Source organism: Aedes albopictus, chromosome 3, assembly GCF_035046485.1.
Source record: "Aedes albopictus strain Foshan chromosome 3, AalbF5, whole genome shotgun sequence".
NCBI lineage: Eukaryota > Metazoa > Arthropoda > Insecta > Diptera > Culicidae > Aedes > Aedes albopictus.
Genome location: NC_085138.1, coordinates 326,808,845 through 326,880,933, shown reverse-complemented (window position 1 = coordinate 326,880,933; position 72,089 = coordinate 326,808,845). Strand labels below are relative to the sequence as shown.

Below are 72,089 nucleotides of genomic sequence, written 5' to 3'. Positions count from 1 at the left end.
TCTGAGCTTCTGAGCTTCCAAACTTCTGAGAGCTTAAATCTGAAGAATTTTTTGATATGCTCTCACTTACACCCCTCTGCATCTGGGCCCCTAAATTAGTATCTACCACCAAAAATGTTGTTAGCTCGACAAGTTTTTAAGTCTCAGTTGAATGACAATGACAAAGGTTGGTAACAAAAGATGTTGGTGTTCTGCAATGTTCTCGAAAACTTTTAAAAATGCCTTAACCGCATTCAGTTTGAGGACCACTGATCTATACAAGTATTAGAGCTCATAATTTTGACGTAATAGGATACGATCGGTGAAATACTAGATTTGTAGTAAATGAGCTGAATTTTAGAGTGGTGAGAAGGCAAATTCTCCGTTTCTGCAAGAAATTCGTGTGAAAAGCGTGGGTATTACGATTCCTTGTCTAATTTACTGCTGTTTGAGCAAAACAATGGAGAACTGTGTTGTTGTTTCCATTCTTTTTTAAATGACTGCATTTCAAATAAAAATTAAGGAGATTTTGTCTATTTTCCTTCTGATTTGAATAATTGCATACAAAGCCAAATACTGCTAATAAAACTAACCACTCCACCATAACCTTTGGCAACCGGTATGAGAACGCCTTCCAACCAAGTGGTCCACACTGGTTGTTCACCGGAAATAGGGACCACACTCCACACCGGAATTGGGAACCACACTCTTTGTCCACATGGCCAAACTGAAGGCCTGTCATTGATCTATAGTTCACAAAGGAACGTTGAAACTCTACTGATAACAACACTATCTGCATAATTATCAATCAATCCGTATGAACTTGAATGGGTGCGATGTTTTCAAATTAAATCACTAACAACAACACTTGAAGCATGCTGCTACAGGATCTTCCCTCGTGCATTAAATTACCTGAACAAATGAGAGTAATCCTTCTTCAGAGATTTGGCATGCTCGTACCGCACCTTTAACATATTTTCCATGATTTCTTCGTCGGTTGGCTGTGGACGCCATGGCACTTCCACCACATGTTTGTCGTGATTCGTGTTGCCCATTTTTGCGCCGAATTTCACTTCCAACTGATTGCACCACTAAGCACTGCGCTTTTCCCTGCGCGTTCAAACTGCAGCTGATCTTAACCCAAATCCACTTTCACTAGCACTGAAATCTGGTCGCTTCTATCGCTCCTTCGATTTCCTACGCGTTGATGAACTGGAAGATTCTTTTCCGTTGTTTCTGCTCCCCTGAAGCAATCACTATTCCAATACAGTCCAGCATCAGGGTCCTCCGAAAAAGAACAAAACTACTCGCCGCTGATAAGTCAATGGCATTTTCTCGCGCCTTCGGACCGACGACGTGTGATTAATCAACACTGCGTGGCGTTGTTCCGATTCTACAGCTCTTCTTGTCTATCACCATACAGCCCGAGGCGTTCAGCGCGCGCGCGTACAATTCAATCGATCACCGGCAGTGAACTGAAACGGGTAAAAACTTCAAGAGCACTTTTTATACCGATCAACGCAGAACAACGCACGAAACGCTCTGTTATGACCGACAAACAGCCATTTAGATGAGTTGGCATAAGATATAGAGCGACCCATAAACATGAGGGAGCATTTCCACCGATAAGCCCGCTATCCCAATTCAGCCAGCCGCCAGAGCAAGTAGGAGGTACCTAATCATACCTTCGCACTCCGTATACGGGGCATAGCTAGCCTTCTCACGTGAATTCTGTGCCTCCCGGACCGCGGTGGGCACCTGTCTGGCGAGCTGACTAATAATCATTGCACTGTAACTGCGCGTCCTAATCATGTTTTGCAAATCTGCGCTCAACGATACGTTCCAGAGCAGTAAAACGCGTCAAGGTAGTTCAAATTTTAATTCGGCGAAAACAAAATACCAGAACGTTTGTGCACAGGTGCCAGATTTGTTGTGTCTTTTATTGTACAGGATTCGAGATGGTGTTGTAGTATTGCACTCTATATGCAAGACCCATTTTACAGCTGTTGCCTGTTTTTATCAGCTAAAGATTCTCCTTTTTCCTGGCATTACGTTCCCAATAGAGCAGAGCCTTCTTGTTAGTTTCATGTCCTGTGAGTATTTTCGATTTGAATGTATACATCGTGTAGCATACACGAAGGTTTTACCCAAATGAGTATAGGAAACTGCTGCAACGAGAAGTTGTTGAACCGATCGGGAATCGAATCCTGGCGCATCTATCGCCCCGACCCCATTGGGCCCAAACGTATCAAATTATTTATATAAAAAAAAACTGGCATCATTGCTAACGAGGTGAACGTTTATCACGCGTGATAGTAATTTTGATCGACACGATGGGGGTTGCTGGCTGATTCCTAACCGATTTGGATTAGTTTGAATTGGTGGGAACAAGTTCCGGACCTGGGCAGCGAAAATAGATAAGCGTCTCGAACAATGAAAGCATCAAGCAGAAACAGAGTGCGCTGACATTGAGCCGAGTGGCTATCGCTGTGATTATTTCCAATGCTTCAAGACAGCTGTCCTGTCGCGTGGGTTTGTTGACAAGGGTAAATGTTCCTTTAGTGGTGGTAATCTGTGGTAATGGCAATTGTGAAAAATATTTTTATGAAGGTTATTAAAAGATGCATTATTACAGACACAAGCCTGTGCAGTTTTGGGAAGCAATCATAATTGGCGTACACGACTGTGTGCAGGCTGTTGTTGGTTCGCAAATGATACGAGTGAATGCTTTTGGGTGGCATATGTAGTAATTACTATACACTCAGGGATGCCAACATTATCAACATGACAGTTCACTGCACAGATAAATGCATCCGATCGCCTGTTGTGATTGATCTCATAACCAATATCTCACAAAGCCAATCAACATAGGTTCCGCTACTATTGGTACGTTTACCCTAGTCGTAGAGCATTGATATTAAATCTGTTAGGTCAGGAAACCGAAGATTGGAAGTGAACATTGGTTATGGATGGCACCTTTGTTGTTTCCGGCACTTTGTTGTTAATTTGTTTCTATGAAATCTGTTATTCACAAGGAGCTACATAATGATCTGAGTATCGCGGACTGGCTCAATATGCTCTCTCTGCGGGAGCCAAACATTGGGAGCCAAACATTGAAGATAGAGGTTATGTTAAACCTTGTTGTACCTGTGTGCTTGATTGAAGAGTATTGTTATCTAGGTGCTGCGGATATAATCAAAACTGTAGTCACGATATCTCCATTTGCCGCTGTCAATCCGTTGGAAAGCGAGGAGAAGGATAAACATTGTTTTGAACCCTTTTCAGCTAATTTTGTAATAACTATCCATCAAAATTTCCATCGCGAATGGAAAATAATAAACTTTGCACACGAAAACAAAACTGGAATAATGGTGGATTGATCATGTTTACCATTTCCGAACAGCGTCGCGACGGCATGTTTGACAACTGCGCTGAGAGAGGTGTTTGCAAGAAAATTGAACGCTCGTGCGTGTTTACAAGCTGTGTGCCGGGAGTGTGTTGGTGTGTGTTAGCTAGCTTGAAAAATAAAACCGTTTCTATTCGCAGCACCTAGATAATGATCAGTCGACAACAGTTTTCACAAGTTCCGATCTTCTAATACAGAGACCGTACGAGTTTTTGAGAGATAGGGTTCCCCATATAGCCACAGCTGTAAAGGCGTGAGTATCCAGCATGACCATACTGGGGGTGACAGGTTCGATTCCCGGTCAGTCCAGGAACTTTTCTAAAATGTTCCTAACATCCTTGGGCATATGATATACACAAGCAAATTGGTCATTGGCTGAGAAAGTTCTTAGTTAAAAACTGTGGAAGTGATCTGATCATAGAACACTAAAAAGAAGAAGAATATTTCCGTCAGCGCTGTGTGTATATCTGGTACTGCAGCCTGGGCACTGTTATGTTTCTGCCTTCAACTAGATTTAGAAAGTGTATCCTATTTGTCTGTTCACATTGTAGGGGGAAATATGGTAAGATTTTTCAAACTTTCAGTACTCATATAGTTTACGAAACTATGAACAAATCTAAAACAGTCCTTTTGATTACTCAAAACCAATGATGCAAATGATCACCTCACTAGTGCTCATCACAACTCATCAACTGTATATTTATCGCGTGCAATTGAACTGTGCACTGATCAGCGATGACCAGCAGCAAAGAGGTGGCAAAACGAACATGATGTAAATCACAAACGATTTTGCACACATCTGACTGGGCCGTCACACGCTCGCCCGAACCGCCGAACCATACCGAATAGGTTGGTTTGCGAAGCTACGGCATGAACGCTCGACACGCACACAGAAGCAACATTCGCATGTACCGATTCCATGCTAATAAAGCTTCCAGCCAACGATGCTTCGCGATAAGCTGTCGAAAAGCATCGAAAGCGATGAAAAGAGATGCTTGGCTAGAACGCAACGGCTCAACGGCGAAAAGGAAGAGTCAACTATGCTGATCAGTGTTGAATCCGTTCGTGTGCTACTCGTATGGGAGGTTGATTGAATAAAGCGAGGATGGGTGAAAACGTATTCGTTGTCGAAAGCAAATCGCATCATTTCGCGAATGTTTTCATCAAATAGCAAGCTTGCTCAAAACTACAATACCAATTTGCATATTCACATATCGGGCGCCCAACCCGCTTAAAACTCATCTCAAGTCAGCCCCCCCCCCTGGGCCCCCTCCAGGAAAAAATCCTAGCTACGCCAATGGTTGCGGTATCCATATGATTTCAATGGGGTTCCGCAACATTAGGAACACAATGTTCTTTCAGATAAAAACGAATAAAATGCTCATAACAACCTGAAAGTGGCAATATTTCGTCATTTTCCCGTAGATAAAGGATAGATTTTATTATTTTTAATTTAATATATGTAAAAAGTTTACTTGGGGCGACACAATTGTGGTTTAAGCATGAACCCAGTGCTTAACTCCTCCATGATCGGATCAATTACCCTAAACTAGTGTAATGGTGTGCAGTTTGTAAGCCGTAAACATCCCATGTCATGTGTGACGCATTTGTTCACAAACCCTAAAGTGTACTTAATCAAACAAAACCCTAGATGGATCCCGGCAGTAACCTTGAGTTATTCCTTAAATATTATGTGGAGTTTTCCCTGGGGTAATTCCAAGTGTAGTTCCTGGATACATCCTCATAAAAAAATACTGAAAGAATATCTGAAAATGAAAATCCAGGAACAATCCTCTGAGTAAAGAAAGAATTTATAGAGGAATCCCAAACCAAATTCTTCAACGGAACTCCAAGAGAAAAGCTGAAAAAAAATCGCACTGAATCAAATTTCAACCATCGCGCAACAATAATGACAATGTTGCAACCTGCATTTGTTTCAAATAAAATGTTAATTCACAGTTGAAATTCAAATATAATACATTACATAAAAAGTACACCAAACTTAGATCTTACATAACTGGCTGATTACTTTAGAGAGAAACATATGTAGCAAGACCTAAATTTGGTTTGGTAGATCTTACACCGCAACGCACTATTGTAAGGTGATCTACCCACGTTACGGGAAACTTTGGTATTTTTTCGGCTTCCAGTCACAGCCCAAGTAACATAACTTGATATATTAGTGTAAATAATACGAGTTTAATACGTTTACAGTTTCGTTAATAATACTTTATTATAACATCTTTTTGAACTTTACTTTCTGAAAAGTGTGACACTTTTCTGTGAATGGAAACCGAAAAAATACCAAAGTTTATGCAATTTTCGTGTGGCTTCGTGGTCGTGCGGCTAAGGTCACCAAGCCTTTAGTCGCATCATGCTAAGGAGCGCGGGTTCGATTCTCGCCGCAGCTGTCAGGAAAAGTTTTCGGATGTGCCACTGGGCGTTGCTTGCTAGTCCGTTGTCTAGAGTCGTTTTTTCTTCAAAGAGCAAATAGAGCTCACTGGAAGCATTAAACGTGTCTGTGTCTTTTAATTCCAGTCAAGCTCCGTTAAACATTATACTTTTACCGTCAAGGCACCATTCACCGTGGATCTAAGACGATTCGGGGCAAATAAGGGCTGTCATTTGACACTAGTCTTATAAACAGTGCTGGTGCCGCTTTTAATTGCCTTCATTATAGGTTAAAATTAAAGCAATATACACAGAAGTAGAAAATTTTTCACAAAATTTGGTGATATAGTACAATTAGTAAAAGGTAGTAGGGTCGCCTAATTCCGTGGTAGGTCACCATTCACCGTGGTAGTAGGGACCCATTCACCGTGTATGAGAAATTTTATTCTACTTTGTTTAAAAATGATCAAAACAACCCAGCCAAGGGAATTTTCTTCGTTAAAATTCATTTCAAGTAATAACTTGCAAGATTTTAATAGAAAAACGATTTTTCAAATTTTCGATTTTTTCTAGATATATGGGACAATATGGGGCACGGTGAATGGAGACCATTGATTTTTAGGGTACCCATTCACCGTGCCTTTTTGTTTCAATTAAAAAGTACGAGTAATCGTACTTTCTTGTTAAACTTACTTCGGTAATGCAAAATACATACCTAATATGTGAATTTAATTGCTTCTTGGTGGAATAAAAACGTTACTACATTTAGTTTATCGCTTAAATCACCTTAGCGCAGTTTTCGTTTTTTCACTATGAATGCAGTGAACGAGCAGAAACCCGCTTCATGTAAACACACTTTAGTGTCAAAATGATACTTTTAAATGTTTCTAATGAGCGTTTTGACATGGTAACAATACATTAGTGTTGTATTGTTGAAATTGAAGGGAAATTGTCATATCATTCAATCATAATATGGAAATAATGAAAACATATTCGAAGGCACACGGTGAATGGAGCCCCCACGGTGAATGGCGCCTTGACGGTACTTTGAGAACGATACACACAATGATGCCCGCCAATTATCGTATACTGTCAGATCACCTTTTTCAGTACCTTTGCTATGATGCCTTGCAGCCAGTTGGCCGGAAATGTCGCGATTTCCCATATCTCTCTCTCTCTCTCTCCTTGGCGTAACGTCCTCACTGGGACAAAGCCTGCTTCTCAGCTTAGTGTTCTATGAGCACTTCCACAGTTATAAACTGAGAGCTTCCTCTGCCAATGACCATTTTGCATGCGTATATCGTGTGGCAGGCACGAAGATACTCTATGCCCAAGGAAATTAAGGAAATTTCCTTTACGAAAAGATCCTGGACCGACCGGGAATCGAACCCGTCACCCTCAGCATGGTCATGCTGAATACCCGTGCGTTTACCGCCTCGGCTATATGGGCCCTTCCCATATGTTGCAAACAAATTATAGATGCACCAGTTGTGCAGATACTACAGTCTACACAGCGTAACAAAAATTAACTTTTTGTCTGTCTCAAGAGCAAACTTATGTGTCTCCGAAGGATTTTGGGCCGCTGAATCCGAATCCGGGCTCAGATTTGCTCTGACACGTCACAATTTTAAGCTATACCTCTATTTATAGGGCAAAATATGCGATTTTGGGCTTTTTTGACTGCAAACCATTAAGCAAGGAAATATTGTTTTTAAGCAATCAAAAGGTTAATTGGTCAATTAACATCTAAATCAACGACTCATGCAAAATATTTCGTTTTACCAAATCGAATTTGATAGTTTTAAGCGATTTATGTTAGGTACGATATTTCCCATACAAGTCACCCTCCAAAAGTTGCATGCAAGTTTTCATACTAACATAAAATGCTTAAATCTATCAAATTTGATTAGGTAAAACGAAATATTTTGCATGAGTCGTTAATGTAGATGTTAATTGACCAATTAACCTTTTGATTGCTTAAAAAAAATATTTCCAATCTTAATAGCTTGCAGTCAAAAAAGCCCAAAATCGCATATTTTGCCCTATAAATTGAGGTATAGCTCAAAATTGTGACGTGTTAGAGCAAATCTGAGCCCGGATTCGGATTCAGCGGCCAAAAATCCTTCGGAGACACATAAGTTTGCTCTTGAGACAAAAAAATGTTGCGCTGTGCTATAGGAGTGTTTCGCTTCCTTCTCAACAGCCGAATGGAGCAATTGGGCTGCGGCTTTGGCTGCTCGTGTTTTTGCTCGCTCTGTAGCGGACATGGCGTTTTCCGCTTCTCTTTCTTCCTCTATGTGTCATCTGTGATTTACTGCTCTCTCTCTCTGGATGCGTAGCTCGCCCCAAACTATGGCAAAAAATAAGGTGGGCTTGCAAACAAGCGTTAGACTTGAACCCATCAGAACGTTTGAATAGCGTCAGGTCCAGAGACTAAATGTGGCGCAATCTAGATAAATAGGAGTAAACAAAATAGTTCGATAAAAATTTTACCTAGTCACAGCTCAAAGCGGCAAATTACCAAATCATGCATCTGCACGGTACGTAAGTACTACAGAACATCTGCTAAAATTGGAGTTTTCAACATTTTTTTTGTAGACAGCACATTCAACAATATCCAATTCGATCCTAGCGTTTGTTCACCAAGGAGGTGCGGCTCAAACAGCGTCTGTTCCGGCATCCAGCGGCTGAGTAAGAAACGCTGCACCACGCCCAGCTAGATCCAAGGTGGTAGCCCCATCAGCGTGGTCGTCCCAGTGTTGGTTGGGAGGTTAAACAGAACTGGCACGATGGCTCTCCGTCGAGACAGGAGTGTTGGCGTAGGCCCAATAAGCCACCCGTAAAAATCCCCATTGCGAATAACATAGGAGAAAATACGACTCGATACAATCGCGACCCACGCGACGAAAAAAGGACTACGATTGGAAACTTAGAACATGGAATTGCAAGTCACTTGGTTTCGCAAGATGTGACAAGATAATTTACGACGAACTACATCCCCGCAACTTCGGCATCGTGGCGTTGCAGAAACTTTGTTGGACTGGACAGAAAGTGTGGAAAAGCGGACATCGAGCGGCTACCTTCTACCAAAGCTGTGGCACCACCAATGAACTGGGAACAGGATTTATAGTGTTGGGCAAGATGCGACAACGTGTGATCGGGTGGCAGCCGATCAACGCAAGGATGTGCATGTTAAGAGTTAAGGGCCGTTTCTTCAACTACAGCATCATCAACGTCCACTACTACCCACACGAAGGGAGACTTGATGACGAGAAAGAAGCGTTCTACGCGCAGTTAGAGCAAACATACGATGGTTGCTCGCCGCGTGACGTGAAAATCGTTGTAGGCGACATGAACGCGCAGGTAGGAAAGGATGAAATGTACAGACCGGTAATCGGGCGAAACAGCCTGTACGCCGTATCGCATGATAACGGCCAGCGATGCGTCAACTTTGCAGCCTCCCGTGGTATGGTAGTCCGAAGCACCTTCTTCCCCCGCAAAGATATCCACAAAGCCACCTGGAGATCATCCGACCATCAAACAGAAAACCAAATCGACCACGTTCTAATCGACGGTAAATTCTTCTCGGATATAACCTATGTCCGCACATACCGCAGTGTGAATATAGATTCGAATCACTACTTAGTCGCTGTATGCATGCGCTCAAAACTTTGGACAGTTATCACCACGCGTCGAAGTCGAACGCCGCGGCTCAACATCGAGCAGCTGCGTAACGTAGAAGTGCCTCAAGACTACGTGCAGCAATTAGCAGTGGCCCTACCAACGGAAGAGCAGCTTGGCGCAGCTACACTTGAAGATGGCTGGAGGGACACTAGGCTTCGCGACTTCGAATCACAGAAACGACTGGTACGACGGCGAATGTGAACAGTTTAAAAACGAGAATGCGGCAACACCGTATGAGAGCGAATGAGGCACGTTACAAACAGGCGCGGAACAGGCAGAACTCAGTCTTCCGGATGAAGAAGCGCCAGCAGGAAGAACGAGATCGCGAAGCGATGCGATGGAAGAGCTGTACCGCGCTAAGAACACACGAAAGTTCTACGAGAAGCTGAACCGCTCGCGCAGAGGCTTTGTGCCACAAGCCGACATGTGCCGAGATAACCACGGGAATATTCTCACGAGCGAGCGTGAGGTGGTCGAGAGGTGGCGGCAGCATTATGATGAGCACCTCAATGGCGACGTTGCAAGTACCGAAGGTTGCGTGGTAACAGATTCAGGAGTATGTGCAAAGGACGAAAGACTTCCGGCCCCTGACCTTCAAGAGATTGAGGAGGAGATTTGCCGGTTGAAAAACAACAAAGCCGCTGGAGCAGATCTACCAAGCGAGCTTCTGAAATACGGTGGAGAAGCACTGGTGAGAGCACTACACTGGGTCATTACCAAGATTTGGGAGGAGAAAGTATTACCGGAGAAATGGATGGAAGGTATCGTGTGTCCCATCTACAAAAAGGACGACAAGTTGGATTGCGGGAACTACCGCGCGATCACACTACTGAGCGCTGCCTACAAGATACTCTCTCAAATTTTATGCCGCCGTCTATCACCGATTGCAAGAGAGTTCGTGGGGCAATATCAGGCTGGATTTATGGGCGAACGTGCTACAACGGACCAGATGTTCGCCATCCGCCAGGTGTTGCAGAAATGCCGCGAATACAACGTGCCCACACATCACTTGTTCATCGAGTTCAAATCGGCGTATGATACAATCGATCGAGAACAGCTATGGCAAATTATGCACGAATACGGATTCCCGGATAAACTGATACATTTGATCAAGGCGACGATGGATCGAGTAATGTGCGTAGTTCGAGTATCAGGGACACTCTCCAGTCCCTTCGAATCTCGCAGAGGGTGATGGTCTTTCGTGCTTGCTGTTCAACATTGCTTTGTAGGGTGTAACAAGAAGAGCGGGGATAAACACGAGTGGGACGATTTTCACGAAGTCCGTTCAGCTGCTTGGTTTCGCTGATGATATTGATATTATTGCTCGTAAATTTGAGACGATGGCGGAAACGTACATCCGACTAAAGAGTGAAGCCAGGCGAATCGAATTGGTCATTAATGTGTCGAAGACAAAGTACATGATGGCAAAGGGCTCCAGGGAGGAATCGCCGCGCCCGCCACCACGAATTTGCATCGACGGTGATGAAATCGAGGCGGTTGAAGAATTCGTGTACTTGTTCTCACTGGTGACCGCCGACAACGACACCAGCAGATAAATTCAGAGGTGCATTGTGGCAGGAAATCGTGCTTACTTTGGACTCCGCAGAACTCTACGATCGAATGAAATTCGCCGTAACACGAAGTTACGTCCTCTATGGGCACGAAACATGAACCCTACGTGCAGAGGACCAACGCGCCCTTGGAGTTTTCGAACGGAAGGTGTTGCGTACCATCTACGGCGGAGTGCAGATGGAAGACGGGACTTGGAGAAGGCGAATGAACCACGACCTGCATCAGCTGCTGGGAGAACCAACCATCGTCCATACCGCGAAAATCGGGAGGCTACGGTGGGCGGGTCACGTCATCAGGATGTCGGATAGCAACCGGACTAAAATGGTTCTCGAGAGTCATCCGACCGGTACAAGAAGACGTGGAGCGCAGCGAGCTAGGTGGGTCGACCAGGTGGAGGACTATCTGCGGACCCTACGCAGAGTGCGGAACTGGAGACAAACAGCCATGTGGAACAGTGGAATGGAGGCGGCTACTATGTACAGCAGAGGCCACCCCGGCCTTAGCCTGATCGGTAAGGTAAGTACATTCAGCAATATTATGCAATAAAATATTCTATAAATAAACTTTCATATTCTTAGCAGGAGGCACGTAATCGTTTTCCTTATCAGAGGAAGTTGCATGCTGCACAAAATTTAATCCGTCATCTTCTTCAACAGTAACCTAGTAAATTTCGCATCATGCTCCTCCGAAAGCACCGAAAACATAATGATAACGCTACCCTTGTGACAGTGTAGCATGGAAAAGAAAGAAAACAACCAGAAGCTGAAAAACAAGACCGGAAAAATCAAAATTTGTTGCAAACTGACCACTCTTCTTATCACGTTTGAACTGGTTTGTTTGTTTCGTTGACATAAACAAGTGACCCGTGGATTTTGATGGTTGATTATTACTCAAATAAATGCCTGGCGAATCTTTACCTACATCAAACCAAACAAAAGTTTATATAATTCGCAAAATGATAGACCACGTAAGACTCCCCTGAAGTGAGCAATAGTGTGATAAGACAGGAAGTAAGGGTAAACTTTCTTGGAAGAGATGTGTTTTCCAGTAGAAAAAATATTGGTCTGCTGTTTGTTTTGCACTTAAGTTTTTTTTTACATAATATGTTGACTTGAGTCTACATGATAAGAAATAGAGCGGGAAAGTCTTGTCATTCGCGAAGAAAACAATGCCCAAATTGCGTGCAAATCATACACCTTATGAACCTAATTTTATGCCGCCGTCTATCACCGGTTGTAAGAGAGTTCGTGGGGCAACATCAGGCTGGATTCATGGGTGAACGCCTACAACAGACCAGATGTTCACCATCCACCAGATGTTGCAGAAATGCCGCAAATACAACGTGCCCACACATCACTTGTTCATCGATTTTTAATCGGCGTATAATACAATCGATAGAAAAAAAAACTATGGCAGATTATGCGCGAATATGAATTCCCGGATAAACTGATACGATTGATCAAGGCGACAATAGATAGAGTGATGTGCATAGTTCGAATATCAGACACACTCTCGAGTCCCTTCGAATGACCGTCAACAACGACACCAGCAGAGAAAGTTATAGACGTATTGTGGCAGGAAATCGAGCTTACCTTGGGATCCGTAGAGCTCTACGATCTAACAAAGCTCGCCGTCACACGAAGTTAACTATCTACAAATCGCTGATTAGACCGGTAGTCCGCTGGACACGAAACACGGAAACGCGCCCTTGAAGTTTTCGATCGCAAGGTGTTGCGCGCCATCTTCGGCGGAGTGCAGATGAAAGCCAGGGCTTGGAGAAGGCTAATGCACCATCAGCTGCTGAAAGACCCAACCATCGTCCACACAGCCATGGACCGAGTAGAATGGAGAGGACTCCTACGTACAGCAGAGGACACTCAGGTCTTAGTCTGACCGGTACCCATCACCCTCAGCATGGTCATGCTTAATACACACGCCTTCACAGCTGTGGCTATATGGGCCCTTAAAAGTCATTGTAGTTCAGAGTCTTTAGAGCACTAACATCTGAGGATATACTAAGGATAATCAAATTTCTATCATTTTACTCATTCTTGGGTTTGCCTCCAGTAAAATACCTAAATTAAAAAAATTTGTTTATTACTCGGTCCAAAAAACATCACCATAATACGTCATCGAATTATTTATTGCCACCATTACGGGCTGCAATTCGACTCGATTGGTATTGCGATAATTTCAGGCATAGGTACAGCTGATAAATGCAGTTGTAGCTCGTCGCGTGGCATCTAAGCTTGCCGATTCACTGAAGCGTAGCACATCAAATGAAACCATAAACAATGTTTATCTGACAGCCTACGGGCCGGGCAGCTGAGTCTCCTTTTTGTAACCCTTCGAACCCGGATTTTTTGCAAGCGTTATTAGCTATAGAGTTTTTTCTGCTTATTTCTGTGGTTTTGGTGCTCAACAGCATAAAAAGGTTGGAAAATGATGCAGAGTATTTTTTCTGGATATCCTAGGTTATCCAAACTGTTCATGAGTTGAGTATAGATCTAAAAGTCTACGGGTGTAACGGTAACTTCATTCATTATACAAAGCTACGATTTGTAATCTATCATGTCCAGTGAGTCTTCTGAAAGTTCAAAAGACAGTATCAAGACAGTCGGGTTATCCTAGGTCATCAAATTGTTCTTGATTTTAGATCCTTAAGTCTACGGGTGTAACAGTAAGTTCAATAGATAGTAGCAGGTCAGTCGGGGTCGTGATATCCTAGATCATCCAAACTGTTTTTGAGTATCCTAAAGTCTGCAGGAGTAAAGGTAACGTCTTCCACTGTACAAAGTCACGATTTGTAATCTATTATGTCCAGTGAGTCGCCTGAAAGTTCATTAGACAGCATTAGATCATCCGGGATATACTAGCTCATCCAAACTGTTCTTAAGTTTAGATCCTCAAGTCTACGGGTGTAACGGTTACTTCTTTCACTATACGGAGCAACGATTTGTAATCTATCATGTACAGTGAGTCTTCTGAAAGTTTAAAAGACAGTATCAGGTCAGTCGGGATATCCTAGGTCATCCATATTGTTCTTGAGTATTGATCCTAAAGTCTACGGGTGTAACGACAACTTCTTCCATTATACAAAGCTACCATTTGTAATCTACTATATACAGTGAGTCTTCTGAAAGCTCAATAGACGTTATCTGATCAGTCGCAATGTCCTAGGTCATCCAAATTGTTCTTGAGCTTAGATCCTAAAGTTTACGAGTGTTATAGTAACTTCTTTCATTATACAAAGCTTCGATTTGTAATATATCATGCCCAGTGACCCTTTTGAAAGTTCAATAGGCAGTATCACAACTGTTGGGATATCATCGATCATCCGTAACCGTTCTTGAGATTACATCCTAAAGTACGGGTGTAACGGTAACTGTTTTCATTATACAAATCTACGATATGTAATTTTTTATTTCCAAAAAAATCTTCCGCATATGCAATCATCATCAGATCAGCCGGGGTCATCTAAATTATTATGATGATTAAAATCTAGCATCTACAGCAATTGAAGTTTCTGTTTTGGCTATATAGAGTTATGTTGTATAACACAGCGAAACAAAAATTAACTTTTGGTCTGTCTCAAAATCAACTTATGTGTCTCTGACAAACTTTGGGTCACTGAATCCAAATCAGGGCTCAGATTTGCTCCAGTACGTTACAATTTAAAAAAAAAACCGTACCTCAATTTATAGGGCAAAACGTATGGATTTGGGCTTTTTTGACTGTAAGCCATGAAGCATGGAAATATTTTTTTAAAGCAATCAAGGCCCATTAACACCTAAATTAACAGTTTATGCCAAATATTTCGTTTTACCAAATCAAATTTCATAGTTTTAAGCATAGTCACATACGTTGCCAAACATTGTCAAGAGCTGAACTCCAGAACAGTTTGGACGATCCTTAATGTCCCAAAAGTTCATGAAAATATCCAGTAGACTTTAGGTTGGTCCTGTAACCACGAGTGATCATGCAACGTTACTCAGTATAAGATATAGCTGCTGTTACGAGTGTAGACCTGAAGTTCTGTACTCCAAGGCAGATTGGCTGCCCTGGAATATACCTAACTGTCTCTAAATGAAATTTGAGATTTCGAAAGCTTCGTGGATCTCATCAAATTATGCAATGCTATTATTTATGGCGAGAACACATATCATTATTCTTGTAAATTTGAAGGACTTCATTATAGGACAGTTTGGACGACCTTCAATGTCCAAAAGGTTTAAAATACACTCAAACCTCCATTTAGGTAGAATCCATTTAGGTAGAGTCCATTTAGGTAAAATCTATTTAGGTTCCCCCATTTAGGTAACGTTACCTGAATGTAATCTGATTGTGTTCATAGCTGTTGGAGTGTTTTAGATTGGGGATAAGGTTGGAAGGGAATTAAATGGAATTAAGAGGAGTTTAGGTCGTGCTCAGGAGTGAACAATAAGGGGGGATGGGGTTGGTTTGAAACTTTCTTAAGCATAAGTCATCGAATCTGCATGCATAACTTGTGTATGAAGCTAACTTAAGGCGAAACTGGAAGCATTTTCTCATTTTTTGGTTTTTGATTTTTCATTAAATAACGAAGAAATATATTCAAAATCGGTTTTCGTGCACATGTGGATCAAGGTATCTTCTGATTTTTTTTTTTGTGGTGGAAAAAGTTTTCCATTTTTGCAGAAACCATTTTTTTGTGAAATTTTATTCAAAAATGGTTTCTGCAAAAACTAAAAACATTTTCCACCACGAAAAAAAAAATCAGGAGATACCTTGTTCCATACTCTACATGTGCACGAAAACCGATTTTGGAAATATTGCTTCGTTATTTTATAAAAAAAACAAAAACCAAAAAGTGAGGAAATGGATCTAGTTTCACCTTAAGAGCTGTGATTCGAAATGTATTTTCAGAAACTGTAGGCCCCTTATTCCCTCTCAAAACCCCCTGTTTCACTCCTGAGATCCTCAGAAACAGATATGACAGATTATTTTATCAAAAAATCTGTATCAATACATATTTTTCTCTATTGCCATATTTAAGGCAATAGCAGACACCGAGAATCCCAGATTTTAATAGAAACTATCAAAAATGTACTACTTTTTGACGGTTTTAATTTTTACTGGTATTTTTTTTAACAAGTGTGAAATTGTATAAATTTTCACAATTTATTTTGAAGTTTAAGCTGTAATTTATAAAGTTTTCAATAAATTTATTGAAAATAAAATAACTTCAACTTTTGTGCTTTCTGGAGAAATCTGTATCATTTATTAAAAATCTGTATTTTTCTGTACTCTGTATCTTGTCTGTATGAAAGGTCAAAAGTCTGTATAAAACAGAAAAATCTGTATATCTGGCATCTCTGCTCAGAAACCCGCAAAAACGCCTGAGTAACACCTCTGAAACTCGTCAAAAATCATCTGAAGCTGTCTGAAATGCCTTCGAAATATCCCTAAAACCCCCTCGGACCCCATGAAACGCAGCTGAGACCCTCAGAACCCCCAAAAACGCCTACGTAACGCCTGAGTAACACCTCTGAAACTTACCAAAAATCATCCGAAGCTGTCTGAAATGCCTTCAAAATCCCCCTGAAACTCCCTCGGACCCCATGTAACACACCTGAGACCCTAAGAAACCCCCAAAAACGCCTACGTAACACCTGAGTAACACCTCTGAAACTTACCAAAAATCATCTGAAGCTGTCTGATATGCCTTCGAAATCCCCCTAAAACCCCTCCGGACCCCATGGAACGCACCTGAGATCCTCAGCAGCCCCCGTAAACGCTCACGTAACGCCTGAGTAACACCTCCGAAACTCGCCAAAAATCATCTGAAGCTTTCTGAAATGCCTTCGAAATCCCCCTGAAACCTCCTCGAACCCCATGTAACGCACCTGAGACTCTTCGAAACTCCTCGAAAATACCCATGAAGCCCCCCCGGTGCAACGCCTCTGGCAAATTTTCTGGACAAAGGTTAAAGAGAACATATGAACGTAACGCATATCCTAATTCAGCTTTTAGAACAACTGGTTTATCAGTTATTTTGTTTCTCCAAATTTCACGGTCTTCAGGATGTTGTCAATCAAGTCTCAAATATAAATGTTCCCATTTTTGCCTTTCTCGTACACTAAGTATACTGGAAAGGCTATATGTTCACTCCAAAAATGACTTTTTGAAAGAAGGACCGGAGGGTCGAGTCACATATACCAATCAACTCAGCTCGACGAATTGAGTTGATGTCTGTGTGTATGTATGTGTGTGTTTTTTTTTTTACTTGGTGGTAAAGCCTTTATGCCTTCCCGACACGCGTTCGATAAGCATGACCAGTGCTACCGATTTCGTCCATCGCGTGCCAGTTCGTGAGGGACTCAGAACAGAGAAGAGAACTCTGAACCCTACGCCTCTAACCTCCACCAAGGTCTATAGTGCCTGCTTCCCCCGGATTCCACTAGAAGCGACTACTTCGGGGGGTGTATGTATGTGTGTGTGTATGTATGTGTGTATGTGTGTATGTGTGTGTACAAAAAACTCACATTACTTTTTGGCAGTAAACCTCAACCGATTTTAATGACCGACGGTTCATTCGACGCGGAATCTGGTCCCATTGTTTCCTATTGAAAATGGTTCGGATCGGTCCAGCCGTTCCGGAGTTATGGCCATTTAGGTGTTCCGGACCGGTACCCCAGGAAGGGGCCAGATATGAAAATGCTACAACCCTATGCATGCGGCATTTTGCATAACCTGATGAACGGTATGCAGGAAAATACTCTCAGACCATATCTGAACCGGTAGTGTTCCAGAACCGGTTCCGGGTGTCCCGCCGGAAGTGGCCAAATAAAAAAGTGAACCAAATCTATGCATGCGACACATCAAATAGCGGCTTTTTCGATAACCTGATTAACGGTATGCAGGAAAATAGTCTCTGACCAAATCTGAACCGGTAGTATTCCAGAACCGGTTCCGGGTGTCCCGCCGGAAGCAAGCCTCGTTGGATAAATGTACGACTCGTGCTGAAAAAAAAACAACTTTTTGCGACTCGTCACATAAATAACTATTTTAAAGCAATCAAAGTGTTATTTGGCCAATGAACACCTAAATTAACGGTTTATGCCAAATATTGCGCTTAACCAAATCAAATTTCATAGTTTTAAGCATAGTCACAGGCATTGTCAAACATTGTCAAGAGCTGAACTTCAGGACAGTTTGGCCAACCTTTAATGTCCCAAACGTTCATAAAAATACCAGGGATGGGAACACTCACTTGGAAAGAGTTACATTCACTTGGTATTTTCTCAGTTCAGAAGCATGCTATCAAAAAACAGTGTATGGAGCACTTTTACCTTGTGGTTTTATCTAAAACTTTGCCGTTCACATCAAGAATCGTACACGCATACCAAAGTCGTGAGAGGGCTATGAAGACGAGTCTCCACGAGGTGAATGCAAATTACACTCACCTCGTGGAGAGTTGTCTTCAACGCTCTGTCACGACTTTGGTATGCATGTGCGACCCTTACTTTGTTCGGGAAAGCTTGAGATAAAACCACAAGGTAAAAGTGCTCCATACACTGTTTTTTGATAGCACGCTTCTGAGATGAGAAAATTGCAAGTGAGTGTAACTCTTTCCAAGTGAGTGTTCCCATGCCTGAAAAATACCCAGTAGACTTTAGGTTGGTCCTGTAACCACGAGTGATTATGCTACGTTACTCAGTGTAAGATATGGCTGCTGTTACGCGTGCGGACCTGATGTTCTGAACACCAAGATAGTTTGGATGCCCTGAAATACACATCTAGTGTCTCTTAATGACATTTGAGGTTTCAAGAGCTTCACGGATCCCAGCAGATTATGCAAAAGTGTTATTTATGGCGAAACACACATAACATTCTTGTAAATTGGAAGAACTTCATTATAGGACAGTTTGTACGACCCTGAATGTACCAAAGGTTTATAATAATATCAAGACTTAGTAGGCTTCAGATTGGTCCAGTTACCGCGTTTGATAATGCAACGTTACTCAGTATAGCAGATATGGCTGCTTTCACGAGTTACTTACCTTTCCGATCAGGCCAAGGCCGGGGTGGCCTCTGCTGTACATATTAGCCGCCTCCATTCCACTCGGTCCATGGCTGTTTGTCTCCAGTTCCGCACTCTGCGTAGGGTCCGCAGATCGTCCTCCACTTGGTCGACCCACCTAGCTCGCTGCGCTCCACGTCTTCTTGTACCGGTCGAATGACTCTCGAGAACCATTTTAGTCGGGTTGCTATCCGACATCCTGATGACGAGACCCGCCCACTGTAGCCTCCCGATTTTCGCGCTGTGGACGATGGTTGGTTCTCTCAGCAGCTGATGCAGCTTCTCCAAGTCCCGTCTTGCATCTGCACTCCGCCGTAGATGGTATGCAACACCTTCCGTTCAAAAACTCCAAGGGCGCCTTGGTGCTTTGCACGTAGAATCCATGTTTCGACCGGTCTAATCAGCGTTTTGTAGATGGTTAACTTCGTGTTACGGCGAACTTTATTCGATCGGAGAGTTCTGCGGAGTCCAAAGTAAGAACTGTTTCCTGCCACAATGCGCCTCTGAATTTCTCTGCTGGTGTCGTTGTCGGCGGTCACCAATGAGAACAAGTACACGAATTCTTCAACCGCCTCGATTTCATCACCGTCGATATAAATTCGAGGTGGCGGGCGTGGTGATTCCTCCCTGGAGCCCTTTGCCGATGAACAAGTGCAACACCTGCCATACTTTGTCTTCGACACATTAATGACTAATCCGATTCGCCTGGCTTCACTCTTTAGTCGGATGTACGTTTCCGCCATCGTCTCAAATTTACGAGCTATAATATCAATATCATCGGCGAAACCAAGCAGCTGAACGGACTTCGTGAAAATCGTCCCACTCGTGTTTATCCCCGCTCTATTTATAACACCCTCCAAAGCAATGTTGAACAGCAAGCACGAAAGACCATCACCTTGCCGTAACCCTCTGCGAGATTCGAAGGGACTCGAGATTGTCCCTGATACTCGAACTACGCACATCACTCGATCCATCGTCGCCTTGATCAACCGTATCAGTTTATCCGGGAATCCGTATTCGTGCATAATCTGCCATAGCTGTTCTGCTTTCACGAGTGTAGATCTGAATTTCTGTACTCCAAGATAGTTTCAGTTTGACGCAAATTTACGTCTTCTATCACAAATAAAGTCGAGCTAGCAATCGCTAAAACCGAATCGACCGATGAAACAAATGAAAGTAAAATAATGAACTGGATTCGAACACTGGTCCGCTGATTGAGAGGCACGGACTATACCTCTCAGTCATATCACCGAGTTGTAGGGCGAGCGATAAATGCAAAACTGTTTCTACCTACCTGGTCAGATAGGTTTGTTGACATCTTGTGCAATCAACTCGAGCTTACATGATGGATGTAAAATTCAGTCGAATTTCCCATTGAGTCATGAAACCTTCGCGTACGTTGATGGTTTACGTCACGTGTAAATTCCTAATTTTTTAAGAGTGTTGGCTGACCTGGAATATACCTATAGTGTCTCGAAGATTTGAAGGACTTCATTATAGGACAGTTTGGACGACCTTGAATGTCCCAAAGGTTTAAAATACACTCAAACCTCCATTTAGGTAAAATCTATTTAGGTCCCTCTATTTCGGTAACGTTATCTCAATGGAATCTGATTGTGTTCATAGCAGTTGGAGTGTTTTAGGTAAGGGATAATTCACAACGGTAGAAAATTTTGTGGAAATTTTTTCCAGCTCATTTTTTTTGGATTCCTGAGAAAATTTGCTTTCTTTTTCATAAAAAAAACTTTGGATCTTTGTTCTTGAGTTATGATTTTCTGAAGAAAAGGCTTATATGGCACATTTGGACATTTTTCACAAAAAGGCCATAACTCAAAAACGAAAAAAAAAATGCATTCCAAAAATTTCAGCAATTAAAGCTTATGAAATTACCTTCTCAAAAATATTTATCTGAAAATTTTCCACGAGTTCGTGCTTAGTTTTTTCCGGCTTTTTTTACGAATTTTCTCAATGGTGAAAACTTTTGTGAAACACTTTGTTCAATTCATATTTTTTTGGATTTGCTTTCATTTTCATAAAAAAAATATTTCTACGATGTTTCGTTTTTGAGTTATGATTTTTCAAAGTAAGTAGTGTCAGGGAAAAACACAATATTTTCAACTGAGTTTTCCGGAAAAATAGGCGACCCTGAATTTTTCTCATTTTTTTATTCATATATCCATGAATGTGGAAAAAGTTTCATGAAAATTACAGTACTCAATTAATTAGATTGATGAATGAGCATCTCGCACTCACCAATGAGCAAAATAAAGGTTTATTAAAACACATTGCTTTTATGGCTAAATATTTTATTTGATTATAATGCTAGGGTTTGGTGACCTTAAACCTAATTTTAAAATACATTGACACATATCACATAACATTACCAGTAATGTAAAATGCTTCCATCAGTTGTTTTACGTTTACCGAAAACATACAACTGATGCTTACTACTTATAACTAGATGTTTTTTTGTTTCAGTGGAGGTCTGCTGTTCGTATTAAGTAGTTTGATCTTTATCTTACATCGCAACTTCAGCGATTGAGCTACTATGTGTGAGTTTTGATTGTTTACAAATCCATATAAACCACCTGGGTGGATGACAGTGCTGCCAGAAAGCTGCACACTCCGGCCGTATAGATAACCGCCGATGTCGTCCCGAGCGCCTCGATCAGCGATCCAATGCCCAACGAGACAATTATCTGCGCCACGAAAATCATTCCACCGACAACGGCAATATCGGTGGCCAGACCGCGTTTCCTTTCCGGTTTGTCCGACACCAAGGACTTGTGTGCTTTGAACTGAAATAACGGAAGCAAATGTAATGAATAAGCTTATGAATGCTTCCCTGTGACAACTCACCTGTCCCTTGGCATGGTACTGGCCGAGCAACAGGAACGGCATGGTGAAGAGCAGTGCGTAGACAATCCCACCGGAAGCACTGAAAACAAACACCGTGACCTTGTTCGGGAACATAGCCATCATGATCATCCCAACAGCATCGATCATCAATCCACCACAGTACACGATCCTTGCTCGCAGAATTTTGATCAACTTTTCAATGGTGAATGAGTAGCACGAGCAAGCCAGCGAGTAAATCGCCAGTCCAAAACATCCGTATCGAACTCCCTCCAGGTACAGCTGGTAGGATTCCGAACTCGAAGGGGCCGCCGGATTACCTCCAAACACCTCCTCGCCGACAAAATCGGTGAAGTACAAACAGAAACTCAAGTGGCCCATCCAGCAAAGCAAGTTCGTGAAGCACAGGATTGCGATCGATTTCGGCATCATAAAGATGCTTTTCAGGAAGTCCTTCAAACTCATTGCCTTTTCCGATTCGTCTTCCGAGTCGGAATCCGACGAAGAACACGCCTCCAACTGGTGACCCTTCTCAGCTTCCGCGGCCAGTGCGTTACTGATCATCAACGGCGCAGGGGGTTGCGCCTTCTCGTCAATAGTATGCAGCTGCAAAGCGAACGCTCGGCTCACGTCCTTGATGTAGTAGATCTTGTCGTCCAGTTTGGCGCGTTCTTTCTTTATAATGGATTCAGTCAGTGGCCGCAACAGTTCGTCCTTCTCCATCAGCGGAAGAGGAATTTCCCGAAAACTGGTAACTGTAAGGACTAAGCCAACTACGAAGATTACCGCAACCAGAGTGAACACGGTTTTGATACTTCCGCCGAGGAAATCGCCGAACACGGTATTGTCCCAGTTGAATCCACCGAGGGCATAGCCCAGGCTTCCTCCGATGCCGGCCATGATCGAAAAGGTACTGCATGCACGACCATGGTCCTCTGTAATGGAAAGCGTGTAAAGGTAATCAGTTAACGGGTTATATATGTATGTGAGGGTGCGTGAAAATACGGGAAAGCTTGAATTTTTGTACACGTGAATTTTCGTTCTGCGTCATACAATAGTCCAATATGTAATGTGTAAAATCAGTTTGAGAACATAAAAAAGTACTAATTGCCTAGCAGTTTCTGTAAAACGTGTTTTCTTAGAAGAGGTTTGCTGTGATTGTGAGTATGATCAGAAATCACCAATAAAGAAGTAGGGGTTGGAGCAATAATAAACCCCAAAAGTTCCATAAACAAATCAAAAAGTACATAAATAAATCAAAATTTCTCAATAATGAATAATTTTGAGCAATCGAAAATGTCAGAGTATCTACGAATAACTCAACAATTGCAATAAATATCTACATTTTTCCACCATAAAAGTTAAAATTTTCCGTAACAAAATCCAATTCTGCCATATTAAATTTAAAAATTCACAATAGAAAAATATTCGAAAAGCTTTTTGAAATTTGGCAATAAATACGTTTATTAACTGGAAAACGGTTAAGAACTGTTTCCACAATCGTAACTCCTCGAGGAAATTGTTTGGAAATTTTTTTTAGAGCTTATTGCGGAAGGATTCGCTGCTTTTTGGATCCCAATAATTCCTGTAAAAAAACGCTTTAAGAGTACCGTAAACCGGGGTCAAATTGATCTCCGGGTCGAAATTGATCAGACAATTTCCGTTAGTTAAAACATACTTCAAATAGTTTCCAAGCAAATATCGTTTAGTATCGGTTCCCAACTGCACGATAGTTGACAGGAAATTACTTAAAATATGCTAAACCTAACCGAAAAACGTGTGATCAATTTCGACCCGAAGATCAATTTGACCCCGGTTTACGGTACTAAGAGAAAAATCTGAGGACTTTTTAGGGCAAACGAGATCTTTGGGAAAATATCTGCTCGTTTGTTGTTAAGATGGTAATCTATGCACTTTTTTTTCTCGATGTTCTTATGGAAGACTTGAGATCTTTTTTCGAATTTTTTTCTCATTGTTTTCTCCGGGATACCTAGAGTTTTTTTTTGTAATTCCTGCAGGGATGCTTCTCGGTACTCTTCCTTTAAACTATTTAGAGATTCCTTCCTTAACTGATACCGAGATACCTTCTGGGATTTCTACCGCAATTGCTTCAAAAGTTTCTCCTGAGATTCCGTTATCGATACGCCATGATTTTTCCTAGACATTTTTACGGGATTACTGCCAGAGATTTCTTTCAAAGAGGAATCAAAGTTCTTCCAGGATAGATGTATGAATTTCTCATGGTCCCAGTATAAAACTACGTAGACTCAAAGGATGGTAAGTGGGGTATGGTCAATGTCAACGGTCCATACAAATTTCGAAAATTCTGAATGGATAGAAGTATATGAGAGGGTTATGAAATGACCAAAAATGAGCCTACATAAAAAAGACACTTCCTACCAGGATTTCTAAAGCAGTTTCTCCAGAGATTCCTTGTTCTGGGATTCCTCCTATATTATCTCCAGTGATTTATTCCAAAGTTTCCTTTTAGGACATCTGTATAAGTCCTACTGAGATTTATACCAGATTCCGCCTGAGAAGTTTTCCAGTGATTTCTTTTGAAATTGTTTCGGGATTTATCATAAAAACTCTTTGAAGATTTCTCTTAACCCTTATGTGGGTACCCAGCGCCCATTTAAAAAGCACAGAGTAGAAAAAAAGCAAAAAGTTTTTCGGACACATAACGGTTAAAATTCCTAATGAAGTTCTTCGAGGTTTCTTGTAGATTTTATACCAGAATTTCTCGGAAACCTGACCCGAGCAGAGGAGAATAGCAAGTTAATAACTACGAAATCACATAACCTGTTTTTATATCTTGTTTTGTTATTATTAAATTATCAAGGCATAGCTTTTCCATAACAAATTTTGTTGGACAATCTCATTTTGTTATAATCAAGCTATTGATATACATAAGCTAAATTACATTGCAATAACATGTTTTGTCGAAGTACAAGTTTAGTTATTGTTGTACTATTGATCACCTTATCAGCAATAGCACAACAGTAACAAGTTTTGAAATCACAGCAACAATTCGACATTAATGACCTGTCCTGTGTTGTTCCATTTTTGTATTCAGTTAAAAAGGAAATTCCTGAACGACTCTTTTTAAGAATTCCTTAGATTATTTTTGGATAAGCACTTGGAAGTTCTGGGGGAAACTTTCGATAAATCCCTGGAGAAGTCTTCAAGAGAACTACTGGCGCAATTTTCTTATAAATTCCAAAGTTAATTCTTCTGAGCAACTATTAGGATTCTTGGCAAAATCTTTTGAAAAACTCCTGGAGAATCCTTCGGAAAAACTCATGGTGAAATCCTCAAAGAAATTTTCAGAGAAATCTTAAGATGAACTTCAGGGCTAATGATCACAGGAAATTCTGAAGAAACCCTTGAAGGGATTCTGTGCAGGATTCTGGAGGAATTTCTAGAGGAGTCTTTGAAAATCCATGAAAGATTCCGTCAAAGAACTCTTGTGGAAATTTCTGAAAGATTTTTGGAGTCATTTATGGAAAAGTTTATGACCAAATCTGTCGACAAATTTTTGGAAGAATTTTATGACAAAGTCATTTGATAAACATAAAAGGAGTTTTTGACGGAATCCTTAGAGAAATGAATAGAGGAATTTTAGAAAAAAATATTGCAAACATTTCTGGTGAAAGTCCAGTAGGAATCATCAGAGGAAGTTCAGGAGAAATTATAGCAGAATTTTTGGAGGAATTCTAGTAGAATCCAGGAGGAATATTCGACGTAACTCTTGAATCCAGGAAAAAATCGGAGGAATTGAAACAATCTTTCCAGGAAAATTGTAATAATCGGTACAATATTACCAATATCCCAAAGGTTTTCTCCAAAACTGTCGAGCATTCTAAAAATTCTTCACTTTCTATGCTGAAAAAAAAATAAAGGTCTCACACGTGCTCCGAAAACAATTAAAGTATTTTTTTTTTTTTTTTTGTTTAAAATTTGGTTTTATTCATTTGTCTATTCAGGGTGTTTTACAAATAGTATTTACAATTTATTATTCTAGGTTTAAATGAAAATTTAGAGCATCTACATCGATTCTTCCGTTACACTCGTTAACAAAGGTGACGTATTTCACAAAAATTTTCAAGATATTTATTCGCCTAAATCTGTTCATGCCCGTCAAAGCAGGCCTCAGCAGATCTTCAATCGTCAGTCTTCTCCATCCATTCATTACGGCCGCCAGCCTCTGCTGCAGGACCGTCCAAGCCGGGCCAACACGAGCACAGCCGCAGAATTTATGTTGAAGTGTTTCTGTTGTTCGTCCGTCACAATTGGTGCAATTCTCGTCAGCTACTCTCTGCATCACAGAAAGCAGTTTCCTGTGCTCCCACTTCTCGTTTACCAGCAGGTAGAGCTTCGATCGGTCTGTCGATGAGAGTTGTTTGTCTTGGATGTTGCACCAAACACGCGGCCAGTCAATTCTTGGATTGTTTCGTTCCACTTTTGGCTGCTCCGTTAGCTGAACGAAGTGCCTATGGATGAGATCGGCGGAGGGGTTTTGTTGGATTAGATTTGGAATGTGGGAATAGTTTGAAAGGATGATTCTAATGTCGGGATGATCGATTGGAATTACTGGGTGGGGATGATCGTGAAATATAAGGGATTTATAATAAGGAAGGGAGTCGATCTCTTTTAAATGGCGATTGATAGCAAGAGATTTCGCCTTGAGAGCAACCAGATGAAGATTTAGCCCTCCATGTTCCTTACTACGAGCAAGTTGCATGATCGGAACGCGAGCAACAATTCCTCTCCATAGGAAATTACCCATCGTGGAAGTGATTTTTGCTGTGTGTATGCCTAGAGGCGGCAATACTGACGAGACGTACCACAGCTTGGACGTGCCGAACGTGTTCAGCATAATCACTTTCTGGTGGAGAGTCAGCGTACGCAGACCGTGCAGCCACATTTGTTGAGCGAACTTACCCACCAGCGCATTCCAGTTCATCGTTGTCATCAGGCGAATTGAATTTGCGAAGGTAATCCCCAATATTTTAACTACATTGGCTGTTTGTAGCCACTGGGTATTGATTTCGTTACCCTCGCAGAATCCAACGTTTATTGCGACCGTTTTGCGTAAATTTAAACGGGCACCGGCAACTGGTCCAAAGCGGGAGAATATTTCATTGATCATTTCGATCTGCTCAGCTGACGTCACGATGACGCTGATGTCGTCGGCATACGCTACCAGCAGGTCGTCGCCGCATGCTTGCTCGAGCCGGCACACCAGGGGATGGAGGTATAACACGAAGAGGTGCATGGAGAGTGGGTCACCTTGCCGGACCGAACGTTGGATTTCGAACGAACGCGAGAGACGTCCGTTGATTAGCAGCCGGGAGGTGGATCGGCTGGCAATAGTCGAGAGAAGAGCGATGAGTTCCCGATTGAAGCCGAGCGAACGCATGGTGTCGAATAGGAAAGAGTGGCGGACCCGATCGAACGCATTTTCCAGGTCGAAGCTGATGAGTTTACCGGCGCGTCGGTGATGACGAAGACTCGCAATCCGATCTTTCAGCGCGAGAGTAGCTTGAAAGATGTTACGCTCCGAGTTTGAGCATTTTTGTCCGTCGCTGAGAATGCGGTGGGCTCTCATTACGCACTCCAGCCTGGATTTTAGGATGCGGGAGAGCAGCTTGTAATCGCTGTTAAGCAGCGAGATGGGACGGTATGATCGGGCCGTGTTATCTCCTCCCTTCTTTTTGACCAGAACGATGATGCCTTCCACAAATGCAGGAGGGAGATTACCTGATAGGGCTTCGTTAAGCAAGAGATTTAGCTCCCTGTGAATAACATCAAACACACGAAGATAAAATTCTCGTGGTATGCCGTCGTTGCCGGGGGAGCGCTTCGGGGCACTCGCTTTTATCGCAGAGAGGATTTCTGCGGTGGAGATTTCGTCTGTGCAGGCTTCATTGATGGGATCATCTGGGGGAATCACACGATCGCACTCAAAGCCCTCGTTGTTGTTATTGACTGCTTCTTCCGTGTAGAGACTCGTGAAAAAGTTTAGCAGATTTGCTTCGATCGCTGGCGGTTCAGCTACGACCTCATTCTCCTCAGTCCGCAGCTGCGTTATGATCGTTTTCTTTCTTCGTCTCTCCCCCAACTGAAAAATGGACAGTGGTTCGCCCGCCAAATATGTCGAGTTGACACGCATGAACATGTGCGAAAAATTACGTTGCAATGCCAGCATCTCTCCTTTCAGCCGATTTATGGTGGTCAGCATTTCGGGGTGCTGATAGTAGCCGTCGTACGCTTGCCGTAGTTGCGCATACAGACGCTGGTGGGCGTCATGAAATTCGTCGAAGACGATTCGCGATTTGCGCTTGAAAAACGTTCTGATTTTGGGCTTGGCGTACGACAGCCACCACTCCATCCACGAGCCGTAGGCTCTCCGCTGCCGGGTCCAATATTGCCACTGTTGTTGGAAATCTTCGACGTTTTCGTCGGTGAGAAGATGCGGTCTGAGGGACCAGAAACCGCGCCCGGGCTCATGTCCTAGCTGGGGAAGGCAGAGTCGGAGTGTTAGCGCTTTATGGTCTGTAAACGAGCAGACATGGGTATGCGCGGTGCGCAAATGATCTCGCAAACTACTGCTGACATAGATGCGGTCAAGACGTGATTGCGCATTCCGACAAACGTACGTGAAGCCTGAATCACGCGGGCACAGCTTTTCCCATGCATCGTGGAGCTGCAGCTGTTGCACAGCTGTTTTGAGAGCCGGGCTGGTATTCGGGCTAGAAGAATCGCATGCGCGCAGTACGCAATTGAAATCGCCAGCGAGGATTACGTGTTGAGAGGGATGGCGAAGGTAGTAGGCAAGCGTGCCGTTGAAAAATTCCTCCCGGGCTGCTCGCTGAGCTGTGCCGGATGGAGCGTAGATATTGCAGATTGTAGTATTGTGCACTCTCAGAGCAATCAGGCGGCCGTCCAGACTCTTCTCGACGTGAGAGACCTGAATGTGTTGCTTCAGAGCCACAGCCGTTCCTCTCCTCGTGTGATCTACATTGGAGAAAACGACAAAGCCAGGCAAGGAGAGCTGTTCGTTCTCTACCTCTTGCAGACACACAATGTCAAGGTTTAGGCTGTTGATGAAGCTGCGTAGCGCCGCAAGTTTCGTGGGATTGGTAATCGTGCCGATGTTGATGGAAGCGATATTGTACGACGTGAGAGCCATTTATAGTTGCCGATCTTCACCCTGCTCGTCGTCCTTGCCTTCTCGACGGGACTTTTTACCGGGTGGGCGATGCCGGCTTCGGCTGCTGCTCGTTGATGCAGATGATTCGTCCGACTCGTTGCCATTGCCGCTCTTGCTGTGCGATCGCAGCACATATGCAGGCTTTCTGAATAGATCAGCAATATCGGTGACCTCAGAAGCTTTTGGTGGAGGCCGGAGAGACGAAGATGTGGCACGAGTGCTCTGTGGCTGCTCGCGGGGGAAGATTGTCAAGTCAACCTTGTCGGGTTGACTGTTGGCTTGTGAACCCGAGGCAGACTGTTCGGTCTGACTGGGAGGCTTCGGCAGTTCGGGAAAGGCAGCCGATGATGTTAGTGCTGGCGCTGTAGAACTTTGACCTGCCGGTTTCGTGTTCGGTGGTCTCGCTCCAGCCGACTTTTTGGGTGGTTGACGGTTGCTACTTTGCTTCGCTACGTTTGCGTAGCTCTTCTGCACCAGCAGCTTTTTGTTCTGGACACATGATATGCCAGAGTGTGCCCTCTCCTTGCAGTGTTTGCATGATAGGAGCTGCCCCTTGTAAACGACGAACGCCTGCTGCCCATCGATGGTGACCCAAGAGTCGATGTTTCGCTTGATCAGCATTCGGGCTGACCACACTCCGAGTGGAATACCACCGAAGTCGAAGCTCTCACCCCACGTTAACTCGCGAATCGCGATCACTTCACCGAATGCACTCAAAAACTCCACGATCTTCTCTTCCGTCACATCTTCGGGGAGGTCGTGGACCTTCACTTCAACACTTCCATCCTCGATGGTTAAACGAAGCGTGTACTTCTTTCCCTCCAATTCAACTTCGTGTCGTCCATCATGTTCGTCCACTATTTTTTGTGCGAGCGTCAGGTCGCTAACCTTAACGAACGCACATTGTTCACCTCTACTGCACTGTAGTCTTTTCACTTCTTCCTTCTTCAAGCCGAGGACCGTGCGGCAGAAGCCATGCACTTTCTCGAAAGACGGTTTCACCGGAAAGGTCGAATAATCGATCCTGAAGGTGTTTTCTCGCCTCATCGCGTAGCACTACACACGCGACGCGGCACTGCGGCGATAAACACAAAACGGCAGAAAAAATGCTTGGCTTAAGAGGAGCGCAATCGTTAAAACACGTCCGTGTCTCTCAGAAGCTGAGCGATAACTGGAGTATTACAGTTTATAAATTACAGGTGGAAATCGAAGCTCGTCGTATTTGATAATATAGAAATTACTAAAGTTCGATTTATCTTGCGACTTCAAATCTCTTAATGAATTAAAAGCTGAATATAGCATTTTTCGATCATTTGAAAATATTTCTTACTTCAGAGTGATGAACATCATGTTATTGGCGGGTTTGTGAGACAAATCGAATAATTTTATATAATAAGTATTATAACTTATTTAGTAAACGAGTTTGATATCATAGCAAATTCTGCTCTCCGATTATAATAACATATTAATATCAAAATTTTGTTAATGAAATATTTTCCGAATTCACTGTTATTAAGTTGTTATTGAAACTAACAAAACAAATTATTGAAATGGTTTTCCAGGAACATTTTTTTGTTATGGAATTTGATATTTTGCCGCTTATGACAGACAAGTTTATAACACAATATGTTATGGTAATAAACTTAAAAATAATCCATTTAATTATTCAGTTATTTTGCCCAAATAACACAGCTCCTTATGCTGTTGTTATTCCCTTCTGCTCGGGGATACCTTTACATTTATCCAGAAGATAGCCCTGAGCTTTTCTTTTACAATGAAATCTCTTTTATGCAGATTTAATTTCAGCTGGTCAGAACAGTGAGAACTGTTTTAAAAGCTTTTGCTGCTAAGATTGAGATGGGACTAAGGGGAATTCCTGGGGATATCAGGGGCGTTTAGAAAAGTTAAAGGATGGTTTGGGCGATTTCCAGAAATGATGCCCAGAGAGTTTCAGATTTGTTTTAGAAGCTTAAAAGGTTTCTTCCAAGACGGTTCAAGGACCCCCTAATTTAAGAAGGATTCAGATCACCAGGACTGCATCTGAATGCTCCCTGAACCCCCTTCAGCACTCTTAAATGCACTTAAAACTCTCCAAAAACCTTGATACAGTTAAACTTTTTGTGACCCCGAAACGTCCCTAAAGCACCTCTAGGATCCTTCAAAACCTTCTGAGACCCCGCAGCTCCATTGAAACCCCTTTAAACACCGCTGAAACCCCCAAGATGCTACTGAAACTACATTAACCTTCCTTTTGCATTAAGGTAATTTTAGCTGCCCAAGCTCAGATACCATTTTGTAACGAGAGACCTGATGTTATCTGTCTTTTCATAACTTTTAAAAATGAGCAATTTGGAGATAATATCAACCATTCCGAGATATGGGCATCTGTAACCGGTTCCAAAACGTGCCCACAGGGAAAATGTCGTTTTTTTTACCTGGAGGAATCTCTAAAGAATCTCTGGGCCTGTAGAATTATATGGAGGAACCCAGGCCGAAATTCATTGAAAAAATGCTGGAGGAATTCCTGGAGGAAACTGTGAAGAAAACCCTGGAGAAATCTCTGGATGATTTTGTTTTTCGAGGACTCCCTGGAGGATCCCGCTGAAGATTTTCTGGGGGAACTCAGTGGATTTCCTGTAGGTATCCGAAATAATTCCTAGACGAAATTCATAGGACCTCTTAGAGCGATTTCAAATGAATAGCAACATGACTTCCTGGAGGAATCCCTGGAGGAATCTCTGGAGGAATTTCTGGAGAAATATCTGAAGGAATTACTGGAGGAATCCTTGAGGAATCCCTGGAGAAATCCCTGGAGGAATCCGTAGAGAAATTTCAGGTGCAAACCCTGCTGAATTTCCTGGAAGAATTCTTGCTGAAGTTCCTGGAGGTATCCCTGGACGAATTCCTGGATGATTTGCCGCAAAAATTTCTGGAGGAATTCCTGCCGTAAATTTTCTCTAACACTCTTGAGGACCCCTGAAACATCGTGGAACGCCTATGAGACCACGGTAAACCACCAGAGACTCTCTGAAAACGCCATTGAAAACCACTTGGAACGCTTTTGAAATGTCCCAAAAGCCTCATATACTAAGCGCCCCTCCGCCTTTTCCGAAAATGCAAAAAAAAAACTCCCTTCACGCCTTTTCCGTGCACGGTTCTGTCCGGCAGCGTTTAAGGAGAAAGGCAAAGGATGTCTCAACAAGATCTAAGGGTATCCTAATGGGTCTCAGGAATGATTTGAAATAGGTTCCAGGGGGTTTCAGGGTAGTTCATAGGCGTCACGTGATTTCAGGGGAATTTCAGAACAATTTCAAGGTATTCAGGGGTTTCAGAGGCGTTTGAAGAGCTCTCTGGGCCGTTTCTGGAGGCCCTTTCGGGGGTTACAACCAGAGATTTTCAAGGAAGGTTTCAGAAATGGTTTCATAGGCGTTTCTGAGGACCTGAAGATTTTTTCAGTGGCGTTTCAAAAGGTCTCAGGTAATTTCATATATTTTCTGGAGAGTTTAAAAGAGTAGCAGGGCATATCAAAGGAAGTTTCATGGGTTTCTAAGGATTTCAATGGGATGTCTGATGGGTTTTAGAGGTTGTCAGGGATATTTTAGGGGATTTTTAGGACATTTTCGGGCATTTCAGGAAGGCTCAGCGGGTTTCTGGGAGTTTTCAAGGGCGCTTCAGAGAGCCTGATCGGTAAATTTTAGTGGGTTTCAGAGGCGTTTGATGAGCTTTTATTAAGGCATTCATGGGAATTTTAGGGAATTTAGGGGTGCATTCAAAAAATTACACAGACTTTTTTAGCATTTCCGAAGAATTTCATTGGATTTCAGAGGCATTTCAATTTCGGTGGGGTATCAGAGTCTTAAGGGAATTCACTTGTAATCTGATCACAGGGATCACGGGTGGGTCTGGAGATTTGAATCCTTCTACACCGCTTTCATACCCTTGAAACGCTCCTGAATAAGTTCCAAATTTGAAGTTCCTAGGGAACCTCCCTGTAACCTTATGTAACTTCCCTGGAACATCCCTGAAGTGCCCATGAAATGCACCCAACACTACATGGAATCACCTAAAACCCCCACCTAAAGTGGGGAACTTTAATGCCCATGAAACTCTCTATAACCCTCCTCTTTTAAGCTCCCCTGGTACTCCCATGAAACCTTCTTGGCTGAAAATTCCCGTTTCTCTAAGATTCACCTTCAAAACATCTTGTGAGGAATATTGAAGGCTCACTATGAGACGCACAGAAATTACGGTAGGAAAGCTGGGAAAAGTCCTAGAATCCTGACTAATATCTAGAAAAGAATTCTTGCGAAATGAGGAATCCCAAGAAGAGTGTATAGGAAAATCATTAGAGAAACTTCAGTAGAAAATCTATCCCAGATTTCCGTGAGAAATTTGGGGAAACCACTAGTGGAGCTAGAGTTAATTTTTCGCTCCTTCAAATGCAGGGCTCGCCGAGAGCACACTTTTCTTAGCGCGCTTAGAGCTGACAAAGGGGGTGGCAAAATGAACTCTTGTTACGGAAAAATGACTACCTACTTGAATTTTGGGGGGTTTCTACAGAATTTCCAAAAGGAAGTTCAGAAAAAAAAACTCTCTAATGGAAACTCTTAGACATCTTAGAAAACTTCTGTAAGAATTTCTAACACTCTGGAACCAATACGAGTAAAATGTGTAAGAGCAATCTCAGAATGAATTTAAAGAATAATCTCAGTAAGTATTCGAAGAGGAAATCCTGATAGAATTTAAGGAAAAATCCCTTGGGAAATTTCTTAAAGAATTTTGAACATAATTTAAGAAAAGAAATTGAATTGAACATTCTTAGGAAGAATACTTGTGCCCGAAGGTTTCCTTTAATTCACCAGCATCCGTTAAAAAAACCGGCCCACCTTTTTCACTTGATTAGTTTTTACCGTTCTATCCGGTTACACTCGACAAGTATTTTGGAACATGGTTGTTAAATTATGAGATGAGATGTTTGTATTGAGGTTTGAAGTCTAAATCAATCAACAAGGTGAAGTTTTAAATTTGGTAAAATTATGGTTAACAATGGTTTTGATCATTGTAATTATTGAAAATGCTGTCCTCTACCACAATTGCATTTGAAATGAACATCAGTATTTAGAGTAATGTGATATCTTTAAATCTTCAGAATACTCAAAAAGCACTTGTTCTTATGTTATCCAAAAACTTTTTGATCAAAGCATGGAGTATAAAATAATAGTTCATATAATGCTCCTTATTAGACACTAAGAAAATTCTAAAATTATAGGAAGCATTTTTAAAACAAATTAAAGACGTGTTAAAACAATATCAAAATTCGGATTTAATTTTTGAATAAGGAATCTATTTTTTTTAATTTTTCTGGAGTAAATAAAAAAGTGAATAGTGTCCTCAAAAAAAAAAGTTCATTATTTATGAAATTTTAAAAATTTTCTGATTTTTTGGCAATTCTTGGCCGGGCTGCTAGTGTATAGATATTGGCTTCCTCGGTTTAGGCTCAATCTAAACGTCTCGTTTCGGCTGGCTTTATTTGGCGGTTGATTAAGTAGTTTTCCCCTTAATGAAGGCCAAATAAAGCCAGCCGAAACGTCGGGTAATCCAAAACTAGCCGTTTTAATTGACTTTAGACCGAGAAAACCAAAACCTGTACATATTTTCTAATTCAAATTCGGTCATTTTCTGAGAAATTAAGATAATACATATGTGGAAGGAATTCTTTGTGAACTAGGAAAAACAATTTACAAAGAAACGTTGAATCGAAACTTTTGCAAATCAGTTTTTCCAAGTGATATAAGGCGTCATCAAGGCTTGACAACCTTGCAAGGCCTTGGTGCAATCATGCTACGACTTTGTGCCCGACTACGTAGTTTTTAATGAGTGAAAACGAGGGTTATTGTGGCTCGGGGTTTTGTGTCTTCTTCAGAGGAAACCGATTTTGGTTTTACTCTTATTAGGGGTAAAAAATTAACCCAACTTCAGTGTCTAAGCGTCGGGTAAATAATTAACCTGGTTTTGCCACATTCAAAACTGCGTCGCTATTTGAATCTCAGATTAATCCCCTTAGTCGATTCACCAAAAGATAGAAACAATCATTTGAAAAGAATAAGGAAATGATCGCGCAATTCTCTATTACTATTCTATACTTGATCTAATTCTCACCTGGCAAACAAATATCCAACAGATAGGCACGAGCCGGGGTCTGCGATGTATCGGCACTGAAATCCAACAGCAACGTTCCCAAAATGGTGAAGAAGATAGCCCACTTGAAGTCCATCTCGTGATCAATAATCTCGTTCTCCACCCGATAGAAATCGTACGGCATGAAAGCCGTAAGGTTGGAATTCAGCACCTCGCTGGCATTACTGGCAGCTTCCGGGAAAATTTCCCCCAAATCTCCAAACCAACGACCCACGTTCTCTCCGAAGGGCACCAGAATGCAACCTAAAATGTAGGAAAATAGATTTGAAAAAGTTTTACTTTTGTACAAGGCGAAGAACCTCACCTAGCACCATCGTCACCGACAGGCCCAGCAGGATCGGTCTTCGGCGGCCCATCTTCGCCTTGCATCGATCGCTATACGTTCCCAGAATTGGCGCCAGGAAGAATCCGATCATCGGCGAAATGGCCCAAACCAGTGTCATCAGCTGGTGTTCAACGCCAATCCCGAGCAAAATCGGCGTAACGAACGCCGTTTCGGCCGAGTACACAAACTCGATGCCCATGATGACGAACGACAACCGGATGAAGTCCCATCGTGATTTGTTTCTGTCGGTTAGAACAAGGTAAAAATGCATATGTTCAATTATAGTTGTTGACAAAGACCGTAGCGATTCGGTCATAGAACACGCGTGCACTAGGCTGCGCATAACTCACCGAAACACATGCGAGTAGTCTTCCTTGTAGCGTTGAGCGTTCTGCTCGCGCACTCGCCGCAGCTCCCGAACCAGTGGATCGTTCCGCTGTTCCGAGTGGAAGTTGCTGATCGCTCCGGACACCATTTCTGTGCCGTCCTCCTGCGGGCAATCGCAGACAAGTTCCGGAACGTTTCCGTTCGAATCGGATTTACCCTTGGCGGTACTGCAGGTGCAGCCGCTTTTCCGTCGTTTCCGGTCGATGGGCTGCTGTTGCTGGCGATCTGTCCGACTTCGTGGGTTCTTCCAGATCGTGTTGCTCTCGAGGATACTGGCTGCAACGACATTGAGGGCACACTTGAGTTTCCGAAACATGGCTTTTCGTAGGGGTCGCACAGGGTTGGTGGGTGCCGAAGAAGGATTAGTGCCCGTGTTTGTAGATGACAGCATTAATTGGGTAATTGGGGAAAGTTACGAGGTGTGGTGGATTAATATCAGAAAAAAAGGAGTGAGGGAAAATAGTTTCGAACAAGCACTTGTTGATCGAGGCAAACAAATGAGAGAGAAAACCTGGTCAATGAGCCGATGATTTGCTGATAAGGATTTCATGATGCTCTATGGTTGATTGCCCGGTTTCGTATTGCAACTGAGCGACGTGCCACGTAATGCTGCAATCATGACGACGCGACGACGCTTTGATTCACAGTGGCAGCCGGTGTGATTCTGCATGATCAGAAAGGTGTCAAAAGGGTATGGTTTAGTGATCACCACTGTAGTAGCGCGATCGATATGGTTCGTTACACGCCAATTTTGTCTCGGTGCAAGTTCAAACTGTGCATGTAAACCGTCAACAGAAGCTTCTTGTTTTAGAGGGTGTGAACAAAGTGTGATGTTAGAATTAAACAGTTGGGTTAAAGTGGAAGTGGTGCCTTTACAGCTGCCATGAAAAAGGTTGTTTGTTTAGTGCATGCGTAGTTTAAATTTTCGTACCTTTGAAGCACACCACTGCATCGTTGAGCTTTCCCATGCATGCATGGGTAGTTTAAATTTTCATGCATGCGTAGTTTAAATTTTCGTACCTTTGAAGCACACCACTGCATCGTTGAGCTTTCCCATGCTTGCCGTCGGGCTCGATTCTGCAGCTGAATCTTTTTTGTATATATGGTTCGATGGAAGTAATCATTGCAGATATACCAATTGGAAAGAGAAATTGAACATAGTATATAACACCAGTTTTAAGGTTGTCGATTTGATACGAAGAGTCAATGTTACGATTTTTGACACTTCTTCTTCCTTGTGAGATGTGTTCTAGAAAGTTTTACCAGAAGGAATGCTGATGCGCAGTATAAGCTATTGGTGATTGTTTCATTAATGTTATCATTAGATTTAATAGTTACATTCAGAATTCCATCACTTTTATAAGGACTTTTTTTTATTCTTAATCACTTAACCTAATTCACAGCTCTATTGTCCACTGGGGCACTACGTGAGCAATTTCAATTGACAGCTGCACTTACATTTTGTACAGCGCCTAGATTATATTCTACTTTATCGAACTGGTTGCCTTTCTGCTGCTTTCACTTTTTCTACTTTATACCTAGTAGAATGATGAGCACAAGGATGATGATGGATGGCCGTTGTTCCTTTCCAGTCCGATTGGGGGTCCATTATGAGTAGCAGTTCGCCGATGACCAGGTATCCGGGTCCGTTTGAGCCATAGGGCTCAGAAGAGGGTCAGTGTCAGTTGCTCTCGGGGGAAAAGCAACTGACGAAAAATTGCAAGTGCCGGGGCTGGGAATCAAACCCATGACCATCCGCATATAACGCGAACGTGTGACCAACTACGCCACGGGCCCAGGCAAATTATAAGGACTTTCCCCGACAATTTCTCTTAAAGTTCTTCCAGCCGTTCTTAAATTATTCATGTGCTATTTTTAAAAAGACTCTCTCTCTCTCTCTTCTTGGCGTTACGTCCTCATTGGGACAAAGCCTGCTTCTCAGCTTAGTGTTCTATGAGCACTTCCACAGTTATTAACTGAGAGCTTCCTCTGCCAATGACCATTTTGCATGCGTATATCGTGTGGCAGGCACGAAGATACTCTATGCCCAAGGAAGTCAAGGAAATTTCCTTTACGAAAAGATCCTGGACCGACCGGGAATCGAACCCGTCACCCTCAGCATGGTCATGCTGAATACCTGTGCGTTTACCGCCTCGGCTATATGGGCCCTAAAAATACATTCAAATAATAATTGCGTTGCAAAAATCGTCAATAATTCAAAAATAACTCTTCAGGAACTCTTCTGCCATTTTCTTTAACATCTCTACCGCAATAATTCTTTAACAGCTCCTCTGGTAATTCATGCTGAAATTCATCCGGCAATTCTTTTAGCGATACCTCCAACAATTTGTTATTCAATTATCGTAATTCCTTAAAAAAAATATTTTGGAAATATTTTTAGAAATTCTTCAGGCATTATTTTGTGAATCCTTCGAGCATACGTAAATTGATCCGAAAAAATCTTGAAAAAATTCTATGGAAGTTAATTTAAAAATTTCTTTTGGAGTTTCTCTGGCAATACTTACAAGAATTCCTCAGTTTTTTTTTAAATTTTCTTCGTGTATTCTTTCAGCAATTTATCCAATTGTTAGAGAATTGTTACCGGTATTTATTATGACATCTTCCAAAAATTTATTGTGGAATTCTTCTGGTAGTCCAATTTATGATTCCTTTTGCTAGAAATGCTTTTTCAGAAAGTCTCTGAGAATTATTTCCTTCGAGAATTCAGTGGAGATTTTTTTCAATTTCATGAAGAGTTTCTCTGTAGCTTTTTTGTCAGAACAAACTCTGAAAACATTTAAAAAATAGTACCAGTTAAAAGAACGTAATGCTAACAAGCAATTTCATATGAAATAGCTCGGGCAATTATTTTTGGAACTATTTCCTCATTTTCGTTTCGAATCCTTTAAGGAATTCACTCAGAAATTACTCGGTGTTTTTATAAATTAGTACTGCAGCTAGTACTCTGTATTTCTGAGTTCGGCGTTGAACCATTCAAGAATTTCTTAGTCAATTTCTTAAGTACTTCGGCGTAGAGGTGTGGGCCACGCCGGCGCCGCCGCCGATTTTCGGTTCACGCCGCCGCCGCCGCTTACGCCACCGAGTTCCAATTTTCTACGCCGATCTCAAAAACGCATTGATGAGTTATTATTTCTTGATTTATTTCATTACAATATTTCAAGCAACTCATTGGAGTCATCTGTATACATAGCATTGTTAGGTCGTTTTCAGTGGTGGTGCATTGTTTTAGTTTAAAAATTATACTCAGTTCCACCGGTAGCTGTTCTAAATTCTAAACTTCGTATGTCGCGTCAATAGATGAATTCCTTCCCAAGCAACACACATGTTATATAAAAGTTACAACAGCGCAAGTTTTGGTTGTATAGAAGTTTATTTGACGTTATTCCAACACAATGTGAAAATTACGTCAAATTAACTTCTATACAACCAAAACTAGCACTGTCGTGAACTTTTATATAACATGTGTGTTGCTTGGGTTGCGAAATCGCCAGAATTATAAAAAAGGAAGAATAGCTAAAGAAATTATGGAAGACGGCTTCCTCAAATTTCGAAGGAAACCGTCGGAAGTATTTCTTAGTAAGGACCACTAATGTGGTCCTTAGTTGTAGACGATCTTCTATGAAGCTTGAAGGAAAGAGGTTTCAAAGTTGTGGGCTTTGCAGACGATATAGTCATAATAGTGAGAAGAAAGTATGACGAAACTGTTTCGGAGAGAATGCAAAGGGCTCTAAACTATACACATTCATGGTGTCTTAAGGAGGGCCTAAGCATCAACCAGTCAAAAGTCGTAATTGTCCCTCTCACTAGGAGAAGGAAGATCAACCTAAGCGCTTTTCGGCTTGGAGGGATACAAATTCCCAGGTAAATTCGGGAATTTATGCAGGAAATCCTCCAGGGACTCCTTCAGAAATTCTACCAGGAATTTATTCGGGAAGTTTTCCAGGGAATTTCTTCTACAGGGATTCCTCTAGAGATTCCTCCAGGAATGTTTTCGTGGTTTCCTCCAGAAATTGCACCAGGAATTCCTCCAGGAATATACCACAAATTTCTCCAGAGATTCCTCTAAGGATTCTTCCCCCGATGATTCCTCCAGTATTTCCTCCAGACATTCCTCCAAGAATTTCTCCTGGAATTCCTCCAGAAATTCCTCTGGCAATTCCTCCTGGAATTCATCTGGAAATTTTTCAGGAATTTCTTCAGGAATTGGTCCATGTCTTCGGAAATGCCTACAGCAATTCCTCCAGGAATTTTGCAGGTATTCCTCTGGAAATTCTTCCAGGGTTTCCTTCAGGAATTTTTGATCCAGGGATTCCTCCGGAGATTCCTCCAGAAATTATTTCACGGATATTTCCCCAAGAATTTCTCCAGGGATTTGTCCAGGAATGTTTCCTAGGTTTCTGACAGGAATTTTTCCAGAAGTACCATCAGGCTTACCTCCTGAGGTTCCTCCAGGAATCCCAAGGATTATTCCAAGAGTTTCTCTAGAAATTTCTCTATGGTTTCGTACGGGAATTTCTCAAGATGTTTCTATAGAATTGCACCAGGAATTTCTTCAGCAATTCCTCCAGCAATTGATCCAGGAATTACTACCGCAACTTCCCGGAGATTATCCAGGAACTATTTCAAGAATTCGTCCAGGATTTCTAGCATGAATTTCTCTTGAGATTCCTCTAGGATTTCTTCAGGAATCCTCCAGGGTTTTCTTCAAAAATTTCCTCAGAAATTTGTCCCGGAATTTATCCAGTAATTATTCCAGATATTCCTCCAGCACTTTATTCTCTAGGAACTCCTTCAGGAACTCCTCCAAGAATTCCTGCAGAAATCACCCCAGGTATTTTTGTCAGGAATTCCTCCAGGAATTTCTTCAGGAATTGATCCAGGAATTTCTTCTGAAATAACTACAGCAATTCCTCCAGGTATTTTCCCCAAGAATGCCTGTAGGGATTCCTTCAGGAATTACCCCCAGGTATTTCTTCAGGAATTCCCCCAGCAATTTCTTCAGGAATTGGTCCAGATCTTCGGAAGTTCCTACAGCAATTTTTCCAGGAATTAATCCAGGAATTTCTCCTCCAGGGATTCCTCCAGAAATTATTTCACGGATATTTCCCCATGAGTTCCTCTAGGGATTTGTCCAGGAATGCTTCCTAGGTTTCTGACAGGTTTTTTTTCCAGAGGTTCCTCCAGAAATCCCAAGGATTATTCCAAGTGTATTTCTAGAAATTTCCCTATGGTTTCCGCCGGGAATTCCTCAAGAGGTTTCTTTAGAATTACACTAGGAATGACTTCAGAAATTCCTGCAGCAATTGATCCACCCAAGTAACACACTGGTCACAGAAGAGTCACGGCGGCGCAGGTTTTTGTTGCGCAGAAGTTACTGTGACTTACTTCTAGCAAGTTAGTGTTTATTTGTCAGAAGTAAGTTACAGTGACTTCTGCGCAACAAAAACCTGTGCCGCCGTGACTCTTCTGTGACAAGTGTGTTACTTGGGCAGGAATTACTACCGCAACTTCCCGGAGTTTATCCAGGAACTATTCCAAGAATTCCTCCAGGATTTCTTGCATGAATGTTGGGATTTTGAATTGAACACCCCTAAATTCTACGACCGATCCTAGAATACCGTGCAATTGTATTGAATTCAATAAAGCTTTAGTTTGAGTTTTGATCTGTAACTGATCGGTGTTGTTTCTACAGGTGCTGTAGTCGAGCTTCGAAGACGTAATCCGAACGATGGATGGGTATAGTGGTTCACAAACCGGGCAAATCAACATGAATTCCTCCTGAGATTCCTCTAAAATTTCTTGCATAAATTCCTCCTGAGATTCCTCTAGGATTTCTTCAGGTATCCTCCAGGCAATCCTCCAGGGTTTTCTTTAGAAATTTCCTCAGAAATTTGTCCCGGAATTTATCCAGAAATTATTCCAGATATTCCTCCAGAATTTCATCCAAGCATTTCTCTAGGAACTCCTTCAGGAATTTCACCAAGAATCCCTGCAGAAATCACCCTAGGTATTTCTATCAGGAATTCCTCCAGGAATTTCTTTAGGAATTAATCCAGGAATTTCTCCAGGATTTTTTTTTCTGAAATAACTACAGCAATTCCTCCAGGTATTTTCCCGAAGAATACATGTAGGGATTCCTTCAGGAATTACCCCCAGGTATTTCTTCAGGAATTCCTCCAGGAATTTCTTCAGGAATTCCTCCAGGAATTTCTTCAGGAATTCCTCCAGGAATTTCTTCAGGAATTGGTCCAGATCTTCGGAAATTCCTACAGCAATTCCTCCAGGAAATTTTCCAGGGAAACCACCGGAAATTCTTCCAGGGTTTCCTTCAGGAAATATTACAGAAATTTCTCCTCCAGGGATTCCTCCAGAAATTATTTTACGGATATTTTCCCAAGAATTCATCTAGGGATTTGTCCAGGAATGCTTCCTAGGTTTCCAACAGGATTTATTCCAGAAGTTCCTCCTGAGGTTCCTCCAGAAATCCCAAGGATTATTCCTAGAGTTTCTCTAGAAATTTCTCTATGGTATCCTCCGGGAATTCCTCAAGAGGTTTCTTTAGAATTACACCAGGAATTTCTTCAGAAATTCCTCCAGCAATTGATCCAGGAATTACTACCGACACTTCCCGGAGTTTATCCAGGAACTATTCCAAGAATTCCTCCAGGATTTCTTGTAAAAATTCCTGCTGAGATTCCTCTAGGATTTCTTCAGGTATCCTCCAGGCAATCCTCCAGGGTTTTCTTCAGAAATTTGTCCCGGAATATATCCAGAAATTATTCCAGATATCCTTCCAGGCATTCCTCCTGGATTTAATCCAAGCATTTCTCTAGGAACTCCTTCAGGAATCCCACCAAGAATTCCTGCAGAAATCACCCCAGGTTTTTTGTCAAGAATTCCTCCAGAAATTCCTTCATGAATTTCTTCGGGAATAACTACAGCAATTCCTCCAGGTATTTTCGCCAAGAATACCTCTATGGATTAATCCAGGAATTCTTCCTGAGATTCCGCCAGGAGTTTGTCCAGAAGTACCTGCAGGCATTCCTTTTGAGGTTCTTCCAGTAATTGCTTCAGGGATTCCTCCAAGGATTTCACTTGGAATTCATTCAGCGATTCCTCCAGGTATTCCTGTAGGAATTCCTCTAGGAATTCCTTTGGGAAATGCTCCACGGATTCAACCAGGAATTCCTCCAGGGATTTCTATAGGAATTTATCTGGGGATTGCTCCGGGAATTCTTCTGGAGGTTCCTCCCAGAGTTCCATCAGGAATTCATCTAGGAACTTATCCAAGGATTATTCCAGGCATTCTTCCAGGAATTTCTCCAGGGATGCCTCCAAGAAATCCTCCAATTATTCCTTCAAAAATTCCTCCAGGAACTTCTCCTGGGATCCGCCAGGACATTCTCCATGATTTCCTCCAGAGATTCCTCTAGGAATTGCTTCAGGGATTTCTCCAGGAATTCCTTCTGTGATTTCTCAGAGAATTCCTTTAGGAATTCCTCCAGAAATTCCTCCAAGGATCCATGCCGAAATTTTTTAAGGAATTTTTTTTCCTGATGCGGTTTCTTCAGATTTTTTTCCAAGGATTCATCCCATAATTGCTTTCAGAAACTCCTCCAAGGAATCGTATATTATTTATTCCAGGCATACCTGCATTTCCTGGATTTCCTGAAGATTTTTTGAATTAGGTACTTGAAGGATTTCTAGATTAATTGAAGGATTTCTAGAGGAATATCTCCAAGAAATCATCCAGGTATTCTTTCAAAATTATCTTCGAGATATCTTTATTGAGTTTATCCACAGATTTATTTAGGAATCCATCCATAAATTTCTTCAAGAGTACACCCTATAGTTCCTGCAAAGTAGTTTATTCATAAAGTCGTCCTGCGATTCTTTCGTGAATATATTCTGTAATTTTTACACAGTCACTGAGACTTACTTTAAACATATAAGTACGTACACGCTAGAAGTGCTTTCGGACATTTCTCCAGGTAATTCTTCAGGAAATCACCCAGAGAAGATTCTTTCGAAATTCTCCCAGAAATTGTCCAGAAATAGAAATCCAAATTCCTTCAGGTGAATTCTAGGATTTTTCTCCGGAAGTACCTGCAAGAAATTCTTCAATAATTTCTCCATGGATTCCCTGCAGAAATTCTTACAAGCAGACCTCGAGGATTTCCTCCACTGATTTCAGGGCTTTTACGAGAATACATTCAAAAAATCTTCCAATAATCCTTCCGGGAAATCGTCAATCAACGTTTCTATAAGATTATGTTCTGAGTGATCTGAAAAACCAGAAATTGGAACCGCTACCAGTACCACGCTGATTTGTATAGAATAGGCGAGGTTTTTTTAACTTAATGTACAAAATACAACAGCGTGACTGCTGAAAAGTGCATGCTTTTGTAGAATATAATGTTATTATTTTCAATTTCATCGTGTTACGTTTAGTTATAAAAGGTAGTTGGTATAAATTTGCTGAGGCTGCTCAAAACACCCGCCTCCCTCTTTAACCGAATAGCTGTCTTCTTTTTTTTTTTTTTGACGTGACGTCGAAACTAGGATAACGCCTGAATCTCAGCTTAGAATGTTATGAGAACTTTTAAAGTTACTATAACTTCCTCAATGAACATATGAATTTGTGCAGACGCACAAAAACTCGATGCCCAAGAAAGTCAAGAAAATTTATAGTTATCGACTAGAAACCACCTTCAGCATGGTTTTAATTAATATACTCGCGTTAATGCTTCAGCTATATGGGTCATTTAACATGTAGGGGTCCAAAAACTTCTGCTGAATTCCATTTAAATTTCCAACAGTTTTTTTTTTCTACATGGTATTTGAATTCCACAAGGAAGCATTCAACAATATTTTGCGATAATGATGCTAGAAATTTCAGAGGTTCTTTGGAATATCCATTAAAGAATACCTTTGCAAACTAAAGATTTAATTTCTAAATAGACGATTTTGGACAATGATCTTGTAAAGTGTGACATGTTGAGATAAGTCTCTAATAACTATCAATTTAAACACATATTATGTCAAATCAATATCTATTATAGATCTATGTTTATCATTAAGACAGTGGTTGTTAATTTTTTTCTAATTTCCATATATAAAGTCATGAACAATTTCTGGGGGGGGGGTGGCCTGGCCCCCCTGGCCCCCCTCTAGCTACGCCACTATTCCGCACGTTTAGAATACGACGGGAATGCATAGTGTGTGCTAGACTACAAGAATACATCATTCTAAGATAGTTTGCAACCACCGTCGGATTCTCTAACTTATATTGAACCCGTGAGATCGATGGACCAATGTTACCTTACACTTGTAATTTTTATAATCATCGTATAAATAATTTTGAAAAAGTTCCAAAAACCAAAATCGACAAAATGGTTACTTACACCCCTGGGCATCTGGGCCCCTCAATTATAAGCTTCTATGTTCTAACAAAGTGGTCATATTTTGCTCATATTTTTATGGTTTGTTTATCTTCGTCATTCCAATAAATCCGAATATAATCTGTCCCAAAAATCGATAACTAACTACATTTGATTCACACATTGAGCTGTCTGATAAGTAATTGTACCTACCTACCTGGTTTATAATGATGGGAGGCACAGTTCTGAAGTTCGAAAATTGGGACAATTATGTCAATCGTGCTATGTCCAGTAGCCGTTTGTCGTATCCAGTTCTGTCTGCTTTACTATTATGGGCAAACAAGCGGAACTAGTAGCAGCAAAATGTAACATTCCAACTCAAATAATGAGCGAAACGGCCATGTAAAAAGTGACCATGAACCTACTGATTCTGTTCAACTTTTATTTTAGTTGAAGCACTATTATGTTGGCACCTTCTCAAGGGATATGCAGTCCATTTGGAATACTGCAGATTCCAGAGGTTTCTTTGAAAGTCCTAGATAAATTCATCCGGAGATTCTTTAACAATATCGTCTAGGATTTTTTTTAAATTCTCCTGCGATAACTTCAGACTCTAGAATGTCCTCCAGAAATATCTCCAAGAACTCTTTCTAGATTTCTTCCATAGATTGCCTTTGAAATCATTGCATGGAATACTCTCAAAAATGTTTCTCCGATTCCTTTAAAAATTTGTCCAATAACTTTTTGAGTAAATCTTGCATAGATTACTCTAGAGCCTCCATGAATTTCTTCAAAAAAATCTCAGATTCCTTCAGAACTTCCTCAAGAGATTCCATCATAATTTATTTCTGTGATTTTTGGAGAAAACTTTTTATGAACTCTATGGACTCTTTTAGAAAAATCTCGAGGGATTTATTTCGAAAAATTCCTTCAAAAAATTAGAAATTATGATTTTTTTTCATAAATTCAAAATGTTTCTAAAGAATCTCGTCCAAGGATTCCGAATGAATTTCATCAATTTCTGTGGAGATTCTTTCGAAAGTTTCATCAAAAAATCGCAAACAAAACTTTCAATAAGTTCTTGCAAAATAAGCTCACAAATTCCACTAGAAATTACTCTTAAATCTTCTAAACTTCAGAAATATCTCCAGAAATTCCATTTTTTTTTCAAAAAAATTCTCGTTCAAAAATTGTTCGAAGGATTTTTTTTTTTCAGAAAGACATAGAATCTCCTTCAGAGATTCTTCAATAAAATCTATAAGAAATTATTCCATCTTCGAAAATTATTTCGGAAATTACTACCGTGTGTCTTTATATCTTGCAAGTGAGTAACCTCAGTCAATGGGTTAACGATAACACAAATGATACCTTTATGCTTGCACTAGTACATCATCCGGTACATGTGAAGGCGGTTCTGGCTTCTGCAAGCGGGTTGGAACTAAAATCCAGATGAATTCAAAACAGATGTGCACAATGTAAATGTAACATAACAGTTAAAAAGAAGAGGACAGACAATAATGCGACAGTCAAAGTATTCAGGTCACATAATTGATCATAATTTGTAAGACCTCTTGAGACTTGCTAAAGCTTAATCCATCCGGTACGGTTGTTTTTCCTTCAGTCTAGGTTAGTAATATCAACTGACTTACTTTCAATTGGTTCGTCATCCAAAACAACTCAACATCACCACAAAGCTGTTGTGCAAAACAATAAAGTTATTGCACTTGTCGGAGGCATTAACGGCTTAGTTCATTTCTTCCCAAGCACCATCACTCACTCGGTCACTGATAATAAACGCACATTATTGCATCGAACCGTTTCGGTAGACGGATACACTTGAACAAAGTTGGTAATTCACTCGACGGAAATCTCCTCTCCTACGAAGAAAGCACTCGCCGACGACTAGTCTAGTCTGGTCCAATCGTGCTCTAAATCGTTATCATTGGAACCCCCTGAACCGGTCATTGGTACACTAAAGCCGGCTCCTACCTCTTGGTCCGAGTGACAAGAAATTTCTAATCTTTTTACTTACAACGGGAGCAGAACGACTCCTGAAGGCACCCCCGAAGCTGCGGCGTTAATCCGTTGCAACCGGTGGACTGTGTCTACGAAACGAGCAACACTCTCCCTCTATCCAAGCTTATATCGCTCGACCTCCCGGACGACGACGGCTGTTCACGACGGCGCGGCGCGGAAACCGTTCACCCGTGACTGATTCGTTTTTGATTCCCGATTCAAATAGGATTTTAATTCGCACACTTTCGCGATCGTCCGCCGCCGACAGTGCCGCCTTTTTCTAGCGCGCGGATGGCACGTGTGATACCAGCCAAGCCCATTGAACGGCCGACCATCAGCAGTGTCCGGACCACACCTTCCTCTTCGCCTGATCGCCACACGGAGTAGATCCAATCTCTCAACTCAACCCCCCAAATGGATCTCGAACCATTCGGTGCGAAAGTTCAACCGCGACTACCGATCGAACCGGCAGTTGCGGTGAGGATTACCTCTGCGCGGCGGCGAGGTGCCCCAAACACAATGCGATGTCCGGCCGGCGTCCGATGCACATGGGGCACTAGCAGAGGCACTTTTTTAAGTGGTCCTCACTCTCTCATCGATGACTGCGCGACAGCGAAGAGACTATTAATGGTAAAGCTTTAATCTGCTTTTGGAGTTCTTCTTTCCATCCGGTGATGAAGTATTGCATACTGATTCTAAATTATGACCACTGTTGTGCTCCTGGGCCTGACCACGCGGCAAATGTGGGAGATTAATGAGAAGGTTTTTTTTATTGGTACAAAATGGAAAGCAATGGTACTGATTACAGCAACAGACGATGTCATAATTCTAGGGATGATGAGACGATGCATTCTCCCGCGATAACACGAGATTGGCACGAATTCGAACAGGCAGAATAGCTTTGTTAATCGAGGGTAATTATTCAGATGTGTGACCAATAGGTCGTGTCCGATGCACAATGGAATCGTGCTTGATTATTACACCATAAACAGGATTTAGTGACGATTCGTTGATCTAACGAATGATCAGGTGGCGTATTATAATAAGTCTATGTACATCAATGACCGCGTCTTCAACACAACTATGCAGTTTTAGCTGGACAATGATGCTTGATAAGAAACAGTGCGACAATATTTGAACAAATACAAATTTATTCACAAATGTCTGGTTCTATTCGATAAATATGTATATCATTGGCGCGAAACAGGTATTTACTATACTATACGTTCAATCCTTATCAAATATTTATCCTGTGTATTAATAACCTGTTATGCTTAACTAAAAATAACTTACACTTAGAGTGCCGATACCAGTTATGAAGATAGTCAGTCACAATCATGGTCACAACTCTCCAGTAGCCGGGGCCCGTGGCGTAGTTGGCCACACGTTGGCGGATGGTCATGGGTTTGATACCCAGCCCCGGCACTTGCAATTTTTCGTCAGTTGCTTTTCCCCCGAGAGCACTGACACTGACCCTCTTCTGAGCCCCATGGCTCAAACGGACCCGGATACCTGGACATCGGCGAACTGCTACTCATAATGGACCCCCAATCGGACTGGAAAGGAAGAACGGCCATCTATCATCATCCTTGTGCTCATCATTCTACTAGGTATAAAGTAGAAAAAAAGTGAAAGCAGCAGAAAGGCAACCAGTTCGATAAAGTAGAATAGAAACTAGGCGCTGTACAAAATGTAAGTGCAGCTGTCAATTGAAATTGCTCACGTAGTGCCCCAGTGGACAATAGAGCTGTAAATTAGGTTAAGTGATTAAGAATAAAAAAAAACTCTCCAGTAAAATCGATATTGAGCGTAATTAACCGATCCTAAAGGACGGACTGAAGTGATCGAATGGTGGAAGTAGCATTCCATGAGCAGCACCTGAACAATGTGGGGAGCGCAGATATGGAGCATCAAGGCAGCGGGAGAAATGACGACGTCAGTACAGCAGCAAGCACCAACGAGCCAATTCACATGCTGAGAAAAGTTAAGAATCCTAACAACTCATGAACGTCATAAGTCAGCTGGAAGGGATGGTATTGGAGCTGAACTTATCAAGATGGTCACCTGCTTGCATCGGCTAATAGTTTGGATCTGGGAGATCGATCAGCTACCGGAGGGGTCATTTGTTGTAACTACAAGAAAGGTGACAAGTTGAGGTTGGAGAGCTTTCGAGCGATCACAATTATGAATGCCATCTACAAAGTTCCAGATCATCTTCCGTTGCCTTTCACATAAAGTGAATGAGTTTGTGGGAATTCCCAATCTAATGCCTGGAAGGTGTTATGTGATGAGCTGGGCTTAACAGCCGGGGTAAGATTTTCACGAAATCCAGCCAATTTGTCTGTTTTTCGGATAACATGGTTATTATTCAACACCTCAGCATGATCCGCCAAGGGTTCAACGCATTACCCGTGTCAACACAGAAGCTCCATCAGTGCAGGAGATGGAAACAGCCATCCGTAGCATGAAATCGAACAGGGCCCCAGGGGTCGATCGTATATCAGCTGAGATGCTCAAAGCTGACCCCGTACTATCCGCACAAGTACTACATCAATTATTCTGTAACATATGGGAAACCGCGACATTTCCGGTCGACTGGATGCAAAGCGTCTTAGTAAAGGTACCCAAAAAGGGTGACCTGACTGTATGCGGTATTGGCGGGGCATCATGTTACTGTGTTTCGTTCTCAAAGTCCTCAGCAAAGTGATCCTAAACCGGATATAGGAGAAGATTTACGTAATTCTCCGACGGCAGCAAGCAGGATCCCGTGCCGAACGATCCTGTGTGGACCATATTGTCACGCTCCGTATCATCCTGGAGCAAATCAATGAATTCCAAGAGTCTGTCTACCTGGTGTTCATTGATTACGAAAAAGCTCTCGACCGTCTCAATTACGGAAACATGTGGGAAGCCCTCAGGCGCAAGGGTCTCTCTGAGAAAATCATCGGCCTCATATTGAAGCACAGTTCAGGGCATTTTCGTGCAGAGTACTGCACAACGGTGTTTTGTCCGATCCCATCCGGGTCGTTGCTGGAGTGAGGTAAGGATGTATACTATCACCGCTACTGTTCCTCATCGTAATCGACGAGATCCTGGTTGGTGAGATTGACCATGAGCCAAATCGTGGATTGCTGTGGCAACCCATTACCATGGAGCACCTAAATGATTTCGAACTGACGTTGCTGTCCTAGCTCAACGGCGCTCTGATATGCAGAGCAAGCTGGATGATCTTGCCAATCGCTCCTCAGCAGCAGGTCTTACCATCAACGTCAACAAGACCAAATCGTTGGAAGTTAACACAGTCAACCCTTCCAGCTTTACGGTAGCTGGGCAATTAGTGGAGAATGTTGAAAGCTTCCAATATCTTGGTAGCCGAAGGCGGCACCAAGATCGACATAGGTGCATGGATCAAGAAGGCGAGGGCTGCTTTTGCGAGTTTAAGAAATGTTTGGATAAACAACCAGATCAGTCGACGCACCAAAATCTGAATTTTTAACTCGAACGTGGAATCTGCGCCAGTGAAACCTGGTGTGTATCAATAGAGAACACGCAACACGGTTGCAGGTCTTCATCAATAGATGCCTGCGGTATATTATTCGTGCGTAGTGGCCTCACAATAGGATCTCCAACGTGGAGATCCATCGTCGATATCATCAAATGCCGATAGCGACAGAAATTCGGGAACGAAAGTGGAGTTGGGTCGGGCACACCCTACGCAGGGGCGGAAACGAAATCTGCAAAAAAGCGTTAGACTGGAACCCATCAGGACATCGCAGCAGAGGCAGACCTAGAGGCTCATGGCGGCATAGCCTTAATAACGAAATTAAGCAAGTCGACAGAAATTTGACCTGGCCACAGGTCAAGGCGGTGGCTGGCAATCGCCCAGGATGGAAATCTTTCAATTCGGCCCTCTACACCACCGTGAGTGCCCAGGACTGAAAGTAAGTAAGTAACATAGCATAACCATATATATTATTATTGCTAAAATATTTAGAATGGTGTCAAAACTGTAAACCCGCTTAAAACATCAAGCAACAAAGGTCGGGCTGGTAGTGAACGCATAAAAAACGAAGGACCAGCTCAACTAACCGCGAACGACATGACAAGCCTAGGCAACAGAGTAACGATCTAGGTTACGATAGACAGGGGTACTTTCGAAGTAGTGGAGGTCTCCTCGCATCAAATGATTAGGACCATCTTTGGCGATATGCAGGAGAACGGTGTGTAGTATCGAAGGATAAATCACGAGTTCCCTGCACCTATGATGAACCTTAATACCATCGGAAAGGTGGCAAAAACTAGAACAATACGAAGGACAGAACATGTTGTGAAAAAGCCAGAAGTGTGTGTCGAATTGAAATCCGTCAGCGGTGGCGTTTGGAACCTGCCTAGGGTTAGTGGCGGAGGCGTGAATCGGCTTGGCCATAATTTGTGCTGAGCTTCTTAATCAATCACGTACGGTTGCTTTATTTCTTTCAGTAACGCACTCAAAGTATTGAAGATTTACCAGTATTTTTGTGGTATTTTTTCGATTTTTTCATTCGATTTTTTTCCTGGAAGTTTTTCTATGTAATCATCAGAAAACTTCTCAAGAAACTATTGAGATAATTATCTACAAAAATAATTGTTCGAGAATAGATCTCTAAGAAATTATCAAAAATTTTCTTATCTAACTTCATTAGAAATGTCACCACGAATTTGAAAAGTATTCAGCCAATTTGCGACTTGGAAGTTTTATCAGGAATTCAAAAAAAAAAAAATACCTTGAATGTATTGTTGGGTACGAATATATAAGAGGCTTCTATTGGAGGTTTGATCATAGTTCATGCAAATTTGATTTCCAATAGTGCGACTTGGGTTTTGGTTATAATTGTTGAAATGATACAAGTGTTTATTCTGACGCATACTAAGTTCCTTGCTCATGGGTTTTTTTAGCCAATCGACACACTAATCATTCTGTTATTTCGTGAAGAAGTAAGATAGAGCTCTAAAATTTCTTGACGATGCTTATGTTCCGATAACAATTTTTTTGTTAAAATCGATTTACAGTGACCTCTAAAAACGGTACTATGAAAAAAGTGATATATTGTGCATTACGGGGTCAAAAATGACCCCTACCTTGATAGCGCTCCCAAAAATCCATGTGTAAATCGAATTTCATTCTTTTGGCCTTAAACGAAAGACCTTTTTGCCTTCTTTTATTCGATAGCTGTTCTTCCTAACTCTACTGCAGAAATATTCATTGATTACTTGGATAACTTTTTCATGTTTTTTGTCTATTTAATATTTGCTCCTATTCGACCTTTTTTCAATTGGTTGTGTTTTTGTCATGCTGCTCTTCAGCGTTTTGTATGAATTCGGTCGATGGCAGCGGAAATGTTGCTACCAGAAGACACGATACAAGTAGGTCCGCGAGTTTTGATTCAAATGTTTCCGTAATGGGTGCGTTCGGCAGAATCGTGATTCGGCGCAACACCAGAAATTTCTTCAGTTTGAAAGTGTTTCTAAAGTGATAAAAAGCGAAGAATATTATTAGGTGCATTCCGGCTGATGGTGGCCCAAATTGTTTAGCATAAGTTCCTTTTTTTCGCGATTCCGAAGAGTGATTGGCTTGTGCTACGGCCAGTACTGGGAGTGAATACAACGGAGGAAGTGTACTGAACGTCTTCAGCTGCTTGCATTAGCCAGTTTTTAAGAATGTTGAGGTTTGCAATAGTGTGTTTAACGGTTCCGCTGATGGTTCGACCCATGGTGCTCAACCATCTGCATCGTATCACAAAAAAAATATGTGTTTGAAAAGGAAGAGTGATCTTAAATAATCTGAAACGTGATATTTTGTTTCATTGATGACTAATCGCGTGTGCAACGGAGGTGAAATGGAAACTAAGCCCAGTCATTGAAGTAGACACCTTAATGGATGGCAGCGGATCCTGGATGGTTCTCGGTGAGATTGTTCTAATTATTTTTGATTAATTTCATTACAACACAATGCAATAAGATACATTATGAATAATTCTACTTATACACATTTGTTATATAACTACAATTACATACACGTTGAAAATTCGCTATTTTCAACATCCTTTCATCTATTGGAAGCTGCTTCAGTTCTGGGCTCTTTCTAAGTTGATGAAGGGATTTAAAAAATGCTTGCAAGGACTTGGCCAGGTGTGTGGAGCTGAGTGGGTCTATGACATTGTGAATAGTAGCGACATCAGCAATGTCAATGGATATATTCAACTTTGCAACTCCATCCAAGATTTGTGCAAGTATTCATGCTATGCTATGCTATGCTATGCTATTCGACCTTTTTTCAATTCGACCTTTTGTCCAATTCAACCTTTTGTCTCATTCGACCTTTTTTTCATTCAACTTTTTGTCCCTTCAATCTTTATTTCAATCGACCTTTAATCCTTCAACCTTTTGTCCTTCGACCTTATGTCTTAAAATTTTAAAATTTTAAAATAATACATTTATTTATTTATTTGAGGAGGAAACATAAAAAGGTACTGTTTTTCGCTAAGGCCTGGTATACCAACGCATTTCATAGAGAAATTCTGAGAGGAATCTCTGCGAGAATTCCGAAAGTGTCTTCCATAGATTTATACATGAAGGTTTTTCATGAAAAATGACTAAAACAATCTATGGGGAAATTATTCTAAGTATTCCTGACGGAATCTTTAGATACCTTCCTAAAGAAGCTGTTGGAGGGATTCCCGAAGAAAACCCTAGAAATTGTTTTTGGCAACTCCTTGAAGACATTCCATAAGGAATCATTGGATCAATTTCTGTATAAACCGCTACGGAAATTCCAGAAAAAACTATCCCTGGAGGAATTTCTGAAGCAGTCCTAGGATAAACCCTAAAACAATCGGTAGAGGAAATCCTCGATTCGTGACCGGGGGAATTCCTTAAGGAATCTCTTGAAAAAAATCACGGAAGAATTACTGACGGATTTTTCAAAGGAACCCCTCGAAACATGTTTGGAAAAAATTCAAGAGGAATCACTAAAGGAGCTCCTGAGAAAATCCATGAATCACTTTCCTGGCTCCTGAGTGTATCTCTGTAAAATTATCCCAAAAAATCCAAAACAAATCGATGAAAGAAACATCTAGAAAACCTTGAATCCTTGAATAAAAAAAAACTTGCAGGTATTTCTGAAATCATCCCTGGAGGACTTCTTGAGAGTAGATGATGTAAGGATTTCAAAAATGTCTAAAGGTACTCCTGAAAAAAATCTGGAGGAATCACAGGAGGAATTCCTGAAGAAATCCCTGGAAGCATTTCTGGAGGAATTTCGAGAAAAATTCCTGAAGGGATTTCGGGAGGCATTCCCTGGAGTGAGTCTAAGAGGAAATCCTGGAGAAATTCCTGGATGAATCCCTAGAGAAATTTATCGAAGAACCTCAGGAGGAGTTTCCGGAGGAATTCCTGTAGAAATTTCTGACAACAATCCTGAAGGAATTCCTGGAAGAATTGCTGTAAAAGTTCTTGTAGGAATTCCTGTAGAAATTCCTGTAGGAATTCCTGTAGAAATTCCTGGAAGAATTCGAGAAAAAATCGTGGTTGAATTTCTTAAGAAATTCCTGGAGGAATCCCTGAAGAAACTCCTAAAGGAATTCCTGGAGAAATTTCTAGAGAAATTCCTGGAGAAATTCCTGAAGGAATCCCCGGAGGATTTCCTGGAGTAATCCCTGGAGAAATTTCTAGAGAAATTCCTGGAGAAATTCCTGAAGGAATTCCCGGAGGAATTCCTGGAGTAATCCCCGGAGGAATTCCTGTAGGAATCTCCGGAAAAATTTCTGGAGGAATTCCCGGAGAAATTCCTGAAGAAATCCCCAGAGGAATTCCTGGAGAAATCCCTGGAGGAATTCCTGGAGGAATCCCCGGAGGAATTCCTGGAGGAATCCCCGGAGGAATTCCTGGAAAAATCCCCGGAGGAATTCCTGGAGGAATCTCCGGAAACATTTCTGGGGGAATTCCCGGAGGAATTCCTGGAGAAATCCCCGGAGGAACTCCTGGTGGAATTCCCGGAAGAAATCCTGGTGGAATTCCCGGAGGAATTCCTGGAGGAATCTCCTGAGGAATTCCTGGAGGAATCTCCGGAAACATTTCTGGAGGAATTCCCGGAGGAATTCCTGGAGGAATCCCTGGAGGAATTACTGGAGGAATCTACGGAGGAATTCCTGGAGGATTACCAGGAAAAGTTTATCAAAGAATCCCTGGAGATTCAAGTAGAAATTCTTAGAGGAATCCCTGAACGAGTTCTAGGAGAATCCTTGGTGGAATTCCTGGAGGAATCCCTAGAAGAATTCCTGGAGGAATCTCTAGAGGAGTTCCTGGAGGAGATTTGGGAGTAGTTTCAGGAGGAGATTCAGAAGGGATTCCTGGAGGAACTCCTGAAGGAATTGCTAGATAAATTACTGGAGGATTCCCTGAAGGAGTTTGTAGAGGAAGTGATTCCTCCAGGAATCTCCAGTGATGGAGATTCCTGGAGGAATTTCTACAAAAATCCCTGGAGAAATTCCTGGAGGAATCCCTGGTTGTATTTCTGGAGGAATCCCTGGGTGAATTCCTGGAGGAATTTTCGGAGGAAGTCCTGGAGAAATCATCGGAGGAATTCTTGGAGGAAACCCCGGTGGAATTCCAGAGGAAATCTCTGGAGGAGTTCCGGGGGGAAATTCTGCAGAAGTTTCTGGAGAAATTTTTGAAATAATTTCTCAAAAATTCCAAAGTGGAAACATTATTTTAAAAATAACCATGTTCTGGCTTTTAAATGAAGTTCTTTCTCACTCGCTGAGTTGCTTTTATAATCTTAAATGTGTATGATTAGTTTGCTTCTTCTAAAAAAAACCTCGTATTTACAGCAGGTCTGTAACAAGTTAACAGAGGTCTTTTCCAGAACTTACTATTAACTTTTCTTCTTCAATGTAATGTAGAGGAAGCTTCACCAGTTTATTAGAAATTGTTAGAAGGCAAAATACATTGCGCCGAAACGTCGGAAAATAGACATAATTTATTTCCTTCTGATTTGAATGACTGCATGCCAAACCAAAAATTGTGTTACTCAATAAAGGTCCCATTAGACAAATAGTAGGGTAAATCGCGCACCTGAAAAACTCGCCAATTGTTGCACACTCCATGCCATTCATTGCTTTTATGAGATGTGCAACAATTGGGTTTTAAAATTTGGAAAAAATCAATGATTCTATATTTTTAAACGAAAGAGCACCTTTTTCTAAGCCTCTATGTTTTTTTTCAGATTTTTAGAACATTGCTTTGATACTTAAAAGCAATTTCAAAATGATATATTTAAATCACCTTTTGACAGCTAGGCAACTGCTTGACAGCTCCACCCAGTACAAAATCCAATGAGGGGTGATTCGACAAATCGCTCCCATACAAATTTCAAATTGGTTTTTAAATAGGTTCCCGGGCTCCAAAAGTCATGAAAATTTGGATTTCGGCTCAGTTTGGCGTGCAAATTCAGAATATGGAATTATCTCAACATCGCTTAAAATGCCAATTGGCAATTTACCCTATATGAATATTTGCCATATTCCCTCTTTTCTTCGAATCTAATATATCCCTCAATTTAATTTTAAAGAAATAAGTTCTATGGAAATTATTTCAGGAATTCATCATCGGAGTTTGGAACTCCGTTTGAAAATAATCCCAATAGGTTTCTATTGGTTTGGATAACGGCCTATAGCGCATTGCATTGTTTTGATTTTATATGGGATTTCAACGTTTCTTGTTGGCTTGATACTTCTTAAAATCCCAGCAATAAAGTTACAGTATTTTATACCTAGAACACTAAAAAGTTTAAAATGCCTCTATTATACAACCACCAAAACTATGCAACCCTGGAAAAGGAAGTCTGTCCCACAATATAACAGCGATACCAGAATTTTAGGAAATTTGAGGGAAAAAACTAAAATGTGAATACTATTCGTACAAATCAACAGCTAATACAATTGTTGGAACAGCTCAACAAAATATTTTTAGAAGTTCCATCAAAAATCTTTCTAATTCAGTCAGGAATTATAAACTTTGGGAATCGTTGAATCTTTCAATTTTACAATCAAATATTATTGAAGAGATCTTTAAGTAAACAGTTTGAAATTGGTGTATAAATTCCAAATATATGTTATTAACAGAACTTTCGAGAGTAGATGGTTTTATTAGGTCAAAAATTGTCTATAGGTAGAAATCCCCGCAGCGTTCCATACAAATCTTTAGTTCACTGGATTTATGAAAAAAAAAAGATTTGGAGATGTTTCATAATATTCCTGAAAAAAAAAAGAGAATAAAACAACAGAAAATTGTACAAATTTAACGAATAGCTGTGCATTCAACTTATAAAAAAATATTTGAGAAAGTCGTTTTAATATTTTAAAAGACATTTTATCAGGATTTCTTTTCTATACGGTTCATATGGAAGAATTTTTAAGAAAATCCTGAATACTGACGATGTAGTTTCCCAAGGATTTTCTCGATAAAAGACCGATATAAATCTCCAAATACATAAAAATCTGTTAGAATACCTTTTGGTAAATCATAGGTAACATAGATCCAACCATTTGTTTTTGAAATTTGGAAAGTCAAATTTTCAAAACTGTTTTATAAAAAAGATTGCCTCACTTAAACACTGCTTGCTTCCATTTGATTTTAAAACGAACGGCTCAACCAAGAAAAACGGCATAACGTTATTTTCATCCTACAGAAATCAAATCTGAATAAAAGTTCAACAAAAATTCTATTTCCGTTTCCACAGCACAGAATATGTTAATAAGGAAAGAGCATTCGTTTCACTATCAGCATCAACAAGCATTACTCTTCCCCTTCAGTTGGCCACGCTCGCGCTCACGCATCAACGCAAACAGTGTGTGTTCAACTAGAAGTACTAAGAGGAAGGCAGATACCTCGAATGAAGGTACCATTCACCATCATCGCGGGCAACTTCCACTGCACAACAGTAGCTAGTGTGCAGCATCGTCAAGCCTTTGCCTTGCTACTGTTTGTTAGTATCATCACGTTCAATGTCGTTTGGAACTATAAGCATCTTGTTTTGGAATGTAAACATTGTCTATTAATAAATGCAAAAATGGTATTGTAGAGATAGAGGACTGGAGTGATAAGGCATTTCTATGAAAAAGTCTACAAATGCACTTTTGCATGTAGAATTAGCATAAGTTGAAATACACAATAATAAAAAGAAAAAAAACTTTTGCATGTGGCAAGAATAATTAATTATTGTACAAAACATACTTTAATTATTAGCTTACCAAACCAAATATACTGTACGTTATTGCTAAAGTGATCAAAACAATCAAAATTGCACAACGTCCTTACGGTCATCGATTCAACCGTATAGTTCTGTTATCACTGCTCCACTGGATCATCAGAAGACCAGTCAGTGCATAATTGCAACTTAATGAGAAGCTCAGATTCATTCGGTATGAAGAGCAGTCGCACGCTGCCGTTGTATCACATTGTTAAGGCGAAACTGGAAGCATTTCCTCATTTTTTGGTTTTTGATTTTTTATTAAATAACGAAGCAATATTTTCAAAATCGGTTTTCGTGCGCATGTAGAGTATGGATCAAAGTATCTTCTGAATTTTTTTAGTAGTGGAAAATGTTTTTCATTTTTACAGAAACCATTTTTGAACAAAATTTCACAAAAAAATGGTTTCTGAAAAAATGGAAAACATTTTCGACCTCAAAAAAATTCAGAAGATACCTTGATCCATACTCTACATGTGTATGAAAACCGATTTTGAAAATATTGCTTCGTTATTTAATAAAAAATCAAAAACCGAAAAACTGAGAAAATGCTTCCAGTTTCGCCTTAAGGATCAGTGTCATGAAATAGAAAGTGCTTTTCCCGGAGGAAAGTGAATAGCTTAAATGCACAAGTTGAAGGTGCAGTGCATCTCTGTAGCAGCGTGAAATTAAGCCATTCAAATATAATTTCTAGTTTATGTAAACTGAGGATGAACCAACTAGCAATCAATTGTGTCTTTAGCTTGTGAGATGAAGTGTAAATTACTTGGTCAATTGTTGGCACGTTTATCGTTTCACTGCCCTAGAGCTAGCCCTAGAATGAAGCATGAAAATACAATCCAACATCCGGCATTGCTTATTTATGCGTCATAAGCATCCTATAGCCTGGAAGATTGCGAAACGAAGAGGTCAATTTGTGTTCCACAATACAGCTGCCCGGAAGAGCAATGCAACTGCCAAGCGGCAAAATGGCTGCACTGTACATTGTACCGAGTTCTATTGAATTTTTAACGGAAGCTATTGCGACATTTGCACCCATTTAGACTCGGTCGAAATTCATTATCATCACAGTCGAATTTCGCACACGACTTCGCAGCGGCTGGCATACACAAGTTCTGTTGAGTTCATCACAGAGGCGTCGGATGCACAACAGGTAAACAAAATCTGTTTGATTAGTGTGAAATATCGCTGGGAAATGATGATTCAGTGGATTCTCAAATTATCACAGTAGTCTAAATATTAATAAGAAACCCAATATTTTTCTATCACTACTTTGTAGATGTGACTTCCACAGGGAGTTAGTGCTAGGAGTTGGTCCCACGTGCTAGTCGAGATTTAGTTCAGTAATGCTTCTTTTACTTCACAGTTCACGACAGAAGTGTCGCAGTTGGGTGACATCCCTGAACTACGTGACACTCGAATTGAATGTTTGAAATTGCTGCCTCCTCGTTTCCACGAACTTTTTGGAGTTTTTGGTCATGATCGTAAGTTTCATTTATTTTTCCTTCAATTGAACTACAATGCAGTATGTATGGATGTCTCAGAACTGTTATCGCATTTACTCAACAACGGTGGAAGGGACTGAAATTGTGCTGACTCTTTAGTGCATCAGTGCACATGGTTGTCCTTTGCCAAAGTGAATCGTTGTTTCGATTGTCTCAGCTAGGGTGACAATGGGTATTGTCGGCAGGTTTGTTCTCTTCGTCATGGGGGGTTTTTGTCAGCCAAATTGCCTGAAACTTGGCCATATAATTCAGCTTAGTGGGGAAGGATGTGAGACCAACTCTGAGTTCAATAGGTTTCAAAAAACCCCCAAAGACGAAGAGAACAAAACGGCCGAGAATAGGTAATTTCCCCTAGTTGAGTTTGGCATTTTGTCTTTCGATACCACTAATGCAATTTATGATTGCAATAGCGGTTATTTCGTGCTTTTGTTCAGTTGGATAAAGAAATAAATAGATCTACTGGATATATTGAAAATTGTACAATGCGATGCATGTTTTTAGAAGTCCATGTAGCCACAGCTGTAAAGGCCTGTGCATTTAGCATGACCAATGGCAGCATGATGCTGAGGGTGATGGGTTCCACATCGTTCTGGGACAGCAGGGATGGTAGCCCCCCCACCGCTCTTCTGCGAGTCAGCCGTGTAGATGCCAGCTAAGAATAGGACCACTAACCTCAATTCAAGGTGTCAAGTGACCCGTGCCGAGGAATGAGTGACCAAGGGGATGAAAAAGATACTCGCTCCTTATCCCTTTGGAGACGAAGGGGTCATATATGACCTCAACATAGAAACGACTGTATGAATTCATTCATTCAATAAAACAGAATACTGCCTTCGGCAAAGTTGTTGCAAATTCAATCATATATTAAGGAAAAATGGGAATATTTGTATTTGGCACTTCACTGACAACCTAGAACAACATGAACACCATAAAGTTTGGAGACACGAACTACCACATACTATGACATAGCAGTTGTTCTAAATATTGAAATTTAATATATGTTATGGTACATATGAACGGTATTCATTTAACTTTCGTCAAGAATATCAAAATATGTTTTATATTCTGGGATGATCTAGGTGTTACCTCTTACACACAATACGAGCGGAGAATCAATAAACATAAATACGAACCAAATCAATGTCGTCTGACATGATGACATTTGTCCAATTCTAGCTTTTCGCATTAATTTCAGCCAATTTAGATTATGGCCGTTAATATTAGTTCATTCTTGCTTGTTTAATTGAATACGATACATCCATATGGCCAAAATAGCTCTCATTATGGAAAATTACAAGAATAACAAAAACCGAACCGTCCCCCGAAGCCGCAATCGTGGTCGAGGGCATTCATTTGACATTTTTGTTTCGTACAGTAGTTTGATCGCTTGTGTTGCGAATGTTGAAGACAAAGGTAGCCGAGTTTCGACGAAAAGGTGTCAAAAATTGTGGTCGCTAACAAGACTGATAATGGCTTTCCATAATCTGCTGGGATCCATGAACCTCTTGATACTTCATATGTCATTAAGAGACACTATAGTTATATTCCAGGTCAGCCAAACAACTTTGGAGTTCAGAACATTAGGTCTACATTCGTAACAGCAGTCATATCTGCAATACTGTGATCAGCAATCCCCTTGGCATTGCATGAGTCATTCTAAGATAATTTTGAAATATTTCAGATCAACTAAACTACTTCGGAGACTCTTCTACACTTGTGATAATAGCTTTTACGAGTACGTTAAGGGGGCATCCACTGTGTTTGCCAAAGTACTTCGAGGAACAATGGGCGTTGTTATATATTTTGGGATATTATGGGTCATCCTTACTGTTATTAAGCTCAGATGATAAAAAAACCACTGTAACATGATGTAATTTTGTTTTAGATACACCCGAACCTCTATTTGGGTAACGAGTTGGGACTGCCTTGATAGAACTTTTACCTAAATGCATTCATTTACTAAATGGATTCAGATCATTACCTATATGGATTTCAAGGTTGCAAAGAAATTTGAGAAGGGAAAGTGGCTTGCTGGTGCAAAGGGGAGGGGGTCAAGGCTTTCAGATGTAAAAAGGGATGATCAGAGGGATTTCAAGGGAGTTTAGGGGGAGGGGTGTTCAGAGGAGTTTCCAGGCGTTTCAGGAGGTTTCAGAGGGCGTTTAGGGGACTTCATATGCTCTCAGGTAATCTTCACCTTTCAAAAGTGTTCCAAAGCTTGTCAAGGCGTTTCAGGGCTTTTCAGGAGGTTTCAGGGGTATTTTAGGAAACTTCAGAGGCTTTCAGGTGCAATTCATATGGATTTTATTTGTGTTTCAGAGGAGTTCCAAGGCGTTTCGGGACCTCAAACCTCTCTGAAACGGTTTTGTGGGGCTTCAGAAACTCTCAGGTGACTTTCACGCAGATTTTTAAGTGGTTTTAGAGGCGTTTCAAAGTGTTTTAAAGCGTTTGAAGGCGTTTCAGGGCGTTACTGGAGATTTCACAGGATTTTTAGGGGGTTTCAGAGGCTCTCAGGTGAATTTCATGGAGGTTTGTAGGGGTTTTAGAAACGTTTCAAAGCGTTTCAAGACGTTTCAAGGGTTTCCAATGTATTGCAAAATCTTCAGGGACTCGCATGTGAATTTCTCGCAGGTTTCATAGGGATTTCAGAGGCGTTTTAAAGCGTTTTAAGACGTTTCAAGACGTTCCAAAGCGTTTCAATGCGTTTCAAAGCGTTCCAAGAGGGTTAATGGGGCCTCTGAGGCTCATGGGATTTCATGTTTTTTTTTTTGAGGCGTTCCAATGCGTTTCAGGGCGTTTCAGATGGTTCCAGAGTGGTTTCAGGGGGGGTTCGGAGGCTCTCAGGTATATTTCATGGAGATTTCATGGGGGTTCTAGAGACGTTTTGAAACGTTTCAAGGTATCTCAATTGTATTCAGAGCGGATTCGGGGGAATATAGAATCCCATTAATTTTTCCTTTATGATTGTTTTAGAGACAATCATACACGTTAGTAGATCCGATGACCTAAACTCAAGGAAGTTCTTGAAGATCCTTTAACTGACAATGAGCTCACCACTTGATAGCACATAGCTAAATGAGGCTGTGTAAGCATACATATCATTCATAATGCTCAAATATATCACTGATTACACTTTTACATCAGATGGCCTTAACTCCAGGGAGTTTGTCGGAAGCTGCCATACAATAATAGAACCCACCACTTAACAGAACATAGATGCCTGGGGCTGTGTGAGTATAAGCCTCATGCATAATGCTCTTAGATACAACTAGTAGCCCTCGTAGATTCGATGATCTATACTCAAGGGAGTTCTTAGAGACCCTTAAAGATTTTTTGAACTCAAAACTTGATAGATCATAGTTACCTGAGGTTGTATGAGTATGAACTTGGTACATCTCTTAGAGAAAACTAATTACGTTAGTAGGTCCGATAACCTATACTCAAGGAAGTTTTTGGAGAACCTTAAACTGACAACGACCGCACCACTTGATAGCACATATCTACATAAGTCTGTGTAAGCATAAATTTCATTCCTTATGTTCAAATAGATCACTGATTACACTTGTAGATCAGATGGCCTTAACTCCAGGGTGTTCTCGGATACTCTTAAACGTTTAACGTTTACGGAGCGTGTTTAAGACTCCGTAAACGTCCTCTAACTCTTAATTCTGCTTTTTTCGTAAACCAACTTTAGCTGTTCTCTTGAGTACTCTAACTGCTCTGAACACAATCAAATTCCGGTAACGTTTCCTAAATGGAGGGACCTAAATAAATTTTACCTAATTTGATTCTACCTAAATGGAGATTTCAGTGTAATAATGTTACACACCCAAATAGGATCTATGAACCTCTTATCTCTCAAGGGTCACTTCATGATAGATTTGTGAGAATTTGGATCATACAATCTTTCATGGAGTACACAGCTTTATTTCTACACTTGCAAAGCTAGCCTGCTACACTAAGTAATGATACATAAAGAACCATATTTACTAATATTCTTCAAAGACTAGTAGGCATTGTTTTGTACCTTTGAAACATTGAAGGTTGTTCAAACTTTAAATAAACTATTTTTTTGAAATCTGCATTCGTTGTAGTCATTATTTGTGCTTTAATAAGATATGTTACCTAGTCTAACCCATCCAGATCCGTAAATTTCTGTGAAATTCAGAGCCATAGCAAAATACCTTTGAGATATTTGAGGATTACTAAACTTCCCTACAACTAAGAACTTCCAGCAAAAGTGAAGATAGGGACGCGGCTGAGGATAATGAGTACAGGCATGCACCGTGTGTTATGGTGAAAAATTGTTGATTCAGTTTAATCATAATTATTATTAACGCTAAATAAATGAAATAGATACAACACAACAGATCATTACAACATAAACTTCAATTGCTGTAGATGCTAGATTTTTAATATCAAAATAGTTTTGATGACCCCAGCCGATCTGATAATGTCCATTGAATATTTAGAAAATTTACTGGACATGATACAATATAAATTAAAGCTTTGTATGACTAAAGGAGTTACCGTTACACCTATAGGCATTAGGATCTAAACTCAAAAATAGTTTGGACGACCTACGATATCCCGAATGATCTGATACTGTTTTTTGTACTTTATGACTTACTAGACATGATAGAATACAAATCGTAAATTTGTATGATAAAAAAGTTACTGTTACACGCGTAGACGATAGCATCTTAACTCAAAAACAGTTTGGATAACCTCAATTACACCGATTGATCTGATACTGTCTATTGAACTTTCAAAAGTCCAGTAACATGATAGATTACAAATCCTTGCTTTGTATAATGAAAGAATCTACCGTTACACACGTAGACTTTAGGATCTAAACTCAAAAACAGTTTGGATAGCCTAGGATATTCCGAACGAACTGATACTGTCTTTGGAACATTCTGAAGACTTACTGGACATAATAGAATACAAATCGTAGCTTAGTATAATGAAATAAGCTACCGGTACACCCGTAGACTTCAGGATCTGAACTCAAGAACTGTTCATTGAACTTTCAGGAGACTAACTGGACATGATAGAATACAAATTGTAGCTTTGAATGATGAAAGAAGTTACCGTTACACCCGTAGACTTTAGGAACTAGACTTAAGAACGATTTGCATGACCTAAGATATCCAGAAACAATATTTTGCTTCATATTCTACCCTTTCTATGTTGTTGAGCACCATAACCACAGAAATACGTAGAAAACACTCTAAAATAACGTATGGAAAAATTCCGGCTTCGAAGGGTTTATGGAGTCTGCGGCGTACCTGGGCACTTCCCATTATTATGTCCCTTACCGCGTTGATGCAGGACTCTTTCATGGCGGAAATTTTTCCTGTGCAGCTCGTCGGATCAAACATAAATACTAACTAACAAGTATTCACAGAAGTGTGTGAGGCAGCCGTCAGATGAGGAGCTACCGGGCGGTGTTCGCAAGGCTAGGCTGTAACCTTGAAAGCCGGCAGTAATGTCGCTAAGTAGGACTCCCAACAGGAGTTCCGGATCGAAGGGAAGAAGTAACTGTAAGCGGTGCAGGAGCGTAGGCACACCACGTCTATCAAGACTGAACAGTCCAAATACTTGGAAGTCTTGAAGGCATTATTGGAGAGCAACGGCAAGCTCGTGGATCTTTGAGTCTACGAAGGCAGTATTGGGCGTACTCGTACAGGTCAAATGATCCTTGGGCTCAAGTGCGACAAGAAACGCAAGGCAGCCATCTACAAATGTTTGGCGGAAGAGGTCCTTCGCGAAGGGGTAGAGGTGAGGGCTCTTGCAGCAAAGGCGGCTCTGAAAGTGAAGAATCTAGACGAGGTCACCGGAGCGGAAGAGCTCTTCACGGCACAACGACTACAGTGCGAGGTGTAGATGGCCACCGCAGCCGTTCTGCTATGGAAGAGCCTGGCAGGGACACAGGTAGCCTTAGTACAGCTACCTGTGGCCGACGCAAATAGGTCCGGTAAACTAGGTAAGCTTTAGATGGGCTTGTCAGTATATCAACTGACCTTACACGAGCCACCGGAGGTTTGATTCAAGTATCTGGAACCAGGACACAAGTCGTAGGACTGCAAAGGCCCCGACAAGAGCAACCTGTGCAGGCGATGCGGCGGCGAAGGCCATAAAGCAGTAGGTTGCACAAGCACGAGCCCACCCACGTGTTTGATTTGCTCCGGGGAATCTGCGAACAACAAATACCCAACGGAAAATCCAAGACGTCCGGCCTTCAGAAAAGCCATAGCGGACAAATCACAGTGCAGGTAACGTAGTTGAACCTGAACCACTGTGATGCAGCTGAGCAACTGCTTTGTCAGACAGTTTCTGAATGTGGCACGGATATCGCCATCATAGCGGACCCATACTGAGTACCCGCCGGCAACGGCAATTGGGTCGTGGATGGTCCAGAAAAATGGCACCGATATGGATGACGGGCAATTACCCCGGTCAGGAGTTGGTGTCTACTACCTATGAGGGCTTCGTGGTCGCCAAGGTAAACGGAGTCTTCTGCTGTAGCTGTTATGCACCTCTGCGCTGGTCGATCGAGCATTTTAGGCAGATGCTGGAATGTATGACAACCGTACTGACAAGGCAAAGGCCGGTAATACAGGGTGTTTTCAATGCCTGGGCCGTGGAATGGAGTAGCCGTTTTACGCACCCACGAGGTCAGATCCTGCTAGAGGCACTGGCTTTATAAGATGTCGACTTTGCTAATGTAGTCCAAGAGTACCTTCGATCGAAACGGTGCGGAGTCGATTATTGACATGACTTTTTGTAGTCCTGGCCTAACAAGTAGCACAAACTGGAGAGTAGACGATAGCTACACTCACAGCAATCATCTGGCAGTTCGCCTGTACTGTATCGACTACAACAACAGCAGGCAGCGGGTAAAGGAAGAGGCGGCCAAGCCCTCGCAGGTGGAAGACCATATCTTACTTCGACGAAAGGGTATTTAGAGAGACGCTTCGCCGTAACGAAACTTACTTGGTTTAGACGGTGAAGAGCTGGTAGCGGTGCTCTCACGTGCGTGCGATTCGACCATGTCTAGGCAAGTCCACCCTAGAAATAGGAGACCACCGCCTTACTGGTGGACTCAAGCAATTACGGACCTACGTTGCGGCTGTCTGCGGGCTAGGCAGCGGATACAGCAACCACGAACTGAGGGAGAGCAAAACGAACGGCGGGTGGTGTTCACCGCTGCTAAAATCACGCTGAAGACCGAGATAAGGGCAAGCAAAAAGGCCTGCGTCGAGAGTCTCTGTCAGAGTGCCAATGCGAATCCATGTGGTGATGCCTACAGGATCGTAATGGCCAAGACCAGAGCTGTAGCTCATACAGAACAATCTTCAGAGATGTTGGAGGAGATCATTGAGGTAATTTTTCCACGTCATGATCCTAGTCCTTGGCCTCTTTTCGTTGGACAGCTGGGGACTGGGGATGGCGATGAGGCGAGGGTCACCAATGAGGAACTTGCGGATATAGCAAAGTCCCTTAGCGTAGATAAGGCCCCAGGTCCAGACGGAGTTCCGAACTTGGCCTTAAAAGTACAGAGTTTTCACAGAGGTTTGGAAACGACAGAACCTGGTTTTATTACTAAAGGTGGGGAAACCAGTCGGCATATAGACCAATATGCTTGATCGACACGGCAGAGAAGGTGCTCAAAATGATTATCCTCAACAGAATGTTGAGGCACACCAACGGTGTTAATGGTCTGTCGAGTAGCTGGTATGGCTTCTGGAAAGAGAGGTACCGTTGACGCTACATATTTTGTCGGTTACAAAGACAGTTGAAATAGTGCTCCAGTGTAACAGGAGGGCGATTCACTACTGTGCGGAAGTGAATATGGATGTATGGAACGCTTTCAATAGCGCCAGATGTGCTTATGCGTTTTTGAAATACTATTCATATATTGTTCAAACATTCTGAAATAGTGTATGTTTACATGGTGTTATTTCATTTTTTGTAAACTTAAAAGATGTCAATAGTTTAAGATTATCTGCTTAAAAAACCGATCGTTGCTTCAAATTGCGCCTAAAGTGTTTATTTACATTATTGAGCAAACAGTTGCAATCGTTGGAGGAAACATCGTTCACCAGGGTTACGTGACAAAGTTCATGTTACTGATTTGAAGATCGAAAGTACGCATCAGAAAACGAGTCTTCTATCGTGCCGGCTCACAACACCGGCCGGTGAAGGGCTACCACTTTCAAAGATAAAAGATGATAACAGATCACACCTCAACAGCGGAATGAGCGGTTACCAAAATAGCAGCTAGATGTCAAAGGTAATTGTATGGAATCGTTGGAAAGCAAATATGGAGAAAACATCATTCCAAACTCCTGGGCAAATAATCCTTCTTCCTGAAAAGCATTAAAATCTCCAAATCCGGAACACTTACCTTAAAACTAATACTGCTGTACAGTTGACCCGGTTCGCACCTCAAATGTGGCCCCTAATACTCTCCAGGTGAACCTCCAGCCGTATGTTCTGACTACCTCGGTGGTCGTCGTCACTTCTACTACTACTCCTTAACGAACTATCGCAAAACTTGATGCGGCGTCTGCGGTACGAGTGGGTCAAATTCAGCGGAAGGCCCGTAGCTTTTCTCATAACTTTGGCACCTCGCGGAACCGTTTCCAATTTGAATGAGCCGGCCGTCTTCAGCGGCACGATCGGATTGTCTTTTTGGTGCACTAGGCCGCGACGGGAATTTCGAGATTGGAACGTTCTATTAACGCTGGTCACAATCACTGGGGCGAGCGCTATCCTCCCATGCTGCAGCTGCTCATGATTAAAGAACTGATTGCCGTAGAAATTCAAAGGGTTTAATTCGATTGAGGTCGGTTTTAAATCTGTCGAAGCACTATCGCGAAACTACGCGTCGGATGTGATGATCGGTCGGTTAACTCGAAACTATTTCGGGAATTGTTATCGCAACCTAGAACAGCGAGAAAATTCAGAATAGGGATCTATTCAGACTACGTTCCAGATGAACTCTGAAAACGGACTACTGATGTGCTTTTACCGCAGGCTCTTATTTATAACACTCGGGGACAATAGTGAGCGCGTCTCTGTAGCGGCGGCAGTTGACAATCTATCTCCGACGATGACTCTTCAGCTTCACTCTAACGGCGTTCATTACGGCTTGTAATCGCAGTTCTTAGTGGTTGTTTCCATGTAGATAGTAGACGCAATACCAATTACAGTAGGTACCACAGCTGTGTGCCTTTCTAGAAGCGGTCGAGGCGCGTGTCTTCTTGTGACATATCATCTATTCTTCTCCACAGCAAACGGGAGATAACGCGCTGTGCAGAAGCCACCATCTCCGGTGAACGTATAGCTACAGATCGGTCATCGTACTGCTACCAACACACGCTACGCGCAGCTTGCGCTGTATTTGCGGTCAATCGGTTGGAAATTTTCGGGCTTTCGCCGAGTTTCTGTTGACAATCAAAAAACGTAAACAAGTTGTTTAGATGATAAGCTACTCAGTTCTTAGGCCATCGCCATAAATCTACCAGAATGCATCCGTGATGCAAATTTTCTGCAAGCGAGTGTCACACTCCCACAAAGCCCCATCCTGGCGTTATCTCTTCAGAAGTGTGGCAAATTGGCGAAGATTTTAATCTCTCGCTACTTGTTGTCGCCCAGATAAGAAGATCATACAGCAACTGGAATCGTGTGGTTTGGCCGAGAAGAACGTGCAGAATTTCTTGCCTAATTTATTACTGCTCTCATTTTATTTCTAAATATACACACACGGCTGATAACGGAAACTGTGTGACATCCTCGACCTGCGAAAGAGCAAATCAAGCGGTGTGTACCATAAAAGGCACAGAGATACTGGGTTCATATCTGGTGATATATTTGGCGAAAGTTCTCGAACCATATGAGGCGACAATTACTTTTTATGAAGGCATTCAAAATGGAAAATTTTGATTACAATTTTTTTAGCAATGTAATCATGGATGTTGAACCAAGGGCGTAGCCAGCTTTTCGGCCAGGGGGGGGGCGAGCACCCTTACACTGAAAACCACTTTTCAGTAACAAGAAGTTCAAATACTTCATCATTTAAAAAAAATTAAAGTGAAGTATGAAATATGGGTGATTAACAGGAATGGTTCAATGGAAGAATCATATATTATTTTTATCCTGAGGAATTCCTCAAGATATTGCTTCAGGAATTTCTTAACAAATGCCATCATGAATTAAAATTTATCCAGCAGTTTCTCCAGAAATTTCTTTAATATTTTTCCAGGTTATTTTAATGTAGATATTCCAGCAGAAATAACCTTCGGAAAACTTGCAGTAATTCCGTTGGGAATACCTTCAGAAATTTTTTCAATAATTCCTCCAGAAGTTTTATTACGAATTTCACCATGCATTCTTTTGAGAATTTCCCCAGTAATTCTTTACAAATATCATTCTTAATTCCACCAGAAATCCGTTTGGTAAGCTTCAGAAAATACTTTAAGAATTTCTCCGGGAATTCTTTCAAAAATTCCAATCAAACTAGATTCCTTTCCTTGAGGAATACCCTAAGAAATTGTTGGAGAAATTTCTTCGAAAAATCCTTTCATGAATTCCTTCGGAATTACCGGAAAAAAATCTTTGAAAATTTCTAAAGGAATTCTTCCGGAAATTCCTGGAGGAATATCTTTGGAAGTTGCTAGAGGAATGCATTCGGAAATTTTTAAAGGAATCAATTAAAAAATAATTTCAGGAATTTATTTCGAAAATCCATGAGGAATTCCACCGGAAATTCCTTGACAAATTCTTCAGAAATTTCTTGAGGAATTCCTTCATTTCTAAAGCTCCTTGAGAAATTCCGTAAGACATTCCTTCGAAAGTTCTTCTACGATTTCCTTTAGAAGATTCTTCGGGAATTCCTTGAGGTATTTCTTTGAAATATATTTAGAATATTCCTTGAGGAACTCCTTCGGAGTTTTCGTGAGGAATTCTTCCGAAACTTCCTTGAGGAATACCTTCAAAAATTCTTGGAGGAATTCATCCGAAAATTTCTGTGAGAACTCCTTCCCAAATTCCTGAAGCAATTCTTTCGAAAATATTGAAAAAAAAAATCCACTTAAAGTCTCATGAGATATCCCTTCTGAAATGCCATAAGGAATTTCTTTAAAAATCTTTCAAAACTTCCTTGAAAAAATATTTCGGAAATTCCTGAAGAAACGCTTTTTGTGATTTTTTATTTCCTAGGGGAACTCATTCGGTAATTCTTTGAAGAATTCCTTTAAAAATGCCTTGATAAGGAAAATTCGGAAATTGTTAAAGGAGTTCGTTTGGAGTTTTTTTTGGCATATGTCTGAAATGTCTTATCGAACACCTTCGGAAATTTCGTGAGAAATTGTTTGATAAGTTCGTTGAGGATTTTTTTCGGTTTTTTTTTTTATAAATCTTTACGAAATTTCTCAAGGAATTCCAGCGAAAGATCCTTCAGAAGTTTCTTCGGAAATTCCTCAAGAAATTCCTTCAAAAATGTATTGCGGAACTCCTACGAAAACTTGATTAACTTCTTCAAACATTCCTTCAGAAACACGTTTGGGAATTATGTGAGAAAATCCTAAGGAAATTTTTTGAGGACAACCGTCAAAATTTTTTGGAGGAATTCATTCGGAAATTTTTGGAGGTATTTCAAGGCAAATCCATAAGAAATTTCTTTGGCAATTCCGGGAGGGATTTCTTTGGAAATTCGTAGAGGAATTCCTTCGGAAGTTCAGGAGAAAATCCTTTGAAAATTCCAGGAGAAATTCCTTTGAAAATTCCTGGAGGAATTT

General features: G+C 41.3%; 2 protein-coding genes across 6 annotated transcripts in view; both read right to left on the bottom strand.

Annotated features, from left to right (window-relative positions):
* LOC109426929 (proton-associated sugar transporter A) overlaps window positions 1–1,684 on the bottom strand; it is a 25,675-nt gene extending 23,991 nt beyond the window's left edge. The window contains exon 1 of the mRNA XM_029865297.2: window positions 892–1,684. Coding sequence (XP_029721157.2) covers window positions 892–1,034 — 143 coding nt within the window. The 5' untranslated portion in view covers window positions 1,035–1,684. The remainder of the gene's footprint in view (window positions 1–891) is intronic.
* Window positions 1,685–21,383: 19,699 nt separating this feature from the next.
* On the bottom strand, window positions 21,384–69,315 carry LOC109426928 (proton-associated sugar transporter A). Of its 5 annotated transcripts, none has more exons than XM_029865298.2 (7): window positions 68,696–69,315; window positions 37,097–37,165; window positions 36,040–36,352; window positions 35,669–35,931; window positions 35,326–35,607; window positions 21,954–22,885; window positions 21,384–21,892 (listed from the first exon to the last, which is right to left on the bottom strand). In XM_029865298.2, exons 2-7 carry the CDS (start codon window positions 37,131–37,133, stop codon window positions 21,662–21,664), a joined length of 2,058 nt encoding a protein of 685 aa, XP_029721158.1. In that variant the 5' UTR covers window positions 37,134–37,165; window positions 68,696–69,315; the 3' UTR covers window positions 21,384–21,661. The 5 variants fall into 5 exon arrangements, with proteins under 5 accessions (XP_029721158.1, XP_029721159.1, XP_029721160.1 ...); XM_029865299.2 differs by lacking the exon at window positions 68,696–69,315 and adding an exon at window positions 47,510–47,998; XM_029865300.2 differs by lacking the exon at window positions 37,097–37,165 and having other exon boundaries at window positions 68,696–69,314.
* Window positions 69,316–72,089: the final 2,774 nt, after the last annotated feature.

Excerpts from the sequence above, each read along its gene's own strand:
- LOC109426928 (XM_029865298.2), bottom strand. The coding sequence starts at position 37,133 with ATGGGAAAGCTCAACGATGCAGTGGTGTGCTTCAAAG. Across the intron at positions 36,353-37,096 it reads TGCAGTGGTGTGCTTCAAAG|CCAGTATCCTCGAGAGCAAC; the intron begins GTACGAAAATTT and ends ATGTCGTTGCAG. Across the intron at positions 22,886-35,325 it reads GTTGGATATTTGTTTGCCAG|AGGACCATGGTCGTGCATGC; the intron begins GTGAGAATTAGA and ends TTTCCATTACAG.